This window comes from Juglans microcarpa x Juglans regia, chromosome 3S, assembly GCF_004785595.1.
Source record: "Juglans microcarpa x Juglans regia isolate MS1-56 chromosome 3S, Jm3101_v1.0, whole genome shotgun sequence".
Classification (NCBI taxonomy): Eukaryota; Viridiplantae; Streptophyta; class Magnoliopsida; order Fagales; family Juglandaceae; genus Juglans; species Juglans microcarpa x Juglans regia.
The window spans coordinates 13,034,054-13,093,226 of record NC_054599.1 but is presented as its reverse complement, the minus strand read 5'-3'; the positions used below and the strand labels follow the sequence as shown (position 1 = coordinate 13,093,226).

Genomic DNA, 59,173 nt, shown 5'->3' with positions numbered 1-59,173 from the left:
GCATAAAACTAGTTGGCAAACAAAATCTATTCCCTCTAAACAAGTACCAATCTAATTTATAGAACTTACCAAACGATGCTTTTTCACATGTTCCATACACACTAGCAAAGTCATCATCATTAGCATGCAATTCCTTATTATATTCAAGTCTCAACAATTTTGCATCTAAAATTAAGATAAGGACGTACCTTCTTGCTAAAGCATCAAGTACGAAATTTTCCATACCTTGTGTGTATTTGAATACATGAGGAAAAGTCTCAACACAGTCCTCCCGCTTAGCATGCATTATAGTCAACGACTTACCTTGTCCCTTCAAGTGTGAAAAAGACTCATGTTCTTCAAAGAAAGGTCGGTTAGGAATTGTCGCACCTGGCACAAAATCAATGTAGTACTCTATCTCCCTAATAGGTGGCAATCCACTAAACACACCTCTAGGAAACATGACCTCATATCCCTGCAACAAAAAGACAATAACACTAGGCAAAGATACGTCAAGTTCGTTAGTATAAAAACTCGCCTTAGCATAAAAACTCACTTTTTTTTTCGTTTTTCTCTCACTTTCTTCACTCTCTCTTTTCTTTCCACAATTCTTTTCTTTTTCACTCTCTTTTTGCTTTTCACTCTCTTTTCCTTCACCTTGTTTTGAACTGTCGACCTGACAACTGTTTTTCAACTCATTCTCTCTTTCTCTTGAGGTTTCTGCCTCACCCTCATCTTTTATCTCTCTCATTTTACTCTCTCTCTCGTTTTCGGCCTCACTATTTCTTTTTTTCTCAATCTCACTTTCACTCTTGTTTTTTAGCTCAATCTCCTTTTCACTTTTTCTTTTTTGATCACACTCATTTTCACTCTTTCTTTTTTGAGCAACCTCATTTTTCAGTTTCAAATGGTTCCCATGGACTTGTGTTGGAGTTAAAGGAGCAAGTTTGATTGTTTTTCCATCCTTTTCAAAACTGTACATGTTCCTTAACCCATCATGGATCACCTTCCTATCATACTCCCATGACTTCCCCAACAAAATATGACCAGCATGCATAGGTACTACATCACAAAGGACCATATCCTGGTATTTTCCAATTGAAAAAGTAACTAACACTTGCTTATTGACCCTAACCTCCCCACAATCACTCGACCACTGCAACATGTATGGTCTAGGGTGTTTTAAGGTAGGTAAATTCAATTTCTCAACTAAAGTAGTGCTAGCCAAATTAATACAACTCCGCAAATCAATGATCATACTACATACCTTGTTGTTGATGTGGCATCTAGTATGAAAAATGTTCTCGCTCTGCTTCTCTGTATCATCCATCTTAATTTGTATATTGAGAGCATGCCTGGCAACAAGAGACTCACCATACTCTTCATTCTTACAGTTATGTTCAATACAAGGTTTACTCCTCCTCCTATCTCTCATGCCTTGTAAATTTCTAATTACCACTTCTTGATGATCCATCCTATCCCTCACATCACATATCACCAAGTTCAACCGCTCAAATTGTTGTTGCATGGATTGCAACACAAAGGATGAGTTATCTACCATCTCCTTTGGTAAAGAGCCACTCCGATGAGACATTGTAAAGTGCTGCACAAATGAATGTTAGTGGAAAAACCTCACACACTCCCTTACGTGTTTACACTCGAATAATGGCATTCCACTCGTGTTTCACTCTTAATTGGCTTTTTCCGATAATAGTCTCACACTCTCTTGCCTTTTACCTCAAGAGTTTTTCCACTCCAGTTCTTTAAGAACTAATTGACTCAATCAAGACAAAGCAACCTTGTTTTATCCCAACTAGTAATTAGGTCCAAGAAACAAGAACAAGAGAAACACGGAAGGAATGAAAAAAAAATGGCACGTGAATCAAGAAAATTATACGAATGAAACAGTTAACAATAAGACAAGATACCAACTAGAATCACCCCCTTTGATGATAAGGCTCAAGGAAAAAAAATCTCGGAATTTTTTTTTTCTTTCCTTTCTTTTCTTTTCTTTTCTTTTCTTTTCCTTTCACCAACTGATTTGATCACAATCAAGAATAAGCAGTTGAGAAAACCCTAACAATAAATCAAAAACCCTTGGGCAAGTGATATACGGCAGCCCCTAGAACAAGAGATTTCAGCCAACACAAACCCTAGAACAATGAATTTCAGAAACCCTAACAATAGTGAAGAAATCTGCTAACCACCACTATTTTTTTTTGTAATCAATCATAGAACAATGAAGCCCTAGAATTAAATATGCAAGAAATAAAAGATAGAATAAGACCTGATTGGAAACCTTGCTCTGAATACCAAATGATATGAACCCGTGGGAATGAATTCCCTTGAACCCACAATCAATTTGAAAACTCCTCAAGAAAGCCAAAAATCAAGTCAAGGATGGAGAATCTAGACCCGATGAGAACCCGTTTCAAGAACCTAGATTATATTAAAATCTAGACCCGTTGAAGAACCCGTCTCAAGAACCCAGATTACAAAGGAGGAACGCCACAAAAGTTGTGATTTACCTTTGATAAGTTCAAGAGTTCAATCAAGAACAAGAGGAGAAAACTCAACTCACAAATAAAATTCAATATTTTCTGATCTCTCAAATGAGGCTACAAAGAGTTTTTAAACCCAAACCTAATCAAAACCCTAGCCAAAATAAAGCCCATTTTACCCAAAATTACCCTTGATGAACAGTACCGGCTACAGTACCCACAGCTACAGTAACCCCTACAATAAATTGATGAAACCCTAGTTCCTAAAATGTAACTTTCCAGATAAGCCATTGGCCAAAATACAAGGCCTTCCCAAAAACATAGTTCATAAGAAATAAGACATGTGAGCCAAGCATCTTCAAGCCCACTTATTCTAAACTAATAAAATAAATCATTTAACCAAATTAGAAGCCTCCAATAACAATAGGCCGTATCTCTAAGTCATGTCTTCCATAGCTTGAATAAAGTGGATCAAAGCTGGTTCTCCTTCTTCAAGCCTATCTTGAGTGTTGGACTCTTGCTAGTTTCATCCCAAGTGGATTGCACCAATTCGTGCATTGATTCCTTGATCTTCTTAGCCCTTGATCTTGTAATTGGCCCATCTGGAATTTGCAAATGATCTTTAAGACTAGGTCCACCTTGGTTCCCATCACAATCGCTATGATAATTCCTTTCAATACAATCTTATTATGCATCTCTCGCACTTCATTGAACATGTTTCTTCTTACCAATGCTGTCAAAAGAATATTCATATAGGTTACCCAAGGAGTTATATCACTCTCTATCATTCTATCAAAACAAAGCATAGCATCTTTTATTCTATTGGCTCTAATATAACTATTCAAAAAATAATTAAAGATCCTTGGGTTTAATCCAAATGCTTTCCTTCTAGCGCATTCTACTAAGTGATCGGCTAAAACACTCGGGACGGGACAATAATCGCCCGATATGCACTGATTAAGCAAATCTTAAGCGGCTTTATGGCGGAAAACCCCCCAAAATGTGCAGCAAAACAAAGAAGGAATCCACGCATTTAAGAAAGCCTCGCTTTTTCTTGACCCCTTTGAAGTACTTCAAAGCCGATCTTGGTTCGCTCTTGTGGCTCAAAAGGATGTTTATCCCGTGGGCTTTTGAGTCAAAACGGAGTTTTGAGAAACTTCTGCGACGACGTCTGCGTGTTTGGGTTCTAGGGAAAATGCGCTGATGAGAACTTCTAGTTCTGTGGTGGGTTTCACGGGAAAGTTAGATTCTGAATCGATTTCCTAGGGATAGTAGGCGTTTGGATTAGGATTCTCTACAGATGGAGGCTCTGAGATGGGTGCTTTATTGGGAAATTGTGGTTGCGAGCAGAGAGATTTAGGGTTTAAGAAGGAGTGGATAAGGCATGGAGAATAAGTGATTGAAGATCTCATCATTTGAGTGGGATCGCATAGAGAGAAGGTTACGAGCCAAAATCCTGAGACGTTGAACTCAAAAGCACACTTCAGATGTCTTCACTGCCGTTTAGACGAGGCTGGAGCTTGTCTAATATCTGGTATCCCTCTACTATTTTGACACTTAAAAGTTGAGAGAAAGACAAATAAAGTTGCAAGAGAGAATTCCATAGAGGGTGCTAGAACGATGAACCCTATTGAGCTACAAACGGGCTGAGCTTGTGTAACACCCCGCTCCCCTATAAAGACATTTTTAGAATTTTCGGGGAGCCAGTGTGCTACTAAACTTGACTAAAAACTTTTCTTTTAATGACGCGCCAAATGCAAAAGATTTCATAAATAAAACGAACCTTATTAAATACTTAAAATCCAAAATAGAGTTTGCAGAAGCACTTATTTAAAAAAAATACTAAAATCTCATGCGCTTATCAAAATAATTTATTTAAACCTTTAATCATAAAGTAAACATATTTAGGCCTCTGCCTTGCCTCCCTGAGTCAAGTCCTGTCCTTCAGTCTAATCCTCATAAATGTCATCACCTGGGGTGGTTTAAAAATATAAAAATATAAAAAAAATGAGTCGAATACTCAATAAGCAAAAAAGCATACAGTAAACATAATAAACATAAGGTTTCGTGAAAAACATGCATACTCATAAATACATACGTAAATAACATGAATATAAACATGAACTTATCTTTCACTTATCATAGGCCGATTCCCACTGTTGACCCCCGTGAGTTAGGGTTAGTGAATCTAAGTAGATTCTGATTTTAGCTCGTGGTCGCGGGTTGTGAAATCCATACATAAGGAAGATATATTGGATACACTACCAGCATGTACAACCTGACAATACAATATGCCTATAACATAGGTACCGTCTTCATATCATAACATAGGCCATTGCATATCTTATCATTCATATTTCATCACAATCATACTTGCATACTTGTCATATCATAGATTTCAAAAGAATCGCATGCATACTTCTCATATCTTGTCATATCATATCATAGATTTCAAATGAAATCTCATTCTTTCATAAATTTCCGTGATACATGTTTCCTCACATAAAATCATGATTTTTCATAAATATTTGATGCATAAATCTTCACACAAAATCATGCATGACTTTTCATAAATATTTTAATGCATAACTCTCACATACAATCATGTTGTTCCATAAATCTTTTGATGTATAACTCCTTTCATAAAATCATGAATTTTCATAAATAATTTAATACATAATTCTTCACGATAAAATTATGGATTTCCATAATTTTATCATGACTTGGGTACGTAAAAATAGGCTTCCAATGGAGGGCGTACATGCATATATTTTTATATAAAACATGTCGTTTACCGTATATACATCTAAGGGTATGATCATGCTACTTACCTTGCAGTTCTAATCCACTATTTTCAGCATGTAATCAATTGCCTATAAAAATAAACACGTAATTTGCATAAATTTCTAATTAAACGTGTGATTTTATTTAAAATCTAAACTACTAAAATAACCTATATTTCCTAAACCTAAAATCTTCCTAACACTAAATTATTCTCAACTGTTAATCCTAAAAAGGCAGGGGTATTTTCATAATTTAACCCCACATACACTTAATATTTCATGTTATTCATGTATTTAGAGGAGGCTTACACATGACAATGGTCGTGGCTTTCCGGCTTGGTGGTGCTTCACGGCGGAGATGGGTGGTTCATTAGTGGCTCAAGACTGGAGGGAAATAGAGAAACCGAAAGCTTGAGAGAGAGAGAGAGAGAGAGAGAGACTTAGTGATGAGAGAAGGAGATTATAGGAGGGAAGAAAAACGCCGAGAGGCTATGCATGGGGAGGATCGGTGTGAGCTTACCAAGCGAGAGTAGTGGCTTGGGGTGGCGTGAGGTGCCGGGTGGCACTCTCTATGCAGTGTGGTGACGAAGTGGAGGGAGTTGGTACCGTGGGGTGGCTGGGCAATGGCTCACGGTGGGAAGAAAAATCCTCTATTTTTGATGGTGCAAAACAGAGTACTCCGCAGTGCCATTTCGGTGGCTGGGCACGTTGGTGGTCTGAGTGAGGAGTTGCGATGTGGTTGGCTTGGCTTCGGCCAGGTGGTGCAGTGGGTTCCTGATGTCGTGCAGTGGTTCTGTGAGTGGAGGAAAAGACGTGGACCAACTCGGCAGTGAGGTTATTTTCGATGGTTTATGGTGGAGGGAATGGTGAGTGGTTTCTGGCGTGCTACAGGGCTGAGGGAGGAGGTGTGGAGAAGCTTCCTGTGGCACTGGATGGCTAGGCTGCAGGACGTGTCTGGTGGTTACTGTGGTGACCATTTAGGAGTGTAGAAGAGGTGGAACGATGGTCTTGAGTAGGGGTGAGGGTTCACGGTGTTGAGGAGTTTTGGTAGTGGGGGCTGTTGCGGCTCTAAAAACCCTAGGATGCATGAAAGGCAGTATGTGCAAGGGGCTTGCATGAAGTGTATTAATAGACGTAGAGACGTGCATGTGTGACTAATAGAGAGAGACATGCAAGGTGTTTTGGTCTTGGTTGTAACGTGAGGTATGAGGTGCGGCTGCTTCAGGTTTATGTTGTGAGAGAAGAAAAATCAGGGTGGGGGAGGGAGAAGCAGGTATATATTGTATACTGTTGGTTTAAGAAGTTTTAACGTGAAGAGGTTACGTAGAGTTGTAATCCTAGTGAACTTTGATGATGAAAGACGTGCATGGCTTGGAGTTCATGGAGGAAAGTTAGTTAGGGATTTTATTATGAAGAGGAATCTAGAATGCTAATAGTGTTTGGAGTCTAACACTCACAAGCTTGGAGTTTAAAAAAATTAATGAAGCCTTAACTCTAGGTTAAAATAAATATAACTTATCTGATAAGCTCTTTTATGGGCTTTAACTCATTTATTGAGCCTAATAAAATTATCCATAATTTATCCCTAAAAATATAGGATTGGGTCGTTACAGCTTGTCTAATGTCTGGTCTGGGCTTGGGACGAGAAAATGAATCATTGTAGAATCAAGATTTTTTCTTTTTGCCGTTGTGCTTCTCTTTCTAATAGATTTGTGTGTGTTGCGATTGTGAGCTAAAAGGGGGGAAAATAGCTAGGTTTTGTTAGAACAAAAACAAAACAGTGATGCTAGGAACAACCAGGAGGTAATCGGCCTTGCGTGGAATTAAAAAGAAAAACAAAAATTAGAAAAGCAAAAAGTAAAAATTAAAAGGCAAAGGACCCATGCCAGTGATGCCACTACCTCTTCATCTTCTTCAGCCTCCACTCGATCCAAGCAACTCAGGCTCTGCAATCCCTTAACATTCCAACTAGGACCCATGTCAAAGCAGGAACAATGCCACCAACGCCACCCTTCTCTAGCCTTTCCGTCTCAATCTCCCTTGCTCTCTCCCTTTCCTTCTCAAGTGCCATTTTTTTTTTAGCACAGAAACGTAAAACATTTTGATTCATGGCAGTTCAAAGAGGTCGCAATATTCCATAGTAACTGACTAAAAGGAGTCAAAATTCTTCAACCACATTTTTCTACCCTCAAGGAGAACTTCAAAAATAGAAATCAATTATATTCTCTCTCCCTTGATCTATTGTTTTCAAGCTCCGACTTTCTTTTTTTGCTAGAGATGATCCAACACACTATCAGCATCTCCTTGAGCACGAATGAATCCACGTAGAGCAAAGGTGGAGTAATGGCCATTGTGCAGCCATTCTCATCCAAATGCCCAACATTGATCTAAACGAAAGCATGGTCCTTTGATGTAATCAACTTGTCTGTAGCCAAATATTTTCTAGGAATGTAAAGCTCAGTTATAACCCCCTCTTCGTTCTACATCTTGGCTTCTGTTTACTGCTTCATCAAACGCTTACCGATCAACGAAGAAGAGATGAGCAAACGGTGATAGAGATGATTGTGGATGTGAGACGGAGAGAAGAAGAGAAAGAATGGAGAAATTGAGAAGCCTCTGGAATGTAGTTCTTTGGGGGGGAGATAGAGAGAAGAGAGAGAGAGCGATGGGAAAATGAGAGTGTTGATGCCGAGAAAAGAAATAGAGGAGAGAAAAATGAAAATAAGGAGATCGACCAAGTGGGCAGCATTTACCCGGCTGTTGTTCCAACCGGTTGTATTTAACATTTTTTAAAATAAATTTGTATAAATAATAAACATTTTTTTTATACCTCTTTTCCAAGTTTAACTTGGACTCTCGGTGATTAAAAAAAGGAGGGGCGCGTAGTGCCCACTGACTCTTCTAAAAGTGTTATCTCATTCATCTGGACTCTGTTTCATTTTGTTTTCTTTCCCCCTTTGAATGAATCACAACAAATATCTCTAATTTTAATATTTAATATATAGATTAAATTTAAAAGTCTAGGAGATCAAATTTTTTTATGGCCATAAATTAATTTTTTTAATGTATCTTTCAAATTTTTAACTTGTTTTTAACAAAAATTCAATTTCATTTAAAAAATTAAGGAACTTAAAAAAAAAAGTTTTGTATGGTTGTCAAACGTGGTACTCCCTAACATGTTTTATGTAACGGAGAAAAATATATAAAATGTCTGATAATATCGATTAAATATAAATTTATATTTGGGAGATTTGTATAAACAATAATAAATATTGTAAAATATATTATATTAATATTTTTTTTCTTGATAGTATACTAGATGATGGAATATCTAATAGAATTGTTAAAGAAATATTTTAACCACAAAAATATTACACAAAAATAAATTGCAAACTGACGTACCTTGATGTGATACATCAGATTATAAAATTATTTTTTATTATAAAGTAAATCTAATAAATTTTATAAAATCATATCAGTTTTTAAATTTACTTTTGCATATTCTCTTTATATTCCTAACAAATCTCAATTACGAAAGAGACCCAATATGGAGGAATGATTAGGAAATGACAAGTATCCATACTAAAATTGATATTCAAGAATAGTATTCTCTCACATGCATAATTATCATGAAAATCATTGTGAAAAATTATGAGAATAAAGTTTGAGTAATGAAGATATAGTTTTAGTATGTTCAAGTATCATGTATTATTTTTTAAAAATGATGGGACTTGTTATTTAAAAAAATAACTTTTTTCATGTAGACTCATTTTTTTAAAGGAATGCGTTGGGTTTGCACGTTTTAAGACTGCAAATATAATTTCTTTAATAGTTCAAACTCATCTATGATCTAAATAGAAACCGACCATAATTCAATGAACAATTTTATATAATCTAATATACTTGTCCTTGTAACATACTCTGTTGGTTTAATTTATAGATACATTTACAAGATCACTATGTTCTCTCTTAGAACAAGACTTTAAATATTTCTTAAAAGGACTATACGGATGAGAATGATATGCCCATTCTAACGTATAATATGAATATATGTTAATTTATAAATTTATTTTTGTAAGATCACTTTGTGATTAAAGCGCCGGCCTTCACTCATCACCCACTAGCATGCACCACATGCGTCGATGGAGAAATCTATGAGCTTTAGATGCCCAACATTTATTAATCAGTCCAATTTTGTTTATCACAATCCATTGATGTAACACTCCATTACAAATCTTCCCCAAACTCTTTTTATTCAAAGGCAACCATTTTGGGACTACTACCAAACAGAAACGTAGAGTTTGGTTAGGGGCAATTGTTGAGTATCCTCACTCCTCAGAAGTAAAAACTGTAGAGTTTTTTCAAATAAATACAAGAGAAAAGTTTTCACTTTTCAGCTTCAAAGAATCTTTCTTTCACCTCCTCAGGAATAGCAGTCCATATGACGCACCTATATATATATATATATATATATATATATGCTCTCATGGTAGAACGACTGAAGACGGCACCCAAAAATTAAAAAGAGCCAAATAGGCTGAGGGTTAGAAATCTCAATCATCACCGAAGATTCAAGTCCTTGGAGAAGATACTGAAGCATGGAAATTGATTAGTGAATCCTTCAAAAGAAGAACAATATTAGCGGCAAAAGATTGAGAGAGTAAATTAACAAGGATGCACTGTCTGGCAGGCCAAAATAACTAACAGACTTTTCTTATCTAGGTAAAAAAAAATTGTACAATTTTTCAAATTGCGCATGTCATCCCTGCGCAGGAGCCATGCGAATCTTCTTTGTATTGGTCCAATTGACAATAACACGTTTCAACCTGTTACAAAGACCATTTATCAGAACGGTATAGGTGACAATGTCAGGCATAATATGGAAAGCATCTCCGAGTAAATTTCGGATGCAATGTGCAATTTACCTTCTCTTAACGTGTCACATACTAGTCTTGAATTTAGGGTATATGAGTAAATTTCCTAGTAAAAGTTTTTCTATTATTATTATTATGATTATAGTTTTATCAGAATTTATATTTACTTTATACTTTTATATAATTACTTTTATGATTTTATTTAAAATTGCTAGAGTTTGTTTTTAATAATGATTTTCTATATTACATCAGATTTACGTTCACTAGGTTTGGTTTGAAATTTAAAGTTTATTTTCTCTATCTCCACCGAATCTTATCTTTTGGTTTTAGCCTCTTAGTTAAACACTTTAAACCACAAAACCGTAGGTTTCATCCCACTTTCTGTCGAATTTGAAATCCTAACCTTATTTTCAGCCTTATCCCTAGCTTAGTAAATTTAAATTCTAGTGGAAACCGACTCTATTAGTGAGTAACGATTTCCACTCCGCACGTCTACACTCTCAGTCACATGCACATCTCTACTCCTCTAAGATTCCTTTTATTTCTCTATCTTCTACACTTATAAATCTGGCTTACCTCGTGTACGAGAGGAGAAAACTCGAAAAACACCGTGAGCCACCCACTTCTTTCCGCAGCAACTCCACACTGCTCAGAGGCGCCGAACCCCCTCTCCGGAGTCACAGAAGGTGCCGACCAGCCCAGCCCCAGCTCAGCCACTCCTTTTCGGTAAGTTGACCGCTGCCAGCCTCCTCTTTTTCCCTCTCTTTTGTTCCGGTCCTACAGTTTCTCTCTCTAAACTCTCTTTCTCTCTCCCTCACGCGGTGCCGCACCACCATAGGAACTCCCAGTCGCGTCGCCAGTCACTCCCAGCCACCTGGAGCCACCGTCGCACTCAGCCCTCTCTCGGTGAGTCTTCCTTTCGCAGAACCTCTCTCCCTCTCTCGAACTCTCTGTTTCCTTGTAATTAAGCCGTGTGTTTCGGTTCTTGTTGAACCCGTGGGTTCTTTTGATGGGCCCTTAGGCCTTAGGCCCTTATGCGCGTGTGTTGAGTTTGTTTTGTTGGGCTCTGGTAGTAATAATAATATGTTATAGGGCTAGGTTGTTTTTACAGAAACTATCCTAATTACTTTAAATGAACTTGTATTTAAATCTGTATTTGATTTTATTTTATTAGCAGTTTATTAATTTTATTGGGCTTTACATTTTTTAAAAGTCAGTTTTTCTTAAATAAATATAGTAGTCAAATGTTATTTTATAGGGATGTTTTGCAAGTATTTTGTTAACATTCATTTGTCTATGTAGTAGAATTTAATAAACTTATTATGTTAAGAATTTAATAAAATTGTGATGTTAAGAATATTTAATAGAGTTTATTAGGTTTCTTATAAGATTTAATAATTTTGTTAAGAAATGAAACTTAGTTTAAGAATTTAGGTTTTATGAATTATTTTGAAATAGTTGAGTATTCATCTAAATTATAAATAAGTATTTTAAGTAATTTAAATACCAAGATTTATTGAATTGTTTAACACTATCTTTTAGATTGTAAATTTAATTAAGTAGGATATTAGTACTTATGTGATTTCAAACCAATTTAGTGATAGTTATTATTTCATATAGGTCTCAAGTTACGAAGTATTATTCAAAAAGAAACGCAGTGATGTAAGTAATTTGATCACAAGTTTAGGATCATCACAGTTCAGTTTATAGATAATTAGTATTCAAGCCAGTTCATTTCTAGCCATTATTTATGAACCACTCATGTCATATGCAAACATGTCATCCAGTATAGCATACGATCATGTCATTCCGCATCATGTTCAGATTCAGAAATTATAATTATGTATGTATCATGTCATGCATCTCATGTGTATAAAACACGCAAGCCATCTTAAGTTCAAGTGTAAGATAAGATAAGATCAGTTAATAAGATGGTCATTCAGATGCATGGTACCAATGCAGTTCAGTTTAGGGTGGATGTGCAAGCCACGAACTCAGTCGTGGTCCACCATAGTATGTCAGAATACTATCAACGGCTCCCCTTGCTGTCGCGAGATGTGGGGCCAGTGCACAACCTCGCACACAGGGTTAAGTGTGTTGGCCAGTCAGATAAATCAGATCAGTCAGATTAATCAGTCAGATCAGTCAGTTAATTCAGTTAAACAGTCATGCATAGCACAAGCATCAGTATGAATAATCAGGATTTTAAACTCTCAGCATGAAAGTTTTTATGAAAACCTTATATTTAGTATGTTTACGTTGTGATAGATTTCTTGCTGAATCTTCGACTCATTTTTGTTTATTTTCATATTTTAAACCACCCAGTTGATGATGATGAATACGAGCAGGCAAGCCAGGAGTAGGAGCATTAAATTTTTGTTCAGACTTTCTAAAATAAAACATGTTTTATTGACATGAGTTTCGTTCAGTTTATTTCATTTAATGTTTTTGGAAGACTTTTTATTAGACCTATTCTACAAAATAAATTGCTGATTTCATTTATGAAATTTGAGATCTCTTGCCGGATTTTATTTTTATGAAAAGTACGTGACACTCCTAACCTACGGGAAGTGGGTGTTACATAACGATCCATCAATCAATGTCGTGTAAGTTTGCAAATCGCAAAGAATATTCTCATTTATCATTTTCTTGTGTGTAAGTCAAAGGCCACTTCCATGTTGTTTAGATTCCTGAAGCCGCTAATCATGATATTGTACACAACTGTATTAGGAGACAAACCAACTTCAGAGTGTTCAGAGAAGAGTTCACATGCACTTTCCATGTCCTGCCTTTTGCAAATTGCATCAATCAGAGTGCTATATCCGATAACATCCAATTCAAGACCCTTATTTTTCATCTCATTCCTCATTTTCAGAGCAAGATCAATATTATTGCTTTTGCAAAAACCCATCAATTATTCCTGCTCTTCTCTCACACGAGTTTCATCTCGAAGCCTCAAGTTTTCAACACTTGCCGTGAGATTATTAATCTGTTCTCGATTGACTTAGGATGTTTGTGATTTCTATGATTTAAGGTTTCTCTGTATTATTGACCTCGTGCTTTCTATGATTTGTTTCAGGATGAATACAAAGTAGAGAACCTGGAAAATGAAGAAATTTGATAAAGCAAGAAAAAAGTGAAACAAAGGCAGTTGAAATCAGATGAAGCAAGAAAAATGCAAAATCAAATGCAGTTGAAAAATACTGTTGGCAATGAGCAATGAGCTCAATGTGAGGTGAGCACGAAACAGTGTACATCGGCGACTTTGGGGACCTTTGACGATGAGCTCACGACTTGAGCACAAGATGGAGAGCTAGGAGTTTTTCCACTATACTGAACGGTTTTCGCTCGCTCGTAGTGGTTTGAATAGTTTTTCAGTTTTTCATTTTTTTTTTTTTGTAAGAAAAGTGCACGTCACTTGCACACTTTTGAGTGTGGCCAGACTGTTAAGATTTTGACTGATCCGCAACACGACTCATAAATTATACTTTTTAATTTTTCCTTATTTTTATATTTTTTAAATATTTTTTAAAAAAATATATATATCAATATATTAATAGTTATTTATTTAAGTAAAATAAAAATTAAAAATAAGTTAAATATACGAGTGATAAAAATAAATGCGCAAATCTACGGGACATACTACCATTTTTCTAATGGAAAACTTTTGAAGAGAGCTACTTACGCCTGAAGTAATATTTATAAAAATAAGATCATTTTATAAAACTATTATGAATTTAAAATATAATAATTTAAAATTTGTAAAAAAGTCATTAAATATGTTATGAAATAATGTTATATACAATCTTGAAATGTGTAATTTTCACGAACTATATTTAAAAAAAATAGAGATTACCATTAAAATAAGAATTCACATGGATCCAAATTTATTCACTTATTTACAAAAAAATAAACACACACATAAATTGTACGGTCCAAAATTACAAATATCATTTTTCTTAATCATTATTATCAATCAATGAACATGTGATCATCACACGTCAGCACAATATTAAAATAAAACAATAATAAAAATAGAAAAACCTCTCAAGGGTGTGAGAAGGTGGGGGAGGGAGAGGTCTCTCCTACTGTCTAAAAGGATAAAGTCGTAAACATTTCTCTATTTTAAACGTAATTAATAATTGAAAATTGATATTTATAATCTCATAATATGCAATTTCGACTTAAAAAAAATGAATAAAGTTCAAATATATTGACATCAGACCAATCAACTATGTAAGAACAGTGTTGGGAAAGAAAAAACAAAGCTTCAGTGCTGGGAAAGAGGATGTTCTTGCTGTTTGCGTCGAGGTCAATTCACGGACAAAATACCCAAGAGTATTGAGTAAAAAATTATCAATCCTGGGGAGAGTGATCTTGCTCCTTCTAATAATGATTTAGACATGTTGTGGGCAGTTTTCTTCACTGCTTTCTGGGTGAGGAAGCGCCATGGCCTTACCTTCAAAATCACCGAACTAAGACCTGCATGAAATTTCGGAAGTTCGTATTTTGTAAAGATGAATAAACAGGCTTACATAAAAAGGACCTATAAACATTCCGAGATAAGCTATACTCAAGTGAAAATTTTGCATTTGTCACAAATTCATACCAATCCAGTCATTTGAATTTTGAACCAAAACCCAGCTTGCAAGACCAGTCAATAAAAGGGAGGGGCGAATAAATGAAATATAGGAAAGCAGATATCAGTACAAAATGAAATAACAGCTTAAAAACAAAACAAAACAAAATTAAAATTTATTCCCATGATTAGGCCTGCAACCCGACCAGCTGTAGCCGGGTTTAGACCCGATCCGATCCGACCCGCATACCTGGAGAGCGCCAAACCGATCCGATCCGGTTTATTCTGGTTGGGTCGAACCCGTCTTCTTCTTCTTATTCTTCTTCTTCATACAGTGCCGTGAATCCATGATGATAGAGTTGGTGTTGATTCATGAGAGACTGTAACGAGGGATCTAAGAAAGTGGAATTCATTTTATATGTGGGAGAAGAGCCTCTTAATGTGAGTTTCTTCATTTTACTTCGTTTTCTCATGAGCCACAACAGATTCTAATTCTGAGAAATACCGTTGTGTTGTACCCATTTCATTTTCTTTAGGTCATATCTGCAGCATGTATCTGTCCTCCACAACAGTAGCCCATTTCATTTTATTTACTCAACGCCGTAACTTATTTTTTCCTTCGTTTTCTCATGAGCCAAACAACAAAAACCACAATATATTCTATTGAAACAGGGACAAAAAAAACCCACAGATTTCAGAAACTTGAAGACTAATTAAACCAAAAAATTAAAAATAGCCAGAGAACTCCAAATCTGTAGAAAAAAACCCACAAAAGCCTTATCATTTGTTAGATCCATGTAGAAATTTCTTGGGAAAATCAAAACTCAAAGGAAAACAAACGAAGGGAAAGAAAAAGACCCGTGAGATTGCATAATAAAATTTCCAGGTCAAGTGTGTCGACATCAAAGCTAGCTTCCAAGTAGTAATCGAAGTGACCAAGAGAATCGACGTTCTTTATAGTTGGCGAGCAAGCTATTCTTCATGCTCTATCGGAGCCAGAGGAACGAGCCAAGAGCTAGGGTTGGAGGTGGGAGGCTATGGTCGAGAGAGTTCTAGAGAGTTGGAGATGGGAGGCTAGGGTAGTGTTCTTGTCTCAAGGGTAGTGTTTTCGGTTTCGACGGGTTGTGTTTCCTAAAACCCGCTATCGGGCATTTGACCCGATGAACCCATCTTTCACGGGTTGGGGAAGTCGGGTCTTTCGGACGGATCGGGCTTACAGCCCATTATGCACAGCCCTACCCATGATTAATGAGATGTTTAAGCCTCAACCAATTCTCTCTCCAGTGCAGGATATAGTGAATACTAAAAACCCTCATTAAGGGTTCTTTTCTTGTGTATAAATCTACAGCCTTTAATTCGAGCCACTTTGCAGGCAACAGTTCCTTCTTTTTTGGCATTCATTTAAGATCAAGAACAACTTTTCTCTCAGCGCTTTGCCATTCAAGTGAGCCTAGGCACCTATTCAATAACACTGGTCATAATCCACTCAAGCATTTCAATATGTAAATCAAAATACACAACACCACCCACTCTACTTTCTACAAACAACGTCAAATTCAATTGCATTACAATTTCCAAACAGATACCTTACTCCAAAATTATGGCAGTTCCTGGCTCTAGACACGCACAACTGCAATTACACGTGATTCAAATTTCCCCACCAATAGCAAACACTGAAAAGGAGAAATCTCCCGTCTGCTTCAGATATATATGGCCAAAATTGTGATAAAAGCAACCAAGACAGTTCTATTTGGACTCTTCTCAGATTTTTCCAGTTGAAGAGAAATCATCCTTTATTTATGCCATGTAAAAAGCTAGAGCTAAAGATTTAAAGAACCCAACTGCATATTTTATCCCGACCATCAACAAGGAAAAGAGAAAAAATTGAAGAGAACTTCAGAATTTGCATCAAAGGAATTGATATTAATAACATGCTTGATTAACATATTGAGATTTCTTTGGTGTATGGAATATAATAATATATTCACACCTAAGATAGACATAATAGAAACTTCAGTGTATATTCTTCCCATAAAGTTTTTTTTTTAAAAAAAAAAGGGAAAATAGTACCTCAAATTTCGGTCTGTTCACCAATAATCCCGGCAAGAGCACAACCCGTCTTTGAAATGGTGGAACCTCTTAGCAACGTCTCCATACGCCATAACCAGTGAACCAATTACTTACGGTCATGAATCTGCAGCAAGAGTATTTATTCCCTTGGCCTTCCCATTCACAAGAATATCGTAAGTATTCTGATCAGGTACAACACCTTTGTCAAGCATCTCATCATGTAGTCTAAAAGCTTCTTGCAGATTCCCCTCCTTAAAGTGTCCAGCAATCAAAGTATTATAAATAAGAGCACTAGGAGTCATGCACTTCCCATGCATCTCTTCCAAAAGCTTATGTGCATTTTCTAGCTGTCCTTTGTTACAAAGACCATTTATCAGAACGGTATAGGTGACAATGTCAGGCATAATACCCTTGGAAAGCATCTCCGAGTAAATTTCGGATGCAATGTGCAATTTACCTTCTCTTAACCATCCATCAATCAATGTCGTGTAAGTTTGCAAATCGCAAGGAATATTCTCATTTATCATTTTCTTGTGTAAGTCAAGGGCCGCTTCCATGTTATTTAGATTCCTGAAGCCGCTAATCATGATATTGTACACAACTGTATTAGGAGCCAAACCAACTTCACACAGTTCAGAGAAGAGTTCACGTGCACTTTCCATGTCCCGCCTTTTGCAAAACGCATCAATCAAAGTGCTATATCCGATAACATCCAATTCAAGACCCTTATTTTTCATCTCATTCCTCATTTTCAGAGCAAGATCAATATTATTGCTTTTGCAAAACCCATCAATTAAGCTCGTGTATGTCACAACATTGGGGGAAACTCCACTTTCATGCATCTCTCTGTATACAGCCAATGCAGAATTGATGGCACCCTCCTTGAAAAATCCATGTATGATGCTATTGTAAGTCAAACACATGGGAACAAAACCCCTATCAACAAAGTTCTTCAACCTATCCCTTGCCTCAGATGTGCGGCCAACTTTGCATAAGCCATTGATAATAGTGTTCAATGTGAAGTCTGTGGGAACAATATTTGCACTTGCCATTTGGTCAAACAAATCAAAGGCATGTTCAGTATCTCCTTTTCTGAAATACCCATTCATCAAAACAGAATACGTGATCGCATTAGGTTTTAAGCCCTTTTCCACCATCTCAAGAAATACACTGTTTGCAACATCCATATTCCCTTCTCTGCAGTGGCCAAGTATCATGTTGTTGTATGAAACTACAGTGGGCACCACACCATTTCTGATCATCTTTTCCCATACACTTTGAGCCTCATTAACCTTACCTTCTTCACAGAACCATGACAAAAGATTATTATATGTGATCACATTGGCAATACCGCATTTGATAGCCTCATCAAACAACTGGGACGCATTTTCAAGAGAGTGAGATTTTAAGAATCCACGGATCAAGGAATTCACATTAAAGACACTTGGCTGGATACCCTTGTCTTTCATTTGGGTGTAAAGCTCGTTGGCCCTTTCCATGTTCCCATTGTTACAGCACCATTCAATCAAGACTGAGTATGTAACCTTGTTTGGTGAGAGCCCAAACTCACCAATCTTATTGAACAAATCCAAAGCACTATTCAGATCACGTTGCACGCAATACCCTTTCATCAAACTTGTTGCCACAACCAAATTCATTGGCTTCCCACAACTCAACATCTCATCCTTAAGCCTCACTGCCTCTACAATATTTCCTTGCTTCACACAAGCCCCAATAACAGAAGTATATGTACCCTCGGAGGGAACATATCCCCTTTCTCTCATTTCCTTCAAGAACCCATTAGCCAAACCCCAATCAGGTCTCGCACAAACTGCCTGAATAGCAATACTGTATGCTGCTGCATCAAGTTCTACACCTGCGGCCTTTGCATCTATAAAATACTCCACCGCCTTCTCAACCTCCCCTTCCTTCAAACACGCACGCATCATCACATGCACTGTATAGCAATCACCGCTAATTCCTTTCAATACCATCTTATTATGCATCTCTCGCACTTCATTGAAAAAGTTTCTTCTTACCAATGCCGTCAAAAGAATATTCATATAGGGTACCCAAGGAGTTATATCACTCTCTATCATTCTATCAAAACAAAGCATAGCATCTTTTATTCTATTGGCTCTAACATAACTATTCAATAAATAATTAAAGACCCTTGGATTTAACCCAAATGTGAACCTTTTAGCACATTCTGCTAAGTGATCGACTAAAACACCCGGGGCGGGATCAGAATCGCCCGAGACGCACTGATTAAGCAAATTTTGAGCGGCTTTATGGGTCGGCGGAAAACCCCCCAAAATGTGCAGCAAAACAAAGAAGGAATCCACACTTTTAACAAAGCCTCGCTTTTTCTCGACCCCTTTGAAGTACTTCAAAGCCAATCTTGGTTTGCTCTTGTGGCTCAGAAGAATGTTTATCACGTGGGTTTGAGTCAAAACCGAGTTTTGAGAAATTTCTGCGGCAACGTCTACCTGTTTGGGTTCTAGGGAAAAAGCTTTGATGGAAACTTCTGATTCTGTGGTGGGTTTCGCAGGAAAGTTAGATTCTGAATCAATTTCCTGGGGACAGTAGGCGTTTGGATTAGGATTCTCTGAAGATGGAGGCTCTGAGATGGGTGCTTTATTGGGAAGTTGTGGCTGCAAGCAGAGAGATTTAGGGTTTAAGAAGGAGCGGGTAAGGCATGGAGAAGAAGTGATTGAAGATCTCATCCTTTGAGTGGGATCGCACAGCGAGAAGATTACGAGCCAAAACCCTGATACGTTGAACTCAAAAGCACAGTTCAGATGTCTTCACTGTTGTTTAGACAAGGCTGGAGCTTGTCAGCATGCTCTGTGTGCCACAATCGGGTGACATTTTGCAACCTTATCTGGGAATTAAAAAAAAGTGAAGTTTCAGATAAATATAGATAACATTCTATCAAATAAGATTGCTCACAAAATCTCCAACTTGGATTGCATCAGATTGAACCATCTTTGGCTATAATTTGACCAAACAGCCTCAAGCGTTTGCCAACCAAAGGATCATCACCGATATAAACATTTAAATGCTTTCTAAGAACATGACAAATGGAAGAGTAAAAGCTTACAGACTCTGTAATTACCATCTTCACTCGAGAAATTATGGCAAAAACAAAAGCAAAAGAGGATTAGAAAAAAAAAAGATAATGACTTCAACAGAGAATCTTTGAACATCAATGATAATGACTTCACTTATTTTCTCCTGAAAAAAACTGTATTGAAGCATGCAAAAAGGCAGGGGGACAAAAAAGAGGATTGCATGGAGGGAACCAAGAATAAGAATAAGATAATACCAAAATGTTTAAGTTGTCTGGTATAGTTACACTCAAAGACTAAACTATAAAGAGTAAATCAGCCTTGTTTTCCACGTATTTATATTGATTATAACAGATTGAAAAACAAAAACATATTCAGAAAAACTTCAAAACCCCAGTTCGATGGATTAAATGAGCACAACCAAGCCAAGCCAAACCAAACCCCTGTTCCATGTGTGCATGTCAGTGATGTTACTTATACAAGTTCTACAAGTTCTAAGGTTCAAGTAGCAAATGTTAAACCATAAACATGAATGTTGGATTTAGTTTACTGATAGAGAGAAGATCTATGTACAGCGCAGATTACAACATAACACTCATTCCATTACCTCCATCCATTTTCATACACAACATAGGCCCTCAACAGTCTCAACAAGTCTTGGTCTTCAAACCATTTCATAGAGAGGATCTAGATAACATGTTTTATTGCACAGAGAGGATCTATTCATTTGGATTTATCAGGATAAGCTAACATCTATTCCCCTAACAATTAAAACCTGCAGTTAGCTTATATCTCTCTGTGTGTGTGTGTGTGTGTTTAGACATCATATGATATATAAGATTTGACTTTTTGTACTGATCATGCATTTATATTGCAATTCTTTTCTTGTCATTTATATTGCAATCTTCTGAGTTCTTTTAAACATCAATCTTCTGAGTTTTTTGTACTAATCAGATTTTGGAATAAAAGTATAAAACAGATTTTTTTAAAGCAGCTTCTTCTTTTTTTTTTTTTTTTTTTTTTTTTTTTTTTTTTTTATGAACTGATTTTTTTTACAAATTTTCATTTTATTAAAACCAGACCGAACCGGTAAAACCAGAAGTACTGGTTTAGGGTGGTAACCAGTGCATAATCGGTTTTTGAAAATGGAAAACCGGTACATATTGGTTCGGTCCTAAATTTTGTCCAATACCGAATTGGACCAGACACGTTACACCCCTACCCAGCCCCTTTTTATAAGACTAAACTATGTCGTTTCCCCCTCCTTAAACAAGTGACGTTGTTTAGCTCCTTAAGGCTTGCCAAAGCTGTGCCGTTTTGAGCTTCTGAAGATTAAACTCCCCAAGTCCCGAACTGTCTTCTTCACTTCGAACACTTCCACTCCAAGCCCTTTACCACTGAAACCCTAGTCCCAACCTTTACCTCCATAGATCACCAAGCTCGAAGACCCCTAATAGCTTCACGCCATTGCCCATGGAGGTCTGCCACTCTCTCTCTTGCTTTCTCTGTGTGTGCCATCGCAGAACCTCATATCCCTAGATTTACAGGTATGATTATCGTTTTCGTCTCTCAATTTCCAATGACTTGGTGATTCGGTTTTAATCTGCCATGGTTTCTTTCATCTGTTGTTAATGCAACTGAGATTTGTTATGAAATATTTGATCTTAATCCAAATGAGGGTTGCCGAAACCCTAAGTTCCTAACTCCTTAACTGCCTGTATGGTTCTCTCTCTCTCTCTCTCTCTCTGCTCTTGAATCGTTGTATTAACTCCTTTTGCTTTCAAATCTGTCAGTATGGTACTCGTTTTTGTTCAATCTCAAATATGTCGACTTATCTCTGTTTTTCTTCCTCTCTTTTTTTCCTTCCTTTTGGTTTGGATCTGTATCTATGGTTTGTTTTGTTTTATTTTTTCTACTGAAACCATTTTTTTGTTGTTTATTTGTAAATTTTGTGCCCAAGAACGAGAAAACAGAATTTGATTTTTGTAACCCAGACCTCCATTTGAGCGTTTAGTCGCTAATAATTATTTGGGAAGTTTCGAACAAGTCTTTTCTGTCACCTTCCTTGGGACTTTTAGTGTTTTGTGGGTAATTATTTGGGAAGTTTCGTGGGTAATTATGTATGAAGATGAGATTCCATCAAGTTGTTTATAAGTAACATCCCTCAAAATGTTGTGCATTGCTACTAACATATTGTAAGTAATAAGAAAAATATTCATATAATTATTTTACAACTTAATGTGATACTTTCATTTCATTAAAAACATTAAAATTCAAATTTATTTAAATTCAAATTCTACATACTACTCTCCATTTGGAATAGGGTTGTAAAAAGAGTTATAGCAAAATAACTTACCTCTATAACTAAACATAGGCAGCCTGCAATCTGAAAGTTTGGAGGGCTACCATGCAAACTACTTTGGATTAACACAAACATTCATAAAAAGTTGCATCCAAGTTCATGAAAAACAACCAACACTTACATATAAATACACACACACACACACACACACACACACACACACGCACACACACATTCACATATAGATATTACAGATCACTAGCTATATATAAAGTCTGATTATGGCAAGAGATATACACATCCGAGACCGTTCCAAAGATTGTTCATATGATTCATACCAGATTTCAAAGTAATTTCAAATAACTTAAATAAGTGAAATGAAAAAAAAAATAAGTGTGAAAAATTACCGTCGAAGACAGAGAGACGTGAGAGAGGGGCTGCCGGCTGCGTGAGAGATGGGAGGGCTGCGTGAGAGTGAGACGGTGAGAGACAGAGAGGGCAGTGCGGCGTTGAGAGAGTGGCCGAGGGGCTGTATGTGCGATGGCCAACGGGTCGAGAGGTAAGGCCGTGAGGGGAGGTGCAACGGCGACAGAGCGGGTCTGTGTTTCTGAGGGAGACGACGAGAGGGAGGGGAATCAGGCTGAGGGGTCGACGGCGAGATGTGCACAGTGCAACGCCGTGGGCCGTGGCCGCGTGAGAGGGCAGAGAGGCTGCGAGGCAGAGACGCAGAGTGAGAGAGTGAGGAAGAGGGGGGCGGGTTAGACTTCGGGTTTTTTCAATTGGGAATTTGGATATGGAGCGCCCCGTTTCCTAATACAATAATGCATTTATCAAAATTATTACTTTTTTTTTTTTTTTGAAATTTCCTTGACGTGTATTTTTTTTTTTTTTTTAAACCTCCAACTTCATTTCAAAAACCATCACTGTGGCATTCAGCCATTACATTATTCAAGACATTATCAAAAACTACAGGAACTTCAGCATTTACATTAGTTTGTTCTACATTTACTAAACTAAGACAAAAACCAAATCTAGTTCTATCTGCCATAACTAGAGCACTAATACAAGGGTTTATAAACTCAATATCGATAACCTCAAAATTTTGAAGGAGTGCTTGCTGAGCTAGCTGATGAGCTACTTGGTTGGCCCTCCTTCGGACATGTCTAATCTCCCATCTTGTATCTGCCATGAGGTAGTGAATATCTTCCACAAGGTATTGGAGCATACCATTCTCTTGTTGGTGATGTCTTACTGCATTAACAACCTGAAATGAATCTCCTTCAAAAACAACTTGCTGTAAACCGAGTTCTTTACATAGCTTCACAGCTGATATTAGTCCTCTAGCCTCTGCCATAGTAGCTTGTGTGCAGAAAATTATTGGTTGCATACATGAAACCAATAGATCCCCTTCGGAGTCTCTAACTGCAATCCCCACTCCAATTGTTTGGCTGCTTTCCCTTGTTGCAATATCCCAATTTATCTTGATCCAATCTGAGTTAGGAGGATACCAAAGATCATTGGCTATCTGATCCACATTGCCATGACTTCTCGGTGAGCATTGTTTGTGTTGCAGCTATTGGAACTCAGTGCACGCCTGCTTTGCTTTCTGCATCAAAATAGAAGGTGCTACAAAATAGTCTTCAAACAACAATTTATTTCTTCTTATCCACAGCATTCTAGCCAGTTCTGCAAACACACATATCTCATCTTTGCCTATTCTTTGTAACATATCCATAAAGATATCTCCAAACTCATCATGAGTGATTGCAGCTTTCTGCATTTTCCTGCTTCCTAGCATCCATGCATCCTGTGCAGATGAACAAGCCCATAAAACATGCCCTGGAGTTTCTTCTGTTTGTTGACAAATTGGACATAAAGGTTCATCTACAATCTTCCTCTTATACAGATTTTGCTTAGTAGGTAAAACATTATTGCAAGCACGCCAAATAAACACTTTGACAGCATTTTTAGTTTGCATTTGCCATATATGCTTCCATAAAACTTTATTCTGCCCTGCTATTGAAGTTTCTCCTTTATCTTGATCTTGCATTTGCTTGCACAATTGATAGGCACTCTTGACAGTAAAACAGCCATTGCTTGTATACTTCCATGTTATATTGTCCCTTAAATGAGTGGTCTGTGCAACAGGTATTCTTATGATTTGTTGCTTATCTTCTATCCAGAAAATGTCATGAAGCAACTGCATGTTCCACCATCTAGTATTAGGATCAATGAGCTCTGTTACCTTAGCATTCGAGGACAATATTTTTACAGGGGACATTACTTTGCCAGAATTATTAGTTGGATTCCACTTATCTTGCCATATTTTAACATCTTCTCCATTGGCAATTCTCCAAATCATACCCTCTTTAACAGTGTTGATTGCTGAGCTGATACTTTTCCATGTATAAGAAGGTCTGGATCCAACTTTAGCCTGCAAAATAAAGCTATTTGGGAAGTAAGCAGCCTTGAGAACTTTTGCTGCTAAGGCGGTGGGATTTTTCAGAATCCTCCACACCTGTTTGGCCAATAAAGCAGAATTGAAAGCTAGCAAATCTCTGAAACCAAGTCCCCCAGCTACTTTGTTTTTACTCAAACTATCCCACCCTTTCCAGTGAATCTTGGTAGTTTTGTCATTAGTACCCCACCAGAAATTTAAAATTAGAGAATTCAACTTATTGCATAAAGTTCTTGGAAGTAAAAACACATTCATACTGTAGGTAGGAATAACTTGAACAACAGCCTTGATGAGGATTTCTTTACCAGCTTGTGAGAGGAACTTAACCTTCCAATTCTCAAGTTTTCTACACACTTTTTCAACTATACCTTGAAAAGCTGTGACTTTTGATCTTCCAATTACTGAAGGCAAACCCAAGTACTTTTCCATATTTGATGCAGCTCTCAACCCAGCAACTTGCAGAATATAGTGTTTTGTTTCTTGCCTTGTATTATTGCTGAAATATAATGAAGTCTTGTTTTTGTTGAGTCTTTGTCCTGAGACCTGTTCATAGCTATACAAAAATCTAATTTAAATTGACCCACTCTTGTATATTAGCTTGACAAAATAAAATACTATCATCAGCAAAAAATAAGTGGCTCAGCTTCATCTGTCCTCTAGCAATTGGAACCCCTGAGATCTGCCCTTTCTGTTCTGCTGCTTGGAGCTGGTCTGTTAACACCTCAGCACATATGATAAATAAGAAAGGAGACAAAGGACAGCCCTGCCTAAGTCCTCTAGTAGGTTTAAAACTTTCTTGAGGGACACCATTTAGTAACACAGAAAAGGATGAAGAAGAAATGCACCTCAAAATAAGCTCAATCCATTTAACATCAAAACCCATCTTCACCATAGCTTCTTTCAGAAAATTCCACTCAATCCTGTCATAGGCTTTGCTCATATCTAATTTTAAATCCATATAGCCCTTTTTTCCTTTCATCTTAGTTCTCATAACATGCAAAGTTTCATAGGCAGCCAAAATATTATCAGAAATTAACCTACCAGGTACAAAAGCACACTGGTTTTGAGAAATTATAAAAGGAAGAATCTATTTGAGTCTATTGGCTAACATTTTAGTAATGATTTTGTAAAGCACATTACATAAACTTATAGGTCTAAAGTCAGTAATGTTCACTGGGTTGCTGCATTTAGGGATCATCACTAAATAGGTAAAATTGATGTCTTCTATACCATGATCAGAGTGCATAAAGTCAAGAATGGCATCACTAACCTCCTCCCCTATCACAGACCAATATTTTTGGTAAAAGCAAGCCCCATATCCATCTGGTCCTGGAGCTTTATAAGGGCCCATCTGAAAAACAGCTTCCTCAACTTCCTCTTTTCTGAAAGGTGCTATGAGAGCTTCATTCATTTGAGGAGTAACCTTTCTCTTAACAGTGTTAATCACATCTTCCATTTGCTTTGGATTGGAAGTTGCAAAAAGTCCTTTAAAAAACTGAGTGAAAGCCTCTCCTATTTGCTTTTGATCAGAAATTGTCTTGCCAGTATCATCAACAATCTTGGAGATATTGTTCCTCTTTTTCTTCTGAGTTGCACAAAGGTGATAGAATCTTGTATTTCTATCTCCTCTCTGTAGCCAATTCTCTTTTGCCCTTTGTTTCCATTTCACATGTTCTCTTTCAAGCTGGTTATCAATATCTGTTTGTAACTCTCGGAGTTGTTGTACTGATTCAGCAGTAACAGATTGTTGAAGTTGTTTAAGAGATTTCCTCCTCTGCTTAAGACTGGCTTTAGAAGCATACTCTTTTTGGTAACTCCATTGCTTCAGCACGTAGGCAACCTGCAAGTTTTGTATTAATCTTTGTGAGGCCTTCCTTGTTCCTCCCATGCATTTGCCAAGCATTATGGATAACTTCTTCACAATCTGTAAATAAAGACCAACTGTCTTCATATCTGCAAAGCTGAGCAGGTTTCCCTGACCAATCATTATGTTGCCCAACTGTTATCAAAATAGGATAGTGGTCTGAAGTAGGAGATGCTAGAACTTGTACTTCTCCCCCCCAAAAGCTGCACACCATTCAGAGTTGGCTGTGGCTCGATCAAGTTTTTCTTTAGTAAAATTATGATCCTGTCTAAAATTAGACCAAGTATATTTGCCTTGAATAAAACCCAAATCCTTCAACTGACAATCCTGTAAAACCCCTCTGAAATCATCCATCTGTTTTCCATCTCTTCGAGCCCCTCCGTATTTTTCACTGTGATGTAATATTTCATTAAAATCTCCTATACACAGCCACCTTTGAGGTTTGAGAAGATTTAGATGTCTCAAAATATCCCACCCTTCATGTCTCTTTTCTGTTTCAGGATTGCCATAAAAACAAGTAAGCATCCACTTTGTTTCTTAGTCAGAAATCCACATATTTATGTGTCTTTGGGAATAAGTGCTTATATTAAGTTTAACCTCATCGGCCCATAACAGAATCATGCCTCCACTTCTTCCAACACCTTCAACTGAAAAAACAGATCGGAATCCCAACTTCAATTTAAAAGCTTCTAAGTTCTTCATATGCAACTTTGTTTCCATAAGAAACAAAATGCTAGGCTTATGAATCTTAACCAATAGGCTAAGATCTCTAACTGTCCGAGGGTTGCCAAGCCCTCGGCAGTTCCAACTTAGAAGCCTCATTTCTCCCGGCGGGGCTGATTAATAGCCTCCGCCGATATATTAAAATCAAGAGGTAAAGCCTGTTTCTTGCCCTTACCATCTTGCTGGTTTTCCATAACACACATACTAGAGTCTTCATCAGTCTTTCTCTTTCTTGTAGCATAATGAGGATGTTGTGGCAATTCATTGGTTTGCTATCCCCTTGCCCTTTTTTTCCATCTATTAGCACATACCTCAGGAATTTGCTATACTTCACCCACATGTTGTTGTTTCTGCCTTATCTCAAAAGGAGCAAGTTGACTAATTCTCATCATTGCTTCTATAGATGTTGTAACAGACTGATCCAATAGATCTTTTGCAGTGTCAAGAACTATGGCTTTAGAATCTGCCTCCCTATGAAGCACATGTATTTCAATAAGTTGAAGATTACCTACAATGCTCTCTGCTGCCTCCTCACCTATTGGATTTTGCGTCATTAATTCCCTGCTTGGGTCAACTTCAACAGGCTGAAATTCTTTTTGTATTAAAATTTCCATCTTGTTACAATTCCCTTGCTTTGGTACAGTAGGAAATATAGGACCTGATGAACTTCCATAACTTGAAGCTACAGTAGAGCTTGAAGCTCGCAGCCATGAGCCATACTGTTGCATATTATCATCTTTCTTTTCTTCCTGATTTGCCAACATTCCAACACATCCATGCACTCTATGCTTGATAGCCCCACATTTGAAACAAAATCTAGGAAGTCTTTCATACTTAAATTGAATAAAACTTTTCTGGCCAAGTAGTTCCACAAATTTCCCTCTAATTAAAGGCTTCATTAAATCCATCTCTATTTGCACTCTAATCCACTTCCCCCAACAGTTTCCATCAAAGTCAGCCTCCACTTCAATAACTCTACCTATCGTGGATCCTATTGTACCTCCAATTTCCTTATTCATACATCCAAGAGGTAAATTATGCAACTGAACCCACATAGTGGTAGAATTAAAATTCAGTTCAGAAGGTGGAGTAACCCCATCAAACTTTTTCAAACAAACCAGATTTGTGTCAAACAACCATGGCTGACCTCCCCAAATTCTGTTCAAATCTTCCTTAGTTTGGAATTCAAAAACATAAAGATTATCACCTATTTCAATAATCTTTGTTCCAGCACAGGCTTTCCACACCTTTAACATCGTATTTTTAAAAGCCTATTTGTTAATCTTTTTATCAGCAATAACTCTGCCCACCAGACATAACTTCCCTCTCTCCATATTATTCTCTATATCTTGGTCGGTTATGACTATCTCATACCTTTCCTCTTCAGTTAAAGAAAACTTATTCCACAATTATGAAAGATCCTCATCCATCTGATACCAGAATTCGAACTTGTATAGACTTGAAGTTAATAACTATTGAAGACAGAATTAAAACAAGAACACATGTGTTTAATACTATATTAGACTATTAGTATTATAATAACTATATATTAATATTTGTTATAGCTATATAATATATTAGAATAACTATATATTAGTATTTGTTATAGTGAATTTAATTTATTATAACTACATTATTGATAGACTATAGTGATAGTATTAGTATATTAATACTAAATTACTAATAGTATTAGTATTACTATATCATTATTTCATATGTAATTATTTAGTATAGTGATATTTAGAATTTTTTTTTTAATTTTAAACTGAGTTTAAGTGATAAAAAAAATATTGATGTGACTTATCAATTTCAGCTTAAAGTTTTACAATTTAGATTATTTTTAAATTAATTTATGAAAAATGTTATTAATATATATTTTATATTTAAAACATATTATCAATTAAATTTTCATGTTTAAGATTAAACTTTTATTTTATAAATTATAATAATATTATCTTATATATAATTATAATTTATATTATTATATATAAAAATTATATATAATATAAAAAAAATTATATATAATATTTAAAAAAATAATTTAAAATACATATTAAATGGAACTGGTTCAGTTCGGGCCTAAAAAGTTTAGAACCAGAATCGAAATGGTTTCGGTTGGTTTTCCCATTACGAAAACGGGTTCTGGACCGGACCTGTTTGACTGGTTTGGGCCGGTCCGGATCGATTTTCCAGTTTTTCGGGTTTTTTTTTTTTACACCTTTAGGACTGGGTTAGTTTATGTAAACACACTGTTTGGAATTATAAAAACGGTGCACTTTCATCTTATCTTTAGAAGTTACTTATAGGGGACTTTTATGTACTTTCAATTATAGTCAATTAAGTATCACGCCAGGATGGATTTTTCCATTCATTATGGAGCATTTTTATCTATTATCTTTTATGGAGAAATTGGGGATCTCGAATACCCCAATGCGTATGAATATTTGAGGTATTTCATCACTATCTGTATCATCTTCTTCACTATTTCCGTACCATTACACTGTTCATCCCTACAACATCCTAACAGAAGCAGAAAAGAAAGCAAGAGAGAGGTGTTGTGTAGTGGGTGATGGCGAGGTAGAGAGGTTTTCACTTTTCACTTTTCAGTGTTCAACCCTGAAAAGATAGAAGGCTTTTATCTATTGGGATGCAGGTATCCGATAATTCGCATTTCCAATCTGCATCCGGTTGAGTTGCGGTTGGTTTAATATAAGTTATACTCGACCGAGCATAATCTGATAGATAATTGTCCAGATTCATCTGAATTTTTAGGTTTTAGACCAATCTGGTCCGGATGCACACCTAGGGGTGCAAATGGTCCGGACCGAACACCTAGGGGTTTAATATTTTTGGTCCATCGCCAAACTAGACCGGACCGAACATCCAAAGGGACCGGATGGACCGATAGCTATTGGTTCGGTCCGGCCTAATTTTTTTTATTCTTTTAAATAATTAATAAGAAAATTTTATTTAAAATACTAAATTAAGTTAAGTGACTTATTAATATGGATTAAGTAATAAACTCAATAAAAAAATATTTTATATAGTCAATGATAATAAATTATATGAAAATTATATTATTAATTTATATAATTACTATATAATTAACTAATTGATATTATATATTAGTTAATTCATAGAATATTAACAAGTGTTAATAACATATTTAAAATTTTATATTATTAATAGTGATAGGCTAGATGAAGATATATATAAAATATTGTTAATTTATAGAATATTAACAAGCATTAATAACATATTTAAAATTTTATATTGCTAATTGTACAATTATTATATAAAAAATATATATAAAATATATATATTTTTTTCATTCAGTCCGGTCCGGTCTGAAAAAACCCTAGACCGTGGACTGGACCGAAACTTTTCGGTCCTCTAAAATATGGACCGAGACCGACCGGACCAAGTCTCGGTCTGGTCTGGTCCGGACCGGTCGGTCCAACCAGACCGTTTATCACCCATATGCACACCCCTAGGTTAAAGAGGGGAAAAAATCCAACCGAGGGACGTAGTCGTCATTTGTAGCAACCTTTTTTCATCTCCATAATAAGCGAGGGACAGTCTGGTAACTTTAGAGGTCCTGCAGAAGTAGCAACGCTTCTTGTGTGTGTATATATACACAAATACACACGTACACAGAGAGAAGCCTAGGTTTTTCTATCAATGAGCTAAGTCTTGCTAATCTTGTCGTACATTTCTGTGGTTCTGTGTTTCTCAGGTGCTCTTTAGGGTTTGTCTTTACTTTTCTTCTTTGAAATCTAAATTTTCATTCATTTTCTTTTTTGTTTTCATTCATGAATTTGATCCGCAACATCCAATCTTTTACCCAAATCCTTTATTTACAAGTGTTATGTTATCCAATTCGCTCGTGTACAATAGTTAATCACTGAGCGAATATTAAATAAATATAATTTCGGTTCGCTTTTATTTTATCATTCTCTCCTACTTCATTTGTTTACTCTAGGGTTTGTGAAAAATTCAGCTAGGGTTTAATGTGTGCACTTGATTAACCATGTATTGTAAATAGGTTTCAAGTTGGTGTGGTTAATTAAAGAAAGTAGAAGTGCGCTACTTCCCCTTAACAATTTGGCGGGGCGTGTATTCAATGGATTGCTCTTGGCTTTTGTTTTTTTCATCGAAAGGTTGTTAATTAATTGCTGGTAATAGTTGTGAAGCTTAGGTTTGGTATGCCAGTGTTAAAGATAAAAGGACGAGGACTATTTTTTTCTTTTTACGTTATTTTTCTATTCACTTATTTTCCTCGAGTGGATTAGCTTGATATGTACAATTCGACTGTTGATTATTTTAGTATTACTTGGATACAGAGTTTTGGTTTATGGGTTTTGGGTTTCTCATGCTGCAGGAAGCTATGAAAAATCTCATGTTTATTACCAAACAGATGAGTTGTAATTGTGACTTTTGTTAACTGTTTTGAGTTGCTAATTGTGAATTTTGTTTTACTGGTACTCAAACCAGGTTTTCTCTTCATGCAAGTGTGTGGTTAGTTTAAGAATAGAGTTTGGTGAATGTGGATGCAACACTATTATTGCTATGTATCCTTGGCATATCCTTATACATGGCATGTACGTGTCGCACGGATACTGCATGTTCTTTCATACTTGTGTCCGTGTTGAGTTGAGTTTTGGGATACTTGGAAAGCTTATTTCTCATGTTCGGTCTCATTAATAATCAGCTCAAGAGGTCTTATTATACTATTAGTATTAGTATATATTAGATTATATTAGACTATTAGTATTAGTATATGTATTAGTATTAGTTATAGTGATTAGAATAACTATATATTAGTATTTGTTATAGTGAGTTTAATTTATTGTAACTATATTATTGATAGACTATAGTGATAGTATTACTATACTAATACTAAATTATTAATAGTATTAGTATTACTATATCATTATCTCATATGTAATTATTTAGAATTGTGATTTATATAGTAATTTATAAATGGACATAGGCTGGTTTGGATGATGAGATGAGATGAGATTATTTTATATGAAAATTAAAAGTTGAATGAAATATTGTTAGGATATTATTTTTTAATATTATGATTGTTTTGAGATTTGAAAAAGTTAAAATGTTTATTGTATTTTGTGTCAAATCTTGAAAAAGTTGTAATGATGAGATGATATGAGTTGAAATGGTTTATCAATCCAAATAGGGCCTTAAAGTATATTACTAATAGTAATATAGTATTAGACTATTAGTATTAGGCCATAAAATGAAAATTGTAATTAATATAAATTATATACTATTGTATATTAGTATTAATAATTTAGTATTGTATTATGTACTTATTAAAAATAATATATTGAGAATTTATTAGGCCATAAAAATTTGGTAATGATATTTGAGTGATTTTCTTTCTTGTAAATAATATTTTAGTGATCTTATTTACAACTTTGGTATATTATCAATAGTAATGTAGGTTCGAATGTAATATTAAATACGTTCAAAAGCTTGAGGCCACATGCGAATGTATTTGTTTTGTACGTTCGAACGTGTGTTTTAGCCATTACATTTGAACCTTTTTCATCTTACGTTGAAATGCTTATTCTAGAGAAAATTAATGTGCGAACGTAAAATCAAAATGTTCACACGTATAAGATTAACGTTCGAACGTGATATTTTAGGATATGTCTCATCTTCTGACGACTAGAAAAATGGGGAGGGAAGGAACAAGCCAGGACATGTCTCGAATTGTGCTCGAACAGTGATGTCCAAAAGAGAACTCATGATTAACAACTTTCACGAACTCATATGGGAGCAAAAGAGCGTTCAAGATGTGTTCATTACGATAGACTGGATGAGTATCTGCACATTGAGGAGTAGCATACACCCCTCAATGGTTCAGAAGTTTTATATGGAGATGTGCTCCATGCTTTAGGTTGCATCCTCTCACACCGTGACAGTACACACTATTCAGTTTGAGGTCTCAGCAGATGTCATCACCGCGCTTTTAGGGATTAGTCGTGTAGCCGAATCGATTATAGGAGATGCTTAGCCTATGGATGGATCCCCGTGCCATTTTTTCGGTAATACCCCGACGACCTCTTTGGTTGATGTGAAACTGTTTAAGGAAATGAAAAGAACATGGAAATTTAGATTTATAACTAAAATTATCTATTTCTATCCCTGCTTGATTGCTCGGGTGGACAGTCTGCTTTTAATTTTGCTTACACTTTAAATAATCTGTTTGCTGGCTAAGAGAGAAGGGAAAGGAAGAGAATATAGAAAACTTAATTATGGGTTTATTTATTATTATGAAACAAACGAAATTGATGCAAGAGTTTCCATATTCCAAGTTCTGTCTAAAGGTTTTACTTGGTTAAGGTGAGTTTCTGATGTTCGATTGTATTGAAGTGTTCAGTTTACAATCAAAAGGATATCTCCTTCCCCAATGTAGGGTTAACGATCAATCGTACAGCTTCTTGATGATATGAAAGATAGCTATGGTAATTACTGACATTCGGATTTCAGGAAATTACTAGAACCTCCATATATTGATAGGATTGAATGGTCGAAATGGCATGTCTTTTGGGTAGATGAAAGAGTAGTGCCAAAGGATCATGAAGACAGAAACTATATGCTTGCTTACGATGGGTTTCTTTCTAAGGTATGATTATTGAATATTTCTTGTTTTCATTTTTACTAAAACTTGCCATAGGAATTGCATATACTGGTTCTACTGTTATTTGTTACACCTTAATGCTCTTTGAATGTTACTCAAGTCTATTTTAGAATTATCTCATTGATTTGGAGCTTATAGAAGTGTGATCTATCTATCCTAATGGGTGCAACACTTCTTGAAAGAATTGCGAGGACAATGATAAGGTCAAAAGAGAACATGAGGTCCAGATATGATTAGAGAAGCAAACAAAATTATGAGAGCATAGTTTTTATTATGACTCTTGCAATGACCCATGAAGGCCCTAGTCATCCCATTTTACAAAAATTAGGCAAGGTTATAATTGGAGCCCCTCGGAATTGTTATAAAGGGATACTTATATATATATATATATATATATATATATATATATATATATAAAATGGTTATAAAGGGGTTAAACTTCTTCTTTCCAAGTAATATAGGTCTCATTCATTACCTTCCTATACACAATCCAGGATATCATAATCTCCACTCTTAAATTCCTAACGTCCTTTTTAGGCTAAATCTTTCATTAGTGGCATAGTTAAGTCCCACATTTCTAGTTAGGATTGATTTTGATACCATTATGAATGATCTAAAATGAAGGTCCAAGTCATATCGGGGCTTACACTCCAAAAGGGCTAATCAAGGCTACAATTGGAGCACCCCTGACATTACAAAGGGCTTGTCTCTCCCAAGTAATGTAGGATCATTCACTACCTTCATTTCCTATATGGTATCCAGAATATTACAATTTACTATAAATCCCAGTCATCTTCGTCTAGTTGTGCCATGTATGATAGAGCCATTTGTAACTACTCAAGAAAGGCCCAAGCCACATCTAGGCTCATGCTCCAAAAGAACTAGTTAATATTTTTTTTTATTGGCAATGGGTGATCGAGAACAAAGTCAATATTACAATTAAAGCCCCTTGAAATTTTTTTATAAAGGGCAAGAACTTCTCTTTTCCAATCGCCGTGGGATCCCGTTCACCATCTTATTATATTCAATCTGGGATATTACACTATTGAGTTTAATCATGATTAGTTTTGGTGATGAAAAACAAACTGTGTTTTTGAATGGCAAGTGATGTTTTACACCTTTTTGATGAATTTATACATTTCTAATTCAAGATCATAATTTTTTTTTTTTATATATCAATGTGAATAAGGGTGTGCATTCGGATAGGATTTTTTTCCAGTCCGATTAAAAATCTAGAAATCCGGATGATCCGGGCAGATAAATTATTATCTCTACTCGGATTGGTTATGGATCCGGTTTTAGCCGGTGTTTTATCCGTAACCGGCTTTAACAAAAAGCATAACCCATACGTTTCCCCTTTCCCAAAACAAAATACAAAGCATGGGTTTGGGTAATCGGTCTCACAGTGAGACGCTCGCTCTCTCTCTCTCTCTCTCTCTCTCTCTCGCTCTCGCTCCCTCTCTTTGCAACGAAACCCAAGCATCCTTCATCAAATCCATTGCCGCCGGTGACTAGCAGTGGCCGTCGTCTGTTAACATCACTTTCTTCTCTCTACTCGGTAGTTTCCTCTCTCTCTCTCTCTCTAAGTTTGTATTTGTAGATTTGACATTCTGTGTTTGTAGATCTGCTTTTTGGGTTTTTTTATTTTTAAAATCTTCCAGCCAAAACGTTTCTGTAGATCTGAGTTCCTGTGCTTGTAGATCTAAGTTTCTGCCGGCTTATCTATGTTTTTTTTTTTTTTTCCTTCCTTTGGGTTTGGATTTGTATCTATGTTTGTTTTGTTTTTTCTACTGAAAATTTTTTTGTTGTTTATTTACAAATTTTGTATCGTAGAACAAGAAGACAAGATTTGATTTTGCAAATTTATATATATATATATATATATATATATATAAACTCAAAACCCCTCATTTTTACTTGCTCTGTTTTCACCGCCACCTCCAAACCAACCCCACATTCTAATCCAAAACCGATTTTGACCTGACAAAAAAATGGTTGAAAACACCCAAATTGCAAGTAGCAAAGAAGACCTAAAAGCACCCAAAAGCCTCTACTCACTAAGAGTCTTTTGCGAAGACTTCCAACCCTGTCATTCTCTGGCAGGTCACTATGCACTTCAAGTTTCTCCATGTTCTTTGTTTTTGGTTGCTGGTAGAGTTTGTTTTTGTAGATATGGATTGATTAGATCTGAGTTTTCGTTTTTGTTTTGACTCCATAACCATTTGGTTTGTGAATCTTGGTTGCCATTCTAGATTTGAACGCTTTATGGGGTTTTTGAAATTTCATAGTATAGATTTGGTTTTTCTTGGTTTTAAAGTTCTCATAGATCTCTTGCATATCAGACTCGCTCAAATAGTCGATAGTGAATGATTTGAATCTGTTCTTGGTTGTTTGTTCTGTCCTTTCTATTTCTCGATAATCTTTTGGTTTGGATCTATGTCGGAGGTTTTTTTCTATTTGTTTTTTTTATCTCTGGATGTTGGGATCGTGTTTCAAACTTTTTTTCCCTTTTTGGTTTGGATCTGTGTTTGTATGTTTTTTTCCTAATCTATAGTTTATTTTCCGTTTTTTTCTTACTATTCATTTCTTTGGATGTTGTATGCAAGAATCTGAAGTTTTCTATTTCTCCATCGTGTGCATTAAAAATTTTTTTCCCTTCCTTTTAGTTTGGATCTGGGTCTAGAGAAATTTGATAAGAAATCTCAATGCATACTCCAGTTTATTAGGCCTCACTTCGTCTCTAGTCTCATTCAGGTATCTCTCTTTTCTCCTGTCTGTTCTCAATAAGTGAACTTCATGACCTGCTGAGATGATTATTTTGTGTGAAGTTCATGAGAAAACTGTCCACATGACTCAAACTATGAACTTCAACACCATTATTTCTCTTTCTGTTTCTCTAAGATGAGCTTTAGAAAAGACAATGGTGGGACGTGAAAGACGAAGAGAAAGATTGTGTTATGCATCTTCCATAGCCTGCCATTGTGCTTATTATACTTTCTCACTATCTCATTTTTTTCTCTAATATATATGCATATCAATTGGGATATGATTTTTTTTACTAATTTCTTGATTTCCTGTTTTTTGTTTCCCACACAGTTCACAATGAAGGGATAGGGGGCTCAACTTCAAATGTTCTTCCACAGTTCTTTGCTACTGCTTTTAAATTTTTCACTATTTGTTCCTTGTAAACAACAATGTAATGTATTGTGTATGTTGATGTCGATTATTATTTATTTTGTTTTATAAAAATTGGAATAGTCAATAAAAAAATTAAAAAAATGCCTAAAAAATATTCATTATATAAAAAAATGTCTATAAAAAATAATATACATAAAAGCCTATAAAGAAGCCTTTTAAAAAGTGTTAAAAAGTTTTTCTTTTAAAAAGCGTTTTAAAAGTGTTAAAAACATATTTATTTAAAAAAAAACAAAATACATGGTATAAAACCCGGATATTGGTCCAAATTTGGATGAAAAAGCTTTTTAGAAAGTGTTAAAAGGTTTTTCTTTTTTTAAAAAGCATTTTAAAAGTGGTAAAAACATATTGTTTTTTAAAAACAAAAGCTCAAAAAAAAAAAAAAAAAGTATAAAATTCGGATATCCAGGTCCAAATCCAGATATCAGCCCGGGTTTCAATTCGGTTTACCCGGGTAGATATCTGCCTGTTTTTTAAAATTCGTATCCGGATCTACCCAGATATCCAGATCCGAATGCACAACCCTAAATGTGAAAAGCTTAGTTTGGGTCATATGTACTTAAGAGGTAGTCTTACGTTCTTTAATTCACTTATCATGAATTTTCATTCTTCTGTCCATGGCTATTCCACTTGTGATGCGATTAAGCCAGTTAAACTTTTTCTTGACAGATACCAATTCTCCCTAGTAATGTCTATGCAATCAATGATGTGTTGTCAGCCAAGGGTGCAGTTGATGATTATGAGACTGTCTCAAACATTTGGTCAATTTAAGTGTGATAGATCTATCAGCAGCTAGTGAAACGTTTCCAAAGTTTGATCTCATGCTGCTGGGCACGAGTCCAGATGGACACGTCACTTCTTTATTCCCAGGGCATCCTCTCCTTAAAGAAAACGAAAAGTGGGTCACCTTTATTAAGGACTCACCAAAACCACCGCCAGAGAGAATTACTTTTACCTTCCCTGTGATCAACTCGTATGCATATATTGCCTTTGTGGTTGTGGGTGTTGGTAAAGCTGGAGCAGTGCAAACAGCATAAGGAGAGGGCCAAAATTCCGATAAGCTTCCTGTCCAAAAGGTTTCACCCGAAGGGGACTTGACTTGGTTTTTGGACAAGGGTGCAACTTCAAAGCTGTAGGAGTCCTGATGTTTAAATCCGTATGAAGGCATCCAAGTAGTGCGCTAGCGTGTTTATCTTGCACTGTGGTGTATTTGGAATTCATATAACCGCTCTACTTGATAGGTAATGGGTCGCGTGGTTTGTCCTTTTCCCTTGATTGCAATAAAAGAAGGGTGGATAGTGTCTAGTTTTATATATGATTTGCTAATATTACTTCTTCTATTCTTCCTTCTTGTCTTTTAGAAGTCCTTTTATTTATATTTTCTATTTTATCATGGGTCAACTCACTACAAGGAATTTGGCTTTTACCGGGGTTTTTTCTATCGCTGCAATTAAAATCGATGGAAAAAGAAAGCAATTACGACGACATTCATGTCGCCACTAAATTAACGCGCAATTTTGGAATATGGGCGCCAATGAATAGTGTTTCGTTCTATTGCAGTGGGTTTAATCTTTTTGCGGTGAATTTGTGCGCTGCAAAGAAGCCCAACAATGCGTCGTTGATTTCCATCGCAATCCTGAACGGCAGCCATTGGGTTTGTTAATCTTAAAAGTATTTCACTTCCCTTACTTGAACTAGTGAAGCAATCGGTTTGCCATTTTTCGTGCATATAGTTTCGTGATGTATTTTCTACCTGTATTCGTATTTTCTACCTGTAGTCTCTCCTCGAGAGAGGGTCTCTCACGTGGAGCTAGAGCATACCTCTTGTTTCAAACAATATGATTTGCAAAGTCGTAATATTATTTCACAGACTCACTCTTGATGTGACCTTATAGATGGAGTGTTAGTTTCTGTATATGATACTGCTGCCTTTTGAGCATTTTCATGTTATCCCAAAAGCTCATACGTCCATATCGGTCTTGTCCTTGACCGTTTCTCCCCTTAGGTGGGTGTAACTCTCCTTTTAGTACGAGCCTTTGTTGCCTTTGTACGGCTAGCGCCTTTGCTAGCTTGATCGGTTTCAGGTGTAAATCTTTTGTTAAACCTAAAATTGGAAGTGTCAGACTTGCTTTCTACATAGTTTTGTTCGTCCTCAGGTTGGACTAGCTGCACTTTGTAGATTCCTGCTACCTTATTCTTCACCAAATTGATGGAAGGCATTCTTCTTTGTTTCCACTAGCTATCGGCTGGTGGTCTATCCCCATGTACTATCGTGGTCCTCACAATAAGGGCCAAAGAACACTAGTGATTTAGCAAACTATAACAAATGCCAAACAATATTGTGAAATTATTAGAGGACTTTTCATTAGCAGTGCAATAATGTTCTTAAATGTTATTTTTGAGAAAGTGGAACATTTATTGAGATTTATTCTACTGAAGTTTTATTTTACTTATAGGAGCATATGTATGTTTTCCTTGGAATAACATCTTTTTCAAACAAAAAAGATATATTATTGAGGTTTTATTTTGTTTGGTGCTTACATTGATATTTGATGATTGATTTTTGTGACAAGGACTCACACCTAACCCTTGAGTCTTAGCATGATAATTGGAGTTTCAAACTTTGCAAACTTAAAAAATAAGTGAGATACGACTAGGATGGGGTCCAATACCGCTTCAAATTATTTTTAGTTATATTCAAATATGTATTGACATTTATGTTTAGCTGTATAAGTACAATGTTGAAATTTTTAGTCAAGACTAACCTTTAAGGATGTCTCCTCATTCGCATTCTTAAAATTGCAAATCTAAATATACTATACAATGAGAGGAAAGCCAATCCAAATGCTTGAATAGTTATTTGAGCAATGGCATAGCATGTAGTGGAAGAGATTAATTAGAACCATGGGTCGCCATAGTAACACCAATGTGGAGAGTGGCATTGTCCAGAAGTTTAATTGAATGCATCCTCCCTCCTTTGATGGAAGAGGAGAGCCAACTTGTAGATTGGATTCAGGATGTTGAGGAGATTCTTTAGGTCCTCAAAGGCACAGATGAACAAAAGGTGTTGTAATCTACCTTCAAGTTGGCTGACAAAACTACCAGTTGGTGGGCTACTGAGAGGATCATCGCGGAAGAAGATGGAAGAGAAATTGCTCTTGGGCCCATTTCAAGCAAATATTCTTTGAGTGATTCTTCCTGAAGTCAATAAGACATGCCGAAACCAAGGAACTTTGCTAACCTGGTCTAGAGAAATATGATTGTGCATCAATATGTAGCAAGACTTTTTGAATTGTCATACTTCGTCACGTACGTAATTTCAAACAAGGAAAAGAATGCCTGAAAGTTTTGAGGAAGGCCTAAACCACATGATTTAGGAGCCAATGGTGGGTTTTTAGATTTAGAATGTATCAAAGTTGGTTGGCAAGGACACTCTGATTGAGTAGAGCCTAAAGAAAAAAGCCTGTCCCATAGGGGTTTCACTTTGATAAGGATCAAAGATTATGGAAGAAGAGGAACAAAGGAAGCCACTCAGGCCAAAGGCAAGTGTAAAGAGATAGGACCAATAAGGGCAATCAATAGAAATGACATCTTCAAGATATGCAACTGAGTGCACCTTGGAGAATGCATAAAGGAAGGTAAACTATATTTTTAATTTAGTGGATCGTGCCAATTTATCAAAGATTGTCCAATGCAGCCACATAACAACAATAATTTTTACCCATCACTAAGGATTCTCCAAGCCATTCCTATAATATGTTGCCATGAGTTTCATACGGGTGGGAGTGATTCCCCGAGATGGTTGGGTGGAATGCTTTCATATTGGCCTCAATTGACAGACAGGTTGAGAGATTCCCTGAGCATATCCTATGTGGTGTCTTTGAGTTAGTTGGCCAGGTAGACATTCCTTGATATAACATGTATACTTCGGCGTGTATTGATTGATTTGAAACAAGCAAATTATCTTGCACTTTGGTTGGATGGGAGTGATTCCCTGAGTCGGACGGTGAAGTGATTTTCCCTGTTTGGCTTTTTATGAATTGAGATTTAGTGATGAGATTCTATATGATGACATATGATAAGTTCTATCTTCTGGAGAAGAAATTGACTCCTTGCCTCGGTGATTTGTATATATATATATATACACACACACACACACACACACACATGTGCGTGTGTGTATTTAAGATTTGCAAAGAAGTTAATTCATCATTGGGTGATTTCTTGCCATACTGATATATTTGTGTTTTACTTAGAGGGTGACTCCTCGCCGTGACTATGAATGCTCGTGTTTTACTTTTGTAGGTGATTCCTTGCCATGCACAAATGTGTTCATCAATTCTTTTAAATTAAACTGTACATTACATTTTTACAGGCATTGTCTCTTATTAGAGATTTTATCATAGCTATTTAACCTATCTATGATTTCATTTATCCAAGTATAATTACATACCTACATTAGTTCATCACCCACATCAAAATATGAAACACCATAAATTGTTCGTTGCCTAAGTATAATAAATATCTTCAAATTTATAAGGATATTAAACTCAATGGGGAGAAGCCCCTGTGTCTATTCCCCATGATGGACTAGTCCTTCTTCCTTGAGATAACCCTCTTGAGCTACATCTGCAGCAAAGTCTATGGTTCCATGGAGTGGTGGGATTACTACGGTGAGATTTCAATGAGACCTCAATAAGTTAAAACCTATAATAGCACTAACCATAAGAGACAATGTCAATGAATATGAATATGCACAAGTTTCATGTAAATAAGAGTGAAGCCACATATCATAGGTAAGGTGAGAAATCACCTTCTGAATGAAACACATAGATAATAACTATGGCGATGAATCACCTTCTGAGCAAAATAGTACAATCATTAATCATCATACATATTACCAAATACGAGGAATCACTCCACCAATTTGACACAGAGAATCTCTTTACCCGATTATCACGTGGAACACTTCCACCAAAACAATATAGGGAATCGCTCCACATAGTTGGCATGAGAAATCTCTCTACCTGGCCAACAGGTGAAATACTTCCATCAAATGATATAGGGAATCACTCTACAAATTTGACACTAGGAATCTCTCTATTCGGTCAACACGTGAAATACTTCCACCATAATAGTAAGGAAACGCTCTACCTGATCAACACAGGGACTCTCTCTACCTACACTATTATGTGGAATAGTATGAAAATACCACACCTCATCAGCACATGGAATCACCCTACCTGAGTGAAACATGTGGCAATACGCCTCTAGGAATAGTATCGGGAATCATTCAACCTGATTCCATGAGTACTAATCACTTTGAGATGACATCAGTTTGAGATCACATCATCAATGTAGTCAATAACCATAATGAGAAAACATACACTTTCATGAGCGAGAAAGTGGGTGCGATGTAGAATATGAAATCCTGAACATACCCATATATATTTATCCTACATTACTAGTGTACTCGTAGGAGTGAACCTACATGAAGCGACTAAATACCAAGGGTTACTCTGGAGTTGTTGGTCTCTTTGTTGATGAAGACTCTGAGCTCTTAATCTCCTCAGAATCTCAAACAAAAGAAGAAGGAAAAAGTGTATTAAATACTTAATGATCTCGGAGTGAGATGAAGACTAGTGTCCAAATGTATTTTATATGGCAGGACTATCAGCCATGATTATGACAGTTATGACCTTTAGTTGGCTAAAAGAGTGATCTTGAATCTCTGTTGTCTACATGTACGTTGGACTGAAGAATGATAAAGACTAAGTGGATGGGACAAGACATGCATGGCTCAGTAGCTTGCCCTAGAACTAGGTGTGCAGTTTGCCTCCTTATGAATATTGCCCACATGCCATTAGACCTTACTTCTTTGTTCAAACGTATCACATGCAGGATCATATTCCTCTTTTTCCTAGTAGTAACTATTTTTGACACATACACAAAATAATAGAATTTGATAGTTCCAAATATAGGAAAAACTTTTTTATGGAGAGCTTGCCTTAATGCTCTTTCCACCAAGTTAAATTTGTTCAAGAAGAAGGTAATTAACAATCCAAACTACTCTTTTTGTTTACATGAACCTAAAAAAGTTGAGCATGCCTTATATCAATGTATTTCAGCTAGAGATGCTTGGGGGCAACGCTCAAAAGAGCATGATAATTGTTAAGGATAGTTCATCTGATATGGACACATTCAGCAAATCACGTCAAGAATCCTCAATTTAATGCGGCAAGGCTAATGAAGGAGGAAACCAATATTAAATCAATGTCTTTGTATATGCCTTCGTGTTTACTTTAGAATATTTTGTCATAAAGCCTCTGGATTGTAATCTGTACAACCTATAATATAAATAGTGCTTCGACCCTACCAAAGCTCGCTAGGGAGAATTTCATCTCTCGTGTTTTTACTTTTCTGTACACACCAAGGTTTGCAAACATTGTCATGAAATCAGAGAATACCTAGGACTTGCGCCCTTTTTGTTTCTCTCCTCATTGACTCCCACCCTTCCCCCACTCCCTTTCCCTTTAACATAATAGTTCATATGATAACTAACCATCAAGCTCACTAGTCAATTTCTACTAGGGTTTGTTGATGGTTCTCTCCCTGCTCTGCCATCCACTATTCTTAATGGCAATGATAAATCCATCCCAAACCCTAAGTATCTTCTTTGGCATCAAACTGATCAACTTATCCTTAGCTTTATTTTTTCATCTCTTATGGAAGAGGCCATGATTGAAGTCTTAGGCTTAACCTTTGCTTTTGATGTCTGGCAGATCTTGAAGCTTCATTCTCTGATAAGTCCAAAAATCGAGAGATTCAAATAAAGGATGAACTCCAACTGATGAATAAAGGCACTCGTAGTGTTGGGGAATATTCACAAGCCTTTAAAAACTCTATGCGATCAACTTCATGCCATGGGTCGACTAGTTGATGATACTGACAAGGTGCACCGGTTTCTTCTTTATTTAGGGCCTGACTTCTCTTCCTTTTCAACCACCATGATGTCTCAAACACCATTGCCTACGTTCAAGGATCTTGTGCTGAAAGATCAAAATCATGATTTATTTTATTAAGTCTCTTGAATCTTAAGTCTCTTGAATCTCAAGCAAGACAACCGATTGCTTTCATTTCTCAACGAGGAAGCAGGCACGCCCATCCATGTGGTGAAACTTTAGAAAATAATTTTAGAAAACAAGATAGGAATTACTGAACCTTTTTAAAACTTTTTCCTTTCCTCCCTAGGATATAAAAGATTCTATAGTTAAAGTTTAAAACATGTTTTTATAAATCTAAAGAGAGTTTACAGCGGAATTCATTTAATTAAAATACAAAGTCCATTTACAAAATGATTTCATATATTACATAAAATGACAAGGCTTCTATCACCTTCTCTTTGGGTCATGTCCTTCTTGACTCTTCTTAGTTCTGATTTACACATAAATAAAAAATGAGTCGAAATTCTCAGTAAACATTATTTCATACTGTAAAAATATACTGCTATAAGTTTCATTCATGCATTTATGATTCATTTACATACTTTACATAAAACATTTTTTTTCTTTGAAAACATTAAAATGTAAAGTTTTTCTTTAAAAAGATTTTCATCTCTCATAAAAATATTTCCCATCTTTTACATTCTTTCATAATGAATTAAAACGTTTCATACATCCAATTACTCTTATCAATTTTTCTTTAGTAGGTACACACTGTTATGCCCCGTGTGTTAGGATTAACAGTCTTTTGGACCCTATTCTACCCATAGCCACGGGTTGAGAATCCCTCAGTCAACGGGTAGTACTAGGTGTACTACCAGTACTACTTACCCGGCATTGCAATATGTCCCTTATTTGGTATCATCATTCATTCAGTCATGGCTGTTACGTAGCTTCACAAATTAAAACATTCATTCATTTCAGTCATTTCCTTTTTATTCTTTTCATTCATCAGTTAATTTCATTTTATAAAACATTATTTAATAACATAAAGCATAAAAAGCTCATAATTTCATTTCATGGAATATAAACACAATAAGTACTACATGTAACATTTATTCACATGCATACAACTAATCTTGGAGTGCATAAAAAGGGCCTGCCAAAAAAGGTCATTACATATATATACTTTAAAACATTAATACCTTAGCGTGCTTTCATAAAACATCGTTTTATGTGGCACCCACGACCCCCATGTAAGGAGACATGGGAATCGAGACGCCGGGATGATGACAACAGGGTCACACATCCCAACGTTAGTGCCAAGTGTGTGTACATGCAACAGTGTACAAAAACAACGCAGAGGATAATTAATACAACTAAGTACCATAATTGTTAATATATTTTAAACAATCAGTAAAAATGTTTAAAAATTATACAGTCATCCAAAATAAATATTTTACAAGTCTCAAACCAAAACGAGTGATCCCAGATCACTCCTCGGGCGGAGCCGAATCCTCAGGCTCACTCTCAGCTTCATCTGCATCGAAATCTGCGTTACCACAAAATAGTACCGCAGGTAAGTATAAACCAAACAATTACGAGATAAAAATATATTAATGCGACCAACATGCATGCATACGATGAAATATGCATTATTCTCAAAAATACTATTTTCTCTGAAAATAGATATTTTCCAACGCACGCCAAAATCCCATTTTGGCCCAAAAAGAATACTCCGTCATTTTTCCAGAAAATGATCCAAATCAATAAAACCTCATTTTCCCAGAAAATGAATCACATAAAATCCTTTTAATCAACACATGCTATTTTCCCAGAAAACAGCTCATTATTCCATTAACCAATGCACCATGATCTCCCATAGGGATCATCCGCATGTCCTGGCTTCGTAGCGATGCTCAGTTCCGCGCCCAGCGCGTTCGTGGCCAAGCACCCACTACGCAACGAGCGATGCCCAGTTCCGCGCCCAGCGCATACGTGGCCAAACATCCTCTAGCCCCCACCAGCAGAGGGGCCACAGAGTCAGCACGAGACCATTTCGTCCGATCCCGTTGTCGCCCAATGACAACCTAGGGGACGTCACTCAGTATATTCCGCTCCCGCGTGACTAGAGGAGCTCCACCGATATAATGCCCTATCTCGGCTTGGGGTCGTGATACACACGCACCCAAAATCCTTTAACACATAAAAATCCAGTTTTCATAAAACACATGAACATGAATGCATGTACAAGAAAACCCAGTTTCCTTTACAAACATAATCATGCGTGCAATATGCTATGTACATGAACAATACCAAAACCAACAACCAATAATTCACAATACCAACCAAATGCACAACTCCGTCCACAATCAATCCGACCCCCAAACTCCTCGAACTTAGTCCGGCATGTCCAACCAGTTCACAATAAAATGAGTTAGTGTAAAAATATATTTAAATCACAATAGTTTTTTGGAAAAATACTTACAGTGCTATATAATAATTTTTGAAGGATCATGAAGCAGCAAAAGGTGGCGACACAGCAACATAACAGTGTAAAATACACTGTGGCCGTGAGTCTCAAATACCCACTTTTGAATGGGGACAAACTAAGACCCGAAATTGATAGGGTAGGGCCTAGAGAGGTCGGTGAAGCCAATGGTGGTGGTGGTTTGCCGTGGGTGGCGGCGCAAAGGGTGGTTTTAGGCCAAAGATGTCGAAATCGGAGATGGAGATAGATAGGTTTCACCGGTGACGGATCGGAGCTGGGGTTGGGTGCATTAGGTTGCTAGGAGATCGATGATGAAGTGGTGAAGAGATGTGGCCAGTGGTGGCGCGGCGGCGGCGCTGGAGCTCAAGATGCGCCACGGTTTGGAGGGACTCGTGGAGGCTAACGGCGGCGCGATAGGGGCTGAGACTGGAGGGAGGTGGTCGCCAGCCGGTGGGGGAGCGAATGGGCTGGGCGGTGAGGTGCACGGCGGCGCGCGGCAGCTGGGCTGGGAGAAGAGAGAAACGGGCGGGGAGAGAGGGGAGTAAGGCCGCGCGGGAAGAGAGAGGGAGAGGAGAGAAAAGAAAGAGAAAAAGAAAAGAAAAAGAAAAGAAAAGAAAAGGGAAAAAGAAAAATGGAGGGAAAGAAATGAGGTCCAATCCCTACATCTTGGGTCACAAAAATGATCCAACGAAAATGATTTTAAAACAGTATCTCAATTAAAATAATTTAAACGTAATGATAAAATGAAAATAAAATATTTAAATCCAACAATCAATTAATTTAAAATAAAGAGAGATTCAAATGCATAACAATAATTAATATTAAGGAAACATATCAAATTTAATTTTCACAATTTAAAGATCATAAAATAACCTATTTAAAATATCCGATAATTTTAAAATAAGAGAATAAATTTTTGAATTAATAAAAATAATCATTCAGTGAAAATACACTAAAATACAGGATGTTACATTTTATTTCTAAGAAAATATTTTCATTTTGTTTCATTGCACAAAGAGAACATTTTTCTTATAAAATCATTTCATTTCAATTTCAAAAGAAAAACATTTAATTTTCAATTTCATAACATTTAGAAAACTCTAGAAGAGTATGAACATGATACTTACCTGGAACCCATGCCATTTTCATTTCATTCAGTCAATTTATGTGCGTGGCATATGGCAACCTACATTCATACATAACCTTACGTCATTACATTTTCATTCACATATGAACTTAAACTTAGAACTTGCATAAAACTACTATGTACTTAAATTTCCTTCACTTACACATATTCTATTATCCAAATCCATTCTCCATACTTTCCTTTCATTTCACTTGTACAAGTTACCATTCATTTTTTAAGCATAGCCATTTTCATAAATGTTAAGCCTAAATGTGAACCTAAAAACCTAACTTCATTTCTAACCAATAAAGTGAGCTCCTATGCTTCACTTTAATCTCCAAACCATCACTCAACATGCCTTGCAAAGTAGTCCCACTTCACCATGAGATCCAAACTATAAACACAATACCCTCACTCCATATCAATCCAACATCAACTCAAGTTCCATTTATTTCCTTACATCTCAATGCATAACACAGACCAACCAAGCATACAAATACAACCCATCCAAATACACCTAGATATGGTTTCCCAAATTTCATTTCTACACAATACTTTTAAAGTATACAAATCAGTCCAATAGATAAAACCAATTAGTTTACACATGCATCCTATCCTTTTTATCACATAATATCAACATGCAATTCCTCTAAAGCATCTACTTGTAAATTACAAACTTCATACTCAATACATTTAATATAGGAATCTGTTCAATTAAAAACTAACATCATTATCTTGCTTTTCAAACTTCACTACAACTCCGTCATTTAATCCCAACACTTCAAGACATATCATCTGAATTCAAACTCTATATATTCATATCCAACATTCCAATACAATTCAATCATGTAGCATAGTCCAAAATCAAGGATAATTATGCAATTACAAACCATTTACATACTCAAACATTAAGTACAAGTGAAGTCAAAGATTAAACTAAAAATCTGTCCATTACAGACAATAAACTCCATTGCAATCCCAACTACCACATCAAATATATAAAATCTGTCCAACATTTAGAAATCAACAAATCACCATTCTTCACCACCATTGTTCATGCATAATAAATCCAACATATTCAAATCTGTCAAATTCTTAGATCTCAGGTTCCTCATATAATTTCTAATCCATAATCCATTGTTTTTTAAGTAAAATCTAACCAACTCTTAAACGAAGTCAATATACACACATAAACTAAATCCATTATCCATTTAAAATAAATATACAACAAACCCAAATAATCACATAGCTTCAAAAATCTCAAACAAATATAATCATCAACATATACATGGCCAATCTTCACTAGTCGATTCAATACATGACACACTTCAATACTTGGCACCCATTCAAATCACTCCACTTCACACTCTCATATACCTAACTCAATTTATAGCCATATCAACATGCTTGCTGCCCACATAATCCAATCCAACATAAATATGCATATTCTATCCATCTAACACTTGAGTTCAACACAATCCCTTAGATAAAATATAATCATATAAACCTCATATTACATTCAATATGTATAAAATCTGTCCAATTAACATTTACAAACACTTAATTGATAAGCCTATTGACAATACATACATATTTCCAAATTACTATCCAAACATACATAATCCATAACAAGCTCCTAAACAATATATCACTTCCTCATAGGCCATCATAACCAACATGTTCAATACAACAAATCTGTCCAATTCTTCCAAGAGTATCATTGTGTAATTTTTTATGCCACTTAATAGCATTCATACATCTCCAAAATGCTACCACCATCTTGCAACTATACATCATATATATCTCAAATAACATAAATGCAAGAAAACCAATTCAAACAATTTGTCCAACCACTTGATCCAACATATAATTGGTCTTTCCAGCTTCATATACACACCAACAACAATCCTAGTCAACATATCACTTCAACATCTAGTATCAATTTACATTATTCCACTCCACCCTTTTATATGCACAGCTCAGTTTATAAAACATATTATTAACATAATTGTTGTCCATGTACATCAGTCCCATGCAATTACAATCTACAAAGATTAATAAGTTTCGTTCATGGCTCCACATAAACTCCACCTTCACAATGACTATATTCAATTAATAAGCTTCTTAACAACACATAAAAACCCACATAATCAAAAGTCCAATTAAACGCCACATAGAACAAACCAACACAAACCATTCTTCAAAATTTCCATGCCTCACTTACAACCCCATTTCAATCCCAACCACATCTCACTCCTTCTCAGTCTAACACAATCATTATATTCAATATATATAAACATGTCCATATATTCAAACAAAACACCATTTAATCAAGTAAGCTTATTAAATTTAGGAGCTAAGGAAATAAGGGTAACACCAAAATTGAAGGGATAACCAGTGGCGCACGAAGGAGAGGATAGCACGAAGGAGAGGATAGCGTGTTGTGAATGGGAGTTGCTTGGACGATCTTCAATACACGAGCAAGAGGGTGGAGGTCTTAGATTGCCATGGCTGGAGGTGTTGATAGAGGGGCTGGGTGGTTTTTGACACATTGGGGCTTAGTTGTGGTGCTGTGTAGTGGTGGTTGATCGTGGACGATGTGCTCATGGTGGCTAATGGCGTGGTTGGTGGCTGAGAGATGGGAGAAATAGAGAAACAGAGAAGGAGAGGCGTCAGGAGCTGGCTTCGGTGTCTGGGTCTCATGGCGTCAAGAACAAGACTACGAGGGTGCTTGTCTTCTCGACAACTCCATGCCTATTTAGATGTGGATTGAGTTGGATGCCCTAACACTAGATGTTCTACATATGGCTATGTCATAAATCTTAGCAGGATTTTAATCTTTTGGAGTGCTGAGAAACAGCCTACCGTCTCTCGTAGTGGTTCGGAGTTTGAGTATCGCTCTCTTGCTCTAGTTGCAGTTGAAGTCACTTAGCTTACACATTTGCTTTGTGATCTTTGAGTTCCTCTCTCGGCTACCCCTACAGTTCTCTATGACAATCGCAATGCAATCTCCATGTCTGCCAATCCAGTCTCCCAAGCTCGCTCCAAGCACATTGATCTGGATTATCATTTTGTACATGAGAAGGTGATCGTTGGCCTCCTTTGCATTCAATTAGTTCTCTCTAATCTTCAAATTGCTGATTTCTTCACAAAAAGTATATCTTGGCCTCAATTTCTCTTCTTTCACTCCAAGCTTTTCGTCTCATCTCCCCCCATGGTCAACTTGAGGGGGAGGTGTTAAGGATAGTTTCATCTGATATGGACACATTTAGTAAATCGGGTAAATAATCCTCAAGTCGATGCAACAAGGCTAATAAAGAAGGAAATCCATATCAAATCAATATCTTTGTATATGCCTTTCTGGTTACTTTAGAATACTATGTCAAAAAGCCTCTTGATTGTAGTCTGTACAACCTACAATATAAACAGTGCATCGACCCTACAACTAAAGCACGCTGGGGAGAATCTCATCTCTTGTGTATTACTTTTCTGCACACACACCAAGGTCTGCAAATATTGTCAATAATGAATTAGTCTTTTAGGGACACCCTAGGATCTATGGCTGAAAAGCTTGACAAGGAGGAATTGGAAGAGATGGTAGTGGTTTTATGGAAGATTTGAAGACGTTTTAGACATTAAGCATTTTACACTTAATAAACGTTTTAGACTTATTAAAGGTTTTACACTTATTAAACATTATAGACTTATCGTTTTAAACTTATTAAACATTTAAGACGTAAAAATGAGCAGGACGATGATAAGTTACCAACTTATTAAACGTTTTAGTCTTATTAAAGTCTAAAAAGTTTAATAAGTTGTAAAATTAGACACCATCAATAGTCAAAACCTTTTTTATAGCTCATGGCGTAGACCTTAAATTTTGCTATGGAGATAGGAAAACTGTCTGCAAAAAACCTTTGTAATTCTTTTTTATAAATTGGAAAAACCCTATTATAATTATAGATGTGAAGGTTCCTGTCGATCATACAATTACTTTAAAGGAAGAACATATATATATATATATATATATATATATATATATATCTTGCCTGAATCCGAAGAGCTCTGCTTGGATATTATTTGTTATGTGCAGTCTCTGTTCTAGTCACAGTAGTTATTACAGAAGTTATAAAAAAATGATGTTGGTCGACCTTGACCATACTTCTTTTGGCGTTGTTTTCCTGATGGAAAGGATGTATGTCTCTAATTACAGTTCCTTCTCACTTCCTTCTAAGGGAGCATGGTGCAATGTTTTGAATACCGTACCAGACAGCGTACCGGTCAAGGCACTGGAACGAAATATTTCGGTATCGGTACCGTTTCGGGATAGCGTTTCGGGATAACGTTTCGGGATAGTCGATCTATAAATAAATTATATATATAAATATATATAAAAATTATATTCTAAAATAATAGTCTATATATAAATAAATTATATACAAATACATATATATATAAATTATAAATAGTCTAGTCTGAATTGAGGGTTAAAAAATAAGTTTGTAGTTTGAAAAAATGAAAAAAAAAAAAAAAAAAACACAGGCCGAAATATCGGCCGATACCGGCCGAAATATAGGCCGGTACAGGCCGAAATTGAGGCCGGTATGACCGGTACCGGCCGGTACGGCCGGTATTTTGGCCGGTACGGAACATGTATAGTACCTGTACCGGCCGGACGGCCGAAACGAAAAATTTCGGCCGTACCGGCCGGTACGGTACGAAATTTAAATCTTTGGCATGGTGTCTATTATGTAACATGTTTGTTTATATCATGCCATTGATAATGGTAGTTGATAACTAGTTTCTTCTTAGGTTTATGATACATTGGATAACGTTATATGCCATGGTAACAAAATGTGATAAAGGAAGGACATAATGTAAGATCTGATAAATATAATGGAGAAAATATGCACTTTTAATGTAAGAAAGCGGTAGGATAATAGTGTTAGCTGTTCTGTCGTGAAGTTTTGAAGTCACTTACTTTCTTGAAGACTCTTGAGAGAAGAAAGAGTAAATACTTTATGAACCTCACAAGTAAGATTTTGACTTTTGTCTAATGTCTTTTATACGGCGGGACGGTCAATCACAGACCTGATGTCCATCTGACTCCAAATATGATTGAATGAGAGATCTTCGATATCAACTGTCCATTTGCCCTCTGGACTTGAAGAATGGTAGAAACTGAATTAGGGGTGATACCCGCCCCCTACGGGGCGGGGCCACCCCTCCCCCGCCCCCGCATATGCGGGGGTGGGGAATTTCTCCCCGGACCCCACACCCGCATGGCGGGGCGGGGTCCCCCGTCCGCTGGGCCGGGGTGCGGGGGTGGACCCCCACCCGTCCGCACCCCCCGCACCCCATACTGGGCCTTTGGCCCAGTACATTTTTCTGGGCCCTAAATGGCTCAGAATCGGTTTTTGGGCCAATTTGGGCCCAAAATTCGTTTTTGGGCCATTTGAGTCCATTATTTAGATTAAAAAGTATATAGATTTAAAAACAGGAATATATATATATATATATATATATATAGAATTAGAGATTGAACTATTAAGTTATTAACTAATTAAGTAGTAATCATCACTAAGGCAGTAAGGCATTATGCTAAAATATTTTGTTTACAATTACACAAATTAAGAGAACTAATAAATTATTACACTATTACAAACTCTTCTAAAAGAAATAAATATTACAAATTGTACAATTAACTATTGTAGCAACATTACAATTAATTATAAATTAAAAAAATCATAATTTTTCAATTTGATCAATTTGATTTTGGGGTGGAGCCGTAGCGGTGAGTTCACTGAGTGGTGAGTTATGTCGATTGCTGTGAGACTGAAAATCAAGATCATAAAAGTCAATAAGTTATAAAACCTGAAATATTAATAAGTTAAAAATAAAACAAATTAGAATTAAAAAGTTATAAAGATGAAATAAAATTTTAAATGCAAAAAATAATTATGGAAGAAATTGTGCAAACCATGACAATGGTGGGTCCAATACAAAGTCATACTGTATTGGAGGTAGCCGTAGACGTCGTCTCATGTATCACTATAAGTATTAAATTTGAAATCAAATTAATGAATACCAATTAAATGAAAATAAATAAATTAAAATAAGAAATTAGAAAATGAAATTAAAATAAATACCAGATCCAGACTGATCATCACCATCCTCCTCGACGTCGGCCTTCTCATACTCAAGAACATCCGGAACATGAATTGGAGTTCCCTTGATCCAATTCTGCGTGCAAATCAAAGCCTCCACAGTGACAGGAGCTAATGAACTCCGAAATGAATCTAATACACGTCCTCCCGTGCTAAAGGCCGACTCTGAGGCTACTGTGCTAACAGGGATGGCCAAAAGTGTGCGGGCTATCTCTCCAAGGATGGGGTACTTCACGGCATTCACCTTCCACCAACTTAATATATCGAAATCTCGTGAAAATGGTAGAATCTCTGCTGCTAAGTATCTGTCTATCTCTGGCTGAGCCTCTACAAAACTCCGGAGGAAGGGGGTATGCTCATACCTCTCACCCCACTCCAATCTACGTCTTTTGCCAACCTCGACTTCAGGAAACTGTGAGCCTGAGGCTGAGGGGGTAGGTGTTGGTGCCGCAATATTACCACCCCGCAGGGTGGAAAACAAGCTGCAATAAGCTCTGCCCATACTTGCCCGTACGCAAGGCCCAATCCAAATATCATGCCATCCAACTTATACCTCGGGTCAAAGACGACAGCTACATATAACAAAATATTAGCCTTCGTTAAATCTCCCCAATACTTGTCGTACTTTGTCCTCATAATCAATGACATCTCCCGCATCCTAATGTGACCACCCGCGACCATGTCATCTAATTCTTCTTTTACCCTACATATTTGCTGACATACAACATTGGATGTAGGGTACAAAGTTCCAGATAGCCTCGTGGTGACATCGTAAAAAAGCCTCAAAAACTCTACAAAATTAGTTACAATTTCCCAATCATCCTCTACGGGTTTCCCCAATCCCCCGTGATCATCAAAATATTTAACATATTGGATGTCTTCGTCACCCAATAATGTAAATGCCAGCTTATATTCTTGGGCCGCCTCCAACATCAGAAATGTTGAGTTCCATCGTGTAGGCATATCAGTACAAAGGCCCCTCTTAGATGTTAGGCCCGCAGATCTCGCAGCAACCTTGAATTTGTCCAACCTCGAAGGAGAAGATCTCACCCATCTCACATCAGTCCTAACCCGAGCAATCGAGTCATGAAGATCCCTCAAACCATCAGTGACAATCAGATTCAGAATATGTGCCGCACATCTCACATGCAGACACTCACCACCCATGAGTGTCTTATTTGCCTATCTAAGATAGGTCTTTAGATGTCCCAATGCAACATCGTTAGACGAGACATTATCGACTGTGACTGTAACCACTCAGGTCAACCCCCACTCCTTTATTGCGGCCTCCAAGGCCTTTCCAATTGTCTAACCCTTATGATAGGTGATTTTACAAAATTTTATAATTTTCTTTTGCAATGTCCAATGACAATCAATAAAATGCACAGTCAAAGACATATAATTAAAATTTTGGATCGATGTCCAAGTGTCAGTGGTGAGACAAACAAATTGATCCGCCAATTGACCCCTCAACTTCTCCTTTTCAATGTAATAATGTTTTTTTACATCCTTTGCCACCGTGTGGCGAGAAGGAATATTAAACCTTGGTTTCAAGTAGCAAGAATACGCTTGGAACCATTTCCCATCAACAATTTGAAAAGGTAGCTCGTCCATTATGACCATACGAGCTAGGTGTTTTCTACACTCATCGAGATCATACTTTGTATATTCCCTCAAAGTTGCACCCCCACTAGTCCCATCCGCCATTTTTTGAAGTCCAATTTCTAGCCTAGATTGGCTTTTGTCTTGTAATGATCTTAATATTGGACTTTTTTTGCATTGCTCTTCTAAGTGCACCTTTAATTGTGAGGTGCCATATTTCCTATAGTGACATCCATAAATTTTTCCACAATAGTTACACTTGGCTTGGGGGTTACTTGAGTCACCACCCTCTAGTTTGGTAAAATGACTCCAAACTATTGAAGCAGGTTTCTTGCTGGGCTTGGGGGCGGGGCAAGGTGCCGTAGGGTTAGGGGTAGGGGTTTGAGTAGGAGGGGTAGGTGTAGGTGCAGGTGTAGGGGTAGGGGTAGGGGTGCCCTCGGCCTGGAAAGGAGAGCTCGCACTAGAATCTGCTGGCATATCTATGAACTCAAGCAAACAACAAATCTGAAATTATAGAAAACATAGCAAATATATAATGAACATAAAAAAAAAAGTAGAATAAAAAATTAGACCATATAATTCATCAAACAATTGTAAAAAATTTAAAGTCATAAATTTTAGGCATTAAAAAGACACATGAATTATTCAAGTTATAAAAAGACTTGTAGTGGTTTTAGTTATTTTTTATTGTACTATTTTAATTATTTTCCCGAACTCAAAACAGACAAATTTGAACCAACATATTAAGAAAAATGATCACATCCGAGCATATTAAATTAAATAAAGAAATTAAATACAATACAATAAGAATGAAACGTCTAGAAATCAACTCAAAACAAGGGATGAGATGTTGATATGAATGGATAATAATGATTATGGTCGCTTTACAAAAGGATGGATGTCCATATCGATAATGGGCATGCACCATAATTATTGTGTTAGTATGAATGTTCCAAATTTGTTGAGGGCTTTGTCTTGTCACCCTAAATGCTTTCTTTTTACTAAAACAACATGTTTATGCAAATTCTCTTTTGTGTTCAAATGAATTTGACTTTCATAATATATATATATATATATATATATATTTATAACTTGAAAGACTATAAGCATAGCAACTATATAAATTATAATGAACATAAAAAAAAAGTAGAATAAAAAAAAGTACCACTTGACATTCATAATTTCATATATATATATATATTTCATCTTAATTCATTATATTGAATTTCGAACTACCCTAGTGCATTCTTTTTTTTTTTTTTGTTCAATTTGGTAGGGAACATGAAATTCTGTTTTTAAACCCCTAAATTAATTTTTTAAACCCCTAGTGCATAGCAATTTTAAAGATTAAACCCCTAAATTAAATTAATTTAGGGTTTTCCATGACCAAGTGTGTCCATATGATTGGGGAAATTATTTGTTACTCTCCACTACTATTATAACTCTAGAGAGGTTATTTAACTTCCTCATATTTAAGGAAGTTAATTAATTTCTAGGTGTGAAAACTCTTTAAAATAAGAGTCCTTACATTAATTGTGTGTGTCAAAGAGTCCCAAAAAATAAAAATAAAAATAAAAATAAAAACTCTCCTCTCTCTCTTCATTTTCCTAGAGAAACCATCCATATCTCTTGATTTTGAAGTGTAAAAATTTTTAAGAGACTCTAGTAGCCTCTTAAATGACGTAGAAGTGTAAACATCAAAGTGATGTGGGCTATAAGACGAACAAAAATCCGACTTTCTGGGAATTCCGCTCCTTGAGGTAATTCGATTTAACCTTATTCAACACATGCCATCGTCAAGCGCTTGCTGCCGCGCCTGTCGCCACCTCGCCTAGCTAGTGAGTCTCTCTCTCCTCCGTCTCTCCCCTTCTCTCAATCTTTTTGTGTGCGTTTCTCTCTCCTTCATCTCTTTTTCTCTTCAGTTAACATTGATTGAAGGTAAGGATCGATGGACGGGGGGTCATGGTTGTAGTCCATTTTTGCATCTGTCTTGGTTTTATCTGATTTGGTGGCTTGGTTTTATAAGGTGCTAGGGTTAGGGTTGTTGGATTTGGGATTTTACCACTCAGAGTAGTTGGCATTTTATCTTGGTTTTACCGAGTTTGCAATGTAGAAGGTAAATGGGTGAAACTTATGGTGCTTCCCTATATTAAAACTTCAAAACAAGTAAGAGGAAAAGTCACATTAGTAGCCCCTTGTTAATATCTGCAACATGTATAGGCAGAGCATTATTGTGTAAATTACAACTTTCATTAGTGGTAGTGGGTTATTAGTATATCATACATGATGCTCTTAGACTGCTCAGCTTAGGATATGCTAACTGATAATAATTAGTGAAAAGGCTTGCCCTTCTGTAGTTGTTTTTGACCTGGTAAGGTAGGGTGAGTGTAGTGGCATTTGTCTAAACAGAGGTTCAAGTCTCCAATGGAGCTTGAGTGCAATCTTCACCTACTATCCCCCTACCTTGTTATCTGCCATGTGAAAAAGAAAAGCATGTTCATTTAGAATCATGAAATCATAATGGAGAATATATGGTGGCACATAGTTAATTCAAACTTTCACCTGCATGCTCTTGTTGATACAACAAAGCTGGAAACTGATGCTGATGATGTTGGCTTGAGGGATGGCAATGCATAATGTCATGATGGAGGATTTATTACTCTGTTTTCCTTTTGGTGATGGCGATACGAGGTTTGCCTTTTGGTAGCTTTTACAATTTAACGATGTTCATATTATCACAACCTTCTTATCAAGCTTTCTATTTTTCGTTTTCAAACATTGTGTTCTTTTACATTGTCTGCATTTTAATGGGAAAGCTGAGTTATTTTGTTTCCTTTTATCACTAAGTGACCAATTGATTGTGACAGGGTGGCCAAAAATCACCTTAATAGCATCTTATTGCTTTTTAATGTTGACTGACCCTCCTGAGAAATCATCTTTTTAAGCTTACAAACCAAGAAAAGAAATTTCATTTTAGTTGAGGATGATTAACATTCTATAAGTAGCAGTGAGCAATGAACCTCTCATTCCTAGTATTATTACTGCATATAATATTTATTCTCTTATGGTTAATTATAGTACTTAGTTGTCTTAGTTGAAAATGGTCCAGAATACATTGGATTTCATAGATGCTGCTGTGTAGACTGGAGCTGGTTCTCAATCCATAATATGGTCAGAAAGCAAATATTCTTCCATTTTGCTTCAAATATTAGTTGTTATATTGTTTTACTTGGCCTCTTTGTCGTGTTTGGTTTGACACGGACTGTAACCATAAACCACTACCCAGCCTCTCCCTACCGCAGTTAGTCTGTTCAAAGGTGCAAAAAGACTTGAAGATGGATAGAGTTAACTAGTTTATACCTTGAAAAAAGAAACTCTCTTTGAAGAGTAGATAAGTTGGAATAACATGAGTTTTTTAATTCTTTTCTTTTCAGCATTAGCTGCTGCCTCCTTTCTTCGATGAGCAGGCATTTTTAAGTTTGGAAGAAATTTCCATAACAAAGGTACTATCAGCTGCTAAATCATGTTTTTTTTTTTTTTTTCAATAGCCATTGATCATAAACCTGCTCTGTTTTTTCCAAGTATATCTCTGAATCCACTGTTATTTGCATATTTTCGTGATGTGCTGGACTTTGTGACCTACTTACATCACCATGTTTATCCCTCATTCTCTTGTAGCATGGTTTGCTATACAATGTATCAAGTGGGGCGAATCCTATACTTTTATATTGCTTGGAATGTATCAAGTGGTCAGTACCAACACCCTTCTTGTATTACTCT

The 59,173-nt window shown here is 36.3% G+C and overlaps 2 protein-coding genes, 1 non-coding gene and 1 pseudogene across 4 annotated transcripts; 1 reads left to right on the top strand and 3 right to left on the bottom strand.

Annotated features, from left to right (window-relative positions):
* Positions 1–6,852: 6,852 nt before the first annotated feature.
* Positions 6,853–7,749, bottom strand: LOC121257170 (annotated as a pseudogene).
* A 2,241-nt stretch (positions 7,750–9,990) lies between these two features.
* Positions 9,991–10,093, bottom strand: LOC121258909. The gene has a single exon (XR_005939461.1). It is a non-coding gene; the product is annotated as a U6 spliceosomal RNA (small nuclear RNA).
* Positions 10,094–14,372: 4,279 nt separating this feature from the next.
* LOC121257167 (pentatricopeptide repeat-containing protein At3g54980, mitochondrial-like) lies at positions 14,373–19,730 on the bottom strand. 2 transcript variants are annotated; one of them, XM_041158074.1, is made up of 2 exons: positions 16,787–19,729; positions 14,373–14,619 (listed from the first exon to the last, which is right to left on the bottom strand). In XM_041158074.1, the coding sequence occupies exon 1, from the start codon at positions 19,510–19,512 to the stop codon at positions 16,903–16,905; it is 2,610 nt and encodes an 869-aa protein (XP_041014008.1). In that variant the 5' UTR covers positions 19,513–19,729; the 3' UTR covers positions 14,373–14,619; positions 16,787–16,902. The 2 variants fall into 2 exon arrangements, with proteins under 2 accessions (XP_041014008.1, XP_041014009.1); XM_041158075.1 differs by lacking the exon at positions 14,373–14,619 and adding an exon at positions 15,955–16,174 and having other exon boundaries at positions 16,787–19,730.
* A 13,976-nt stretch (positions 19,731–33,706) lies between these two features.
* Positions 33,707–38,247, top strand: LOC121258702 (probable 6-phosphogluconolactonase 4, chloroplastic; the record flags this gene model as incomplete). Its single annotated transcript, XM_041160244.1, is given in 3 exon segments — positions 33,707–33,856; positions 37,736–37,814; positions 37,817–38,247. Coding segments are annotated over 3 exon segments (516 nt in total), but the record flags the coding sequence as incomplete, so codon positions are not given.
* Between the last annotated feature and the right edge of the window lie 20,926 nt (positions 38,248–59,173).

What these genes read in the sequence shown, in the direction of transcription:
- LOC121257167 (XM_041158075.1), bottom strand. Translation starts at nt 19,512, where the DNA reads ATGAGATCTTCAATCACTTCTTCTCCATGCCTTACCCGCTCCTTCTTA.